Here is a 72,089-nt window from a genome sequence, read left to right as displayed (position 1 = left end):
TGCAGATGTTGGGGCAAGTCCACAAGGTGGTTAAAAACACGTGAGATTTTTGGTTTGGTTAACACAGTTATACAGTGTAGCAGAAGGGAAGTAATGCTAAATATTTAAAACCTGGTCATGCCTCAGTTGGGATATGTTATGATTCTATGATTATTTGAACATATGAGGACAAATCAATTGGACAATCATAAAAATTATTTTCAGTATTCTAGGTGTTATGATAGATACATGAGCACAAAAGCAATGTTAAGCTAACCATTATTAGGTATTGATTAGGGTGCTCTTTGATTTTGAGCACTACCCTTAGGAAAGCATCTTTTAAATTCATTCACATGGCAGTATTTATTGACCATTGCAATTGCCCTCAGACTGAGAAGCTTAATGTGCCATTTCAGAGGCCAATCAGAATCAATTACATTCCTATATGCTTTGAGTGAGATTATAGACCAGATAAGGACAATTGATTTCTTTCCCTGAAGAATATTAAGTGAGCAAGAAGAATCTTTAAAATAATCCATTAATTTCATGGTCACCATTATTGATATTAGTTTTTAAATTCTACACTTATTTATTTAACTGCATTCAAGTGTCCTAGCTGCTGTAGAACTTGAAGGTCACTTGTCTCCTGACCATTAGTTTAGGCCTCTGGTTTACTAGCCCAGAATCAAAGCAGTATTAAGGAGGTGTCAAGCTGCAGGCAGAGATTAATTTCGTGCAATTGCATAAACGATCTAATCCAATCACTGACAGTATTCTTATAGTTGATCAACGTAGAGTTCATTACCTTTGATGGTGCTCTATTCTTTGTAATTACTTCTCAGAGGTTAAATGTGCGGACTTGAATAGATGATAGAGCAGGCATGCCATAATATTGAAAACTTAAGAGTAAACCAAGATATCAGGCTCATGCTAAGTTCAAATAGTCAGTGTAAATAGTCAGTTATAATACGCTCTCATTTCTCTCAGTCACTTTGCTGCCAAATACCTATCTAGTTTCCTCCTGAACTTGGAGTGATGTTAATGGCACTTCCTTCCCTGGCAGACTTTTTCCAATAATTAAAACCTGCTGAGACTGGAAGTTTAAAGGTTGTATTAAGCAGTGAAGTTATCCCATTTGTAGGAATTCTGGGCAATCTTGTGAATGTGGAAGAGTCGGGACACGGGAATGATGTGGTTTGAAGCATAGGAATATTCAGAACATGAGTAGATCATTCAGCACCTCAAATATCTCCACTATTCAGTCAGATTAAGGGTGATCAATCTTTATCTCAACACTATTCACTGGATTTTGCTTTATATCCTTTGATATACTTAGCTAACAAAAACCCAAACCTTTCAGTAATGGAAGCACTGATTGATCTGTGTGCACAATGTACTGGAGAGAAAATCTTATATTTCCATCACTTTTTTCTATTGAACTTGTAGTTGCTTAACTCTAATTACGATATGGAGGAGAAACTTGTACAAAGTTATAATGCTAAATGGTTAATATAGTTGATGCTGTACTCTTCTTCTGAAATACATGTCCATTGAATTAAATGGAATCAGATTTCAAGGATAGACTACAAAGCACACCGACTACTACATTATACATTTATTTTTGGCATATATTTTTGTTCTGGGCTTCTCCCATCAGAGGAACAAATTTCTCTTTATACAAGCTGCTTATTTTCTCAATAATTTTGAATGCCTCAGTTAGGCCACCTGTCAGTCTTCTAAATTCCAAGGGATTATCCATTGGTCATCACTAGTTAAACCTCTAAGCCCTAGAATCAGTTTGGTGTATCTGTACTGGATATTTATTTATTTATATTTGGAGGACAGTTGAGCCATCAATCTATGCATTCCCATCAGTCCCATTTCCCCACTTATTTCCTTGTAACCTATTCACTGCCACGTGTTCATCATCTCTCCCCTCATTCTTCTGCCACCCACCTACATTTGGGGAAACTCATAGCAAAGTATTAACCAACCAGCGCATCTTTGGGATAGGGGTGAAACCAGAACACCCAAGAGAGAACTATTCTATCACAGGGAGAATATGTGAACTCCACATAGTCAGCACCCAAGAGTGGATCCAGGTTACTGGAGCTGTGTGGCAGCAGCACGAACAGCTGCATTATTGTGCTGTTCATGAGAGTTCTGTGAAGTAGGAGTGACTTTAAAATCTGGGACAAAATCTTTCTTTTTATTCAGCTTGGTCTGACTGGGTCGCAGGCAAGGCGGCAGCTTTGACTTGCAGTCCTAATGCAGGGTATCGCCCAGAAACATTGACTATCCTTCTGCCTCCACAAATGCTGCTTGACCCACTGAACTTTGATTCCAAGCAAGTGCTGAAATACCTGGAACAGTGACAGGAGGACTACAGTTGGCCATGGTGTTTCTAGATGAGGGAAAGGAAGAACAAACTGAAGTTTATTATTGACGTCCAGGACTCACTCATTCCCGGAATTCAATGCAATTTCCAGTGGAAAGGTTTTATCCTCTTAATAGATGTTGCACTTACCTTATGTCTCCCTTTAGACTGACAGTGATGCAAGTTTGAGCTCACTAAAACTCAAGTATCTTAAACCAACAAAGTCAGTGATGTTAATAATGAGATGAAGGAGAGGTGTTGTGTGGGGATGGAGTGGCAATGAGTAGAGTGTTGTGATTAGGAAATTGGAATCTGGGATTCCTGGTCCAATTGGCTTCACAACAGTAGATCCTAACATAATCGCTAGGCACCTCATTTACATATTTATGAGGTATTTTGGTTGGTTTACATTGCCACCAAAGGTTGCTCCTCTTGAGTTTAGCCAAAATGGTCCACATTACACTTTCTTTGTATATATACATCGGGTACAGTGAGGTGGTCCATAAGGTGATGGAGGTGCGGAGGATGTTGTTACTGAAGACTGATGGCTCAACTGAAGGCACTTTATGAGAAGTGAGGCAATGGTGTAAGCAGATTAGGGCTGGCGGGGAGGGTTTAATCTGTGAAAATGAAATTGGTTTACTTGCTGGAATGCTCCTTTTCAGTTCCTGAAGTTCTTGCTTCTAAACCATTCTTCATTAATCATTGAATGAGTAATGTCTTCTAAATATAGCTCCAGTCATCAGTAGACAGAATAGTTCTTTATCTAATTATGCTTGTGTGTTCTGTTTATTCCTTTTGTTTCATCCTTTCATCATGGCTAAAATAGACAATTTCTTTTGGTCAACTGGGATGACATGTTAAAAACAAACATGTGTCCTGAAAATAACATAAGAAAGTTAAAAGTTTCCATTCTCCTACACAAGGGAGCCAGAGGCACACAGTAATTAAATAAGACAGAGATAAAGAGTCAGAGCTACAGATACAGTGAGACAAAAAAATATAGAGACTAAAGGAAGAGTAAGGGACATAAATAGAAATAGACAGACACAGAGCCACAAAGTTGGAGTGCTATTTCTGTAGAAATAATGGGTTTTGTTTAATCATGCATTACAATCCAGCATCCATTTTATAGCTCTATCAAGTCTAGCCCTTGTGATTCAAATACATAGTTAAAAATGCTGAGGTGCAAAAAGTAAAGATAAAAAGAATGGAAGATTGAGATAGAAAGAGAAGAGATAGAGATTGATATAAAGATAAAGACACAGCTAAAGCGACACACAGCACTTGTAACAAAAATAGACGTACAGAAGATTGAAACGGTAAGATGGGGGGAGGGAGACCAAGAAAGAGAGACTGAGACAGAGGGGCGGGGAGCAAAGATAGCATGTTACAGATCTGGTGCAGAGAGAAACAGACGTGTGCAAAGAAAGGGGTTTTTTAGGTTGAGAAAGAACACCACAATGGAAATTGAGACAGAAAAGTAAAGTTAGAGGGAAATGTACAGAGATATAGGTGATGCAACAGAGCAGCAGAGTGAGCTACAAGAAGAATACAGCAGCTGTGACTGTGTTCATCAAAACAATAGAGTCGCAGTAATTCATATATTTGTTTCTCATCCTTTTGCTCTGGCACATTTAACCTCCCATCTGACACTCACCATTCTGCTATAGAGGGATGGGGTTTGTGGTGGCTAGGTTAAGTACTTTCCTCCTCCAGAACCTTCTCCAAAGGAGTCACTAGAAGGTGACCAGAGGATTGTTGACCCTTAATTTTGCTCTCTGCCCGGTGCCAAGCTGTGATGAACCATCGAGTACATTAAACAACTGCAGCCCCAAGTTCCACTGGACCTCTCTTTTCTTTTCATGAATATGCAAATACCTGTACATGATTTATGAGCATGAATAGGTCAGTGGGCCTTAAAGCCTGCTCTGGCATTTAATAAAATCATGGCTGCTCTGATTAAACCCTAACACTACATTCCTGTCTGTACATGGTGACCTTTCAGCCCTTTTCTTATCAAATATCTATCTACCACTGCCTTAAAATATAATCAAAGACTCTGCTTCCACTGTTCCTTGATAAAGAGACTTCCAAGCACTCTTGACCCACTGAAGGAAAACATTTTGCTTCATTTGTGTTTTAAAAAGGTGACCTTATTTTTAAGCAGTGACCTCTAGTCCTAGGTTCAACCACAACAGGAAACATCGTCTCCATCTTCACCCTATCAAGAGCTCTTAGGAGCTCATATAATGTATTCAAATCATCTGTCATTCTTATAACTTCAGCAGTTACAAGGCAATCCTGTCCAACCTTTTCCCATAAGACAACCCACACTTTCCGGGTATTTGTCTAGCAAACTACTTACAACATATTAACAAGCTTCTTTAAATAAGAATACCAATACTGTACACAGTCCTCCAGATGTGGTCTCATCAATGCCCTAAATTACTGAGTCATATATTCCATCCTTTTTGATTCAATTCCTCTAGCAATAAACAATAACATTCTATTAGTCTTCCTAATTACTTGCTGTCTCTGTGTACAAAGCTTTTGCAAATCATACACTAGAACCACCAGATCCCTCTGCATCTCAGAGTCCTGCAATCTCTCACCCTATAGATAATGTACCTGGTTTTAAATTTTCCTGCCAAAATGGACAATCTCACATTTTCCCATATTATACTCCATTTAACAGATACTTATCCACTCAATAAACCTATCCATTTCTCTTTGTAACAAAAACTGGAAATGCTGGAAAAACTCAGCAAGTCAGCAGGATCTGAAGTTGAATTCTGACAAAAGGTCACAGATTCCTTATGTCCTCTTCATAAATTACTTTCCAACCTATCTTGGTGAAATTCAACAAATGTAGCAACCATACCTTTGATGCTTCTTCCAATTCATTTATACACATTGTAAAAAGTCGAGGCCCCGACACCAATCACTGTGGCACTTCACCCTTTACATCTGAGCAACTGGAAAAAAGACTTATTTATGCCCACTCTGTTTCTGTTAGACAATCCACGTTCTATCCATACCAACGTGTGTTCTCCTTTAACATGAGCTTTTATTTTCTGCATTAACCTTTGATACGGCAACTTATCTAAATATAGCGTACCTACCCCAAGTTCCCCTTTATCCATCAGATTTTATTCCATTTCAGTGCTTTCTGCCCTCATCCCCAAAATGCCAACAAACTCACATGAAAGGAATGGTAATAATGGTAACTTGATGAGGGACTTATGGACTCAGACCTAAGCAATCCCTGTAATTATTAAGCATTTCTTTCTATGAAAAGAAGCTTGCCCTTGAGTATAGGGCAATGTGGATTGTGATCAATCTGGCTGTTATTAGACATGAATACCTTAAAACATTTGCTATGCATTTAATGTCCACTAATTCAAATGATGGCAAAAGGCCCTAATTAATATGGGACAAGAAGTAAACTTCATGAAAATACATTAAACAGTTCGTTACTAACATCTCAGATCCAGTTCCTAACTGCCCCAGACCTCAGTAAGGAAAGGTGAGGGGAATGATTACACTTTTTTTTTCTAGGTTAGACAGGTCTCAAGTGACAGTAAGACCATTAAAATTAGACTACTGGCACAGCCGAACCTCCCCATTGCCTCATTCTGTCACAGTAACAAGGCCAGGCCTGCTCCATTCAGCAGAAACAAGTATTTTTTTATAAAAGGAAAGATGTTAAAAACCTGCTGCCTTTGCAGATCCCTGGAGGGTTCTTCACAGAACATGTTCCATTTTAATGCAGCCTGTGATTATTTTTATATCAAGTACAGAGTGTAATGGCAAAATCTTGACTTTGGAATAACAAGCAGACTGCAGTCAACCTTGCTTCATTGGTAACATTCTAGTCTCTAAGTCAGGAGTTGAACCTCCCTCCAAAGACTTGAGCACCAATTGTAAATGGCACTGCTGCAATGCTGCACTGTTGAGCTGTTGAATCACTTGTTGAATTAAGTCTTTGTCTGCTCTCTTTGGTGGATGACATTAGCACCATTGAAAGAAACAATAGAGATGTCTGTAACTGATTATGTCATCTGTGTCCTTATGTGTGCACACATAACATACATACATACAAACACATGCACAGGCACACACACATGCAAGTACACATGTGCACACACATGCACACACAGTAACACACGTGCATACATACATATGCACACACACAGGCACACGTGCACAGACACACATGCATGAGCAGATATCCATGTGTAGCACACATACACACTAGTGCACACACATACACACAAACAAACACACAAAAGCACTCACATAGGCATGCACACATGCACACACACAAACACTAATCATTCCTTTGATAATGAATTGATTAGAGTGCAGGAGGCAGAAAAGAAAAATAATAGATTTGCATTTACATTGGCAAGGACATGACTAATGTTGATTTCCAGGGTTCTACACTGGGACTTCTTCAGTATCCAACCATATTCGTCAAAGATATTAGTAAGGAACAGAGAGGAGTGTATCCAAATTTGCTGATGATACAGGTAGCAAAATGAATGCTGTGGATGGAAGCAAAAGTTAGAAGGTGATCACGACAGATTATGTTTGTGAATCAAAGTACCGCATTGGAGTTAAATAATAGAATTTTCAGGTTATCCACTTTGAACAAATGGCCAGAAGTAAGGGTGCTGAGAGATTTAGGGGTCCAGATACAGAAATCACAAAAAAAATACAGTCACAGGATGATTTATAGCAGTAATGGATTATTGGATTAAATGTAAAGGGTGCAAATTATGTTGTTGCTGATCTAAATCTATTGCTTAAATCAATCTGAAGAATTGGTTTTATTTCTGGATGGCTCATCAGAGGCAGAGAGCCAATAGCCCCAGACTGCCCAGTGAGAGGGTAAGGACAGACCAGAGGACAATTGTTATTCTCATTGTTTTATTTTAAACTTCCTATTCCTTTCCTCTTCCCCTGAAAGCCAAAAGCATTGGAAGTCTGAAATAAATATGGAAAATGCTAGAAATAACCTGTATGTCCATGGATCCTTCTGAAGTCGTTGATTCTCATCTAATGAAAATCATAATGGAATGTTTTTCTCTGAGGGAACTCTTATACAAAGAGCAATTATACAATTGATGTTTCAGTTGTATGGAGTGTTAAGAATTATTCTGGAGTTATAAAATTATGGATAGTGGATATTAATTAAAATGAGAACCGGTCTTCTGGAAATAAAACCTGTTCACAATTTAACTTCAACAGATATGTTAAGGCTATTGAAACCAATCATTGGACGTGGGACATTCTGATTCCATACCACTGAAACTATCCAGGGGAAGACAATAGATGAATGTTCATATTATTTGGTGGTCATTGAAAACTTCAGGATGAGATCAGAGAAGCATTAAGTGGCCATCTCCTGTATTAACACATTGTTAAAGGCACATCCCTGCCACTTAATGCACAGTTCAGGACATCTCTGTTTTGTCACTTAATATTCTGGCTAGTTGTATATTTAGGGAGCCATCCCTCAACACTGTAACAAAAGGGGTATGTTTGAGGTGTCTGAAGTTTGGGCTCAAAAGCTCTAGAACCAGCCACCACTATTGAATATTCAAAGGAGTTTTGCTAGTTGGGATGTGCTACCATTGGTACTGGTATTGGTATTGATTTATTATTGTCACTTGTACCGAGGTACAAGTTACCTGTCAACATTCAAAATGTTAAAGTTAAGGAGGTGATTATAGCCATTGAAACTGTAGTTAGTTGTTTATTGTTACCTTTGTGTTTAAAAAGTATAAAACATTGTGTCGGGAGAGGTGAACTGGATTGTCTCCTGAAGACCTGTTGTTTTGCAGGAAGACTTTTATATCTCCCAGTTACAGCTTCCGTGTGGCTCAATTTAGTCAGTCATGGTATTTGGGGTCTCGTCCGGTATATGTTAATGACCCAGTACATGGCCAGCAACCTCAGCAATCTAAGGGGGTGAGTATTTTTAAGTGTAGCACCCATCCTTAGATCTGTTCAGGCCAACGACCACGGGATAACAAAGTATCAAAGAACACGGCGGAGAGCTCAACTTTTAGATATAAAAGTGTGCGTGCGTGCGTGCGTGCGTGAGTGTGCATGTGCCTGCGCCTGCGTGTGTGTGTGCGTGCGTGCTACCAGTTGCAAAAGGTGGTTACTGACCATTCAGGACACCAGAGGGGTACATGGATACTCATTTGGGAGACTGTATAGTGCTACACTTGTTTGTGTGTGTGTTTGTGTGTGTTAAGAATAACTTTGAATCTTTGGGGTAACAGAGTTTATGTGAAAGGGAATACACCAGGCATCATGAGTGCAGTGGTACAGAAGGGAGAGATTGCAGAGTACCTACTCTTGGGTTTTAAGTATGTTCTGTTTTATTTTTATCCTTCCCTTTTCTTTTTGCTTGATATGGGAATTAGTGTGGAAATATTTAAGGGAGAGGTTATACCCAGAAATGTCTGTGGGGATGGCACCTATTGAGGTCAGACAACAGCAGGTCCAGAATTCTGATGACCCCAGCCAACCTTTTACAATCTCTAAACCCTTCACCCCTGGGGAGAAGCAGAGCATTCTGAGTGAGCTGTCCTCACTGAGAGTTGCTTTTGGGAACGCAGAATTTTGGCACAAGCTCAAAGAAGTGGTTGAAATTCACCAGATGCACCCCAAAGATATACATGTGTTGGTTAAAGCTAATTGCCCGAGAAATATGTAGGGCAGTATGGCCCAGGGGGTGCAGGATGGTGCATGGGTGACCACTGGGAGTGCCAGTGACGAGGAGGGATATCGAAACTTTAAGGGGGAAGTGAGACAGCGACTGGGGGGAGGTGAGAGTAACTGGGGAATGATAATGTCAGTGGGTCAGAGAGCTGATGAGCCCGCCATGGATTATGCAGAGTGTAAATATCGGGCCTATGAGGAATACTCGGGCAGTCAATCCAGGGAGGCATGATCCAGTCTTCCTAAAGGTGCTGAAGGAAGGGCTGAGCTCTTAGACTTGGCGATAAAAATGGGATTGACCTACCTGACGATAATATCATGAGCTGGGGAGATAGACCAGAGGAGGGGGAAGAGAGGTTGTAAGGTGTCTGTAGTGAATGTAGCTGCTGCAAGGCCACAGAGGACTTGCTTTGTGTGCCAGTGATCGGGGCACTGAGTGAGGGACTGCAGCACTAGACTTAGAAGGGTAAAGGGGATGATGTGTTACAGCTGTGGTCTCTCAGGCCATGGTTGGAGGTGGTGTCCTAATAAGGGGGGCAAGTGTGAGTCACCCACCAAGACAGGCAGGAAGCACAGCAGCGCCCTCTTTGCCTGACCTGACTGCTGACCACATTATAGAACTAATGGCAATACCAAGCAGGTCAGTCAAACAGATGCCAGCAGCCCCCATTGCCAGTACTGGTCACCCACAGATCTACACCAGAGGTTTATTAGGGAGGCAGAAAAACGATATGTTAGTGGACACAGGGTGATCAGTATCGATAACTGATCTACCCTTGCCCACAACTGGAGAGGTTATTATTATTACCAGTGGAGGGGGCAAAACAATGAGGGCAGAGAGAAGTGAGCTTCAGGTAATTGAGACAGAGGGAGTACGACTTCCAGTAGATTTCTGGGTAGGCCCAAACAATAAGGGTGCTGTCCTGGGGAAAGCCACACTGAGTAAGGCAGGTGCTGTCATAGACTCAGGGAAGGGACAGATTACGTGGATGAATCATGTTCAGCGCACGTGTACAATCCACAGAGCAGACAACCTGGCCTGAAGAGAGACAGCAGCCCCCAGCAGGGACAGGAGACAGGACACTGTGTGTGAATCTTGTCAGGAGGTCCCAGGGTAGGGGCCAGACACAGATGAGAACTGTTAGAAGCAGTCCAGCTGCCTGTAGAGGTAGCAGCAATTGAAGACACACCAGAAAGGGGAAAGTAAAGAGCAGAACGCGAATGAGTGAGAAGATCTCAGGGCAGAAAGAGCAGCAGAACAGGAGACCAGAGAAACTGCAAGTGTGGGGAAAGGAACCACTGAAGCCAATTTAGTGAAATTATATGGAGAAGTGAAGGACCGTTGTAGTCAGCGTAAAATGTTGAGGGACTGAGCAAAACAGCAGCAACACATTGCTGATCAGAGAGAGCCAGAGGGAGAGAAGGTCATCCTCCTACAGCCGGGTGACCAACGGTGCCTGAACTTCGCTCCCGGGTCGATAGGGCCACGGGTGGTGCGACTGACAAATGACACCGGTGTCTGTGTGCAGACCCGGTGAGGCAGCCAATGGAAACACCGGACTCAGGTTAAACGGTATGACTCGCCTTCTCGCCCTCACTGGCAGACCAAAGGACCAAGTCCACCCTCTAACAAAGTCGTAACAGAGAATTTAAATGATGAACTCCAGCCTGCTGCTTCACATCTGACCGCTCCTGATGGAAGCAGAGCTACGAGTGAAAGGGAACGGGAACTCGAATACAGAGTGTCAGCAAACCGTGATTAAAGTGTAAGAGTGTAACGGTAATTGTACTTTGTAATGAAGGCTGGTTCTGGGAGGTAGAGGTTTAGTTTTATAGATCAGAACAGAAAGGCACTGGGAAAACGGACGGGAAGGGATCCAAGTTAATGGCAAGGACGACAAGTTCCGCAACCTCAAAGGCTAGGCAGACCAACGAGAGAGAAGGGAGAGAGGGGGGAAGGGGAGGGAGTGGGGGAAAGGAGGGGAGAGGGAGATAGGGAGAGAGAGAGAGAGAGCGAGCGAGAGGGAATGCTCACAGAGCATCTGAAGGCAGTCGCTTCAGCCTGGATGGGAGTGAACTAAATGAACTGGGCCCTTTCAGTGGTTGGGCAAGTGAGTGAAAGGACACTCCAGGAGGGGATGCCATTGGGGTGAGGTCCTTACAGCCATTCAAATAGAGACCACCCCAAACCCTCCTGTAGATGGATCAAAGGGACTGAGAGACCTGTGATTGTTCTGTCAACCTTCTGCCATGGGGTAGAATGTGAACTGTTGCCTGTGATCCTGAGACAAAATAAGTTACCCAGCTGGTGCCCCTTGCCCACATGGTAACTACTGACAGTGGAATCTGATAGTTTCAGTTATCAGAGGCTGAATGGGCGATGATAAGGATGCAACGTATGCCGCAGTGGACCAGCAGGGAAGGAGGCAGCAAGCAAAGTGTCATGAACAACAGAGACATCACCTTTAAATACTGGTTGAAATAACCGAAAATAAATGAATTCGACAAGAGAATATGGTCAAAGGTCTGAAACGTTTTATTGCCATCACTGCTAAAATCTTGTAGATAGCTGGTTAGGGATGATAGTTTAAATGTAGGTCCATAAAGAGACAGGATAGCCTAGTAATTGGGGAAGGGATCATTAGTGAAGGGCATTTTGCTGCCCTACTTAATCAGAACCTCCTTAAAGTTTGGCCTTCCTGGGACAGATTTCTGTCCAGAGACCATCAGGGGAGTATGCTTGGGATTACTTTGGAGTTATGAAATTATGGATAGTGGATATTAATTCAAATGAGAACCAGTCTTCGGGAAATAAAACCTGTTCACAATTTAACTGTGAACATTGTATGTGAACTCCCAGCTCATCAAGTTTTGCCCCACCCCAACCTCCATCACTGATCACCATCCTCATATATCCCATCTACATGTACCAGTCAGAGAGACAGTATACTCTAGAATAATTATTAAAGTCAAACAATCAGCTATGCCCCTCCCCACCAACCCTGGATGGTTGCTCACAGTTAATCTCTATATCCTCCACAACAACCTTGAATAATTCCAAAGCCTAGTGTGAAAGTTTCTGTACACACTTACACAGTTATCCTATATTCATATCTCTTAAATATTTACTTGTTTATGCAAAAAATTGTTTGCCATATTTCATGATTTGTTCTTGGGAAGTGACTGATGCAGGAAGGTCCTCATTCTGTCCCAGATTCCATGAAATGGTGTTGCCTGGAATTACATCTCAGCTGTATCCGCATAAGGACACCAGCTTGATTTCCTTGCTTTTGGGAAGATATTCTTCCACCAATTCATGCTCAGCTTCCAGCATGCCATGTTCAAGTGTATGAGCAAATCTGTCTGTAGAATTGTGGGCTTGTGTTTGCACAAACAAATGCACTAATTTGTCAGCACAACATTTGTCTCAAAACCACTGCACAAAGCCCTGGTAACCCATTACCTTTATCTACTTGGTACTTTCTACTGTCGACAGAGAAGAGATTCTCATAGATCTGTGCGGCAAAGACCTGTTTGAAGATTCAATTTGAGGTTTAGTCAAGAAAGTTCACGTAAAATGTGATATCCAGTGCTCCAGGATAAAGGTTCCGTATACTCTGTAAATTACTCTGTGCTGATCTTAGCCACAGCTGCCATCTGGTGGTTCAATGTCAGTTTGGCTGACAGGTGAAATGGTTTGAAAAAAATTCCTTTGCATATCCGACAGTAAATGCAGCAGCCATTTTCTGAACCATAAGAGTCCACAGGCAGCAGTAGGTTGAGATAATGGCAAGTCAAAATGTAATTTTGTTTGCAGCAAAAAACAAACTGCTGGAGGAACTCAGGGAGTCAAGCAGCATCTGTGGAGGCAGAAGGATAGTCAACATTTCAGGTCAAGACCCTTTGCCTCCACAGATGCTGCCTGAACCGCTGAGTTTCTCCAGCAGCCTGTTTATTACTCTGGATTTCTGCAGTCTCTTATGACTCTGTAATTTTGGTTTGCTGGTTGAGACTGGACAGTCACATGAGAATTCTTTCCACTTATTCAGAGACTCAGATAATCCATCATTCATCTTTGATCTTATATATTTCAGTGCCATTTTACAGAACTATCTATTTCTGCTTTGATTCACTTAATATCCAGAAATCTATTAATTTCTGTTCTGAATGAACTCAGTGACTGAGTCTCCACAGCCCTCAATTGTAGAGAATTCCAAAGGTTCATCACCCTCCATATGAAAAAGTTTCTTCTCATTGCAGTCCTAACCAGCCATCCTTTACTCTGAAACTGTGACCCTTCATTCTAGACTCCTCAGCCAGAAGAAACATTCCCCCTGCATCTACCCTGTTGAGTCTAAGAATTGAGATAGTCACTCAATCTCTTCATAAAATACAGGTCTACTCTACTCAGTCTCTTATATGGCAAACCCACAATCCCAGGAACCAGTCTGGTGAATCTTCACTGCACTCCCTCTATGTCCTTTTGAAGATAAAGAGACCAAAATACCCCAGTGTGGTCTCACCAAGGGCTTATATAATTGCAGGAAGAAAGGCCCTATATATTTGTGATAAAACATGTTATTCTTGTACTCAAATTCGGTCATAATAAAAGTAAATATTTACTGGAGCTCTGGGGTTTTGGGGTGAACTCTGGCTCTGGGGATACCTTTGTCTCTCATTTTTCTTTTGTCACAGGCAGAAAGGAACCTGACGTGATGAATAGTGGTTGGTATTTGGTAAATATGGAAAACTTGTGTTTAAATGTTTTCTTAATAGACTGCGCATTTTACTTATAGATACAATGATTTAAGGATGTGCTTAATGTCTCCTTGAAATAATGCAACAACCGGCTGCTCAAATGGAGAAGGAGCATTCAGGATGGTATTTAAGCAACAGAAACACACAGGAGCCCAGCAAAGGTGGAGAAAGGGGCGCACCCTCTCACAAACTACCCACCACCTTCCCAGCAGGCACCTGTGAAAATTCTGCCATTCCCTATGACCTCAGAACCCAGAGAACTAGACTGAAAAATCATCCTCAATCCTGAGGGACTGCCTAATAAGAAAAGGGTAAAAGAGGGCCGTCATACTTAAATTATTACTATTATCACCAAAATATATTAATTATATTAAGTCTTAAAATGAAAATGCATTGACCCAAGGAATGTAAGGAGACGAGTGTTTTGGACAGTTGATATTTTCAAGAATATCTAACACAGGTGATCAAAGACAAATTGCTTGCAATATCTCGGTTGTAAAACTGTGGCACCGAGCAGGTTTTATCATGATGGCAAGCAGGGATTAGCAACTCTTGTGAGGTGGATTGAGACCATTGTCATGTGTTGCTCACAGGGTGGTGTTTATAATTGGCATATCTGGGATCTTTCTGGTGTTCTCTAGGCAGTTTAAGGTGCTAAATAAATATATAGAAGGTATTCAGGACTTCACGAAAGGGGGCGGTGTACATGCACCTGTCTACATCAATGGTGCTGAGGTCAAGAGGGTTGAGAGCTTCAAGTTCCTGGGTGTGAACATCACCAACAGCCTGCCCTGGTCAAATCACGTAGATGCCACGGCCAAGAAAGCTCACCAGTGCCTCTACTTCCTCATGAAGCTAAAGAAATTTGGTTTGTCACCTTTGACTCTCACCAACTTTTACCGATGCACCATAGAAAGCATCCCATCTGGATGTATCATGGCTTGGTACAGCAACTGCTCTGCCCAGGACCACAAGAAGCTGCAGAGAGTTGTGGACACAGCCCAACGTATCACGGACACCAGCTTCCCCTTCTTGGACTCTGTCTTTACATCTTGTTGTCTTGGTGTAGCAGCCAGCATAATCAAAGACCCCACCCACCCGGGACATTCTCTCTTCTCTCCTCTTCCATCGGGTAGAAGATACAGGTGCCTGAGGGCACGTACCACCAGACTTAAGGACAGCTTCTATCCCACTGTGATAAGACTATTGAACAGTTCCCTTATACAATGAGATGGACTATGACCTCACGATCTACCTTGTTGAGACCTTGCACCTTATTGCACTGCACTTTCTCTGTAGCTGTGACACTTTACTTTGTACTGTTACTGTTTTTACCTGTACTACATCAATGCACTCTGTACTAACTCAATGTAACTGCACTGTGTAATGAATTGACCTGTACAAAAAGTTTGTAAGACAAACTTTTCACTGTACCTCGGTACAAGTGACAATAATAAACCAATACCAATACCAATAGTATTATAGCTGGGTCTGTGGTCTGATGACCCACAGGTCAGCTAAATGTAAAAGTGGGTAACGTTGGCTGGGGCATCTCTTCCGACATAGTGCCATAAGGTCTATAGTATTCATCTTGATATATAGAAAGGGTGATTAACATCTCTTTGGAAGAACACCATTCACTCACTTTATATCAGGTATTGTTGGGGGGAAGGTGTTGGTTGGTGTGCAGTAATTGCCATCAGGAGCTGATGATAATTACTGCAAAAATTGACTTTATATCTTCTACCCTTCCTAATCAGAGGGTGCAGAGGACAACTCAACTCCTTTCTGCTACCCTCATTGAGATTAACGGTATCTGATGCCCAGGACCCAGTGACTAAGCTGACCGGGGTAACTGGTCACTGTGCACGACTATCTAGAGAACCATCAAATCAAAGACCTAAGCAGCTTCATTTTGTAGCTGAGGACCTTGTGGATTTTCACATTGTCAGTGTGCTTATTGATTGCTCTACTTAGAACGGTGCAATTTTGCAACAATTTACCCTCTTGGCGTCAGTCCTGATCCAACTGTCTGAATGAGAGCAGGAGTATACTGATCAGAGATGTCTGTATGTCTGAACTGAGGAAAACTAATTACACAAGAACAGGAGAAGAGGGAGGAGGAGCAGGCTATCTCATGCCTGCCCGCCACTCAATATGATCATGGCTGATCTGCTCCAGGCCTCATCTCCTCTTCATGTCACAGTAATCTAATTTTTGTGGCAAATAGCCGCTGCGAGAATTAGCTAACAGTAAATATATTAAAGAGCTGGTGGCATTGTACCAATTAAAGAGATTACTATAATCACAATAGGGGATATTTTATCTGGATAATCTGAAGATCCTGCATTTATGTAGTATCTTTCACAATCTCAAAACATTTCAAATGATCCACATCTCTGAAGGACATCTGGGAGGTAATCACTGATGTTACATAATAAAATGTTACATTTTAATTTCAGAAGTAAATTTTATTCATAAAAATATACACAGGAAGTACAATACAATCAGGATATGTCTTTCTTAACATTGATTGTGCCACTATACCAATACATTCTATTTACATGAGTGTATTGTAAATAGAACGTATTGGTTTGATGGCACAATGTCCCAATGCCACTCAAACAACACATGGTGAGAGGTTGGTAGACAGGACCCAGCTCCTCAATCTCCAGTGGTGACAGGACCTTAGACTGTGGTCCATCCCCACAGAGCCATTGCATTGGGTGCACTGAGCTTCAATGTGTCTCTCAGCATGCATTCCTGCATCCTGAATTGTACCAGTCAGCAGCACTCACTTACAAACTGTCACTATTTTTATTTCAAAAATAAACCTTATTCATAAAAAAAATGCAGATAGTAGCTGGCTTTCTTTCCATCCATATTGTTGTCCAGTCTATATATTCTTAGTGTTGTCAAGTCAATACATTGATAGTGTCATCAACTCAATAATTACGGACTGTAACGGCCAATTTCTGCTCAACAGCAGCCCAAAAATTGAACGTCCAGCTCCTCTGTGAAAGGTGCTGTTGCACTTCCAATGTTCACCTGACAGAGCAGGTGATTTCACATCCGATTCAAAAGAAGACAACACCAGCAAAGTCAATGCTTAAGACTGATTTGAGTGCAACTGCATTGACTGGCAATATTTCTATTCATTCTGCAATTAAAGGGGTATGTTAATCCAGACATGTTAAAGGACATTATGGGAGATCTTCTAATTCAGGAACAATCACTTAAATGCTCCAGCATTCTTTACTATTCCGTTCTTTCTTCTTGACATATTGTTTACTTGTGACAATGATCTAGATACGTCATTCAGTGATCCATGGTATTGATCGGTCAGGCAGAATCTGTGGAAAGAGGAACAGAATTCTCTTTCTGCGAATGCTGTCTGATCTGCTGAGTTATTTCCAGCATTTTCTGTTTATAGGCGTGGTGGGTGAAGACATCTGAGCTCTGTTATTGCTGCAGCTTGGGGTGGAGGAGTTGTGGGGAGAGGGAGATCAGAGCCCTGTTATTGATGATAGTTAGTTTGGGGTTGGAGAGAGTAGATATTGGAACCACGTGATTGCTGATAATTAGGGCGATGGATTGAAGAGACATCAGAAGTCTTTGATTGGGAATGGTTAGAGGGGAAGATCAGAAGATTGGGGTTTAATCCTAGAGGGACCATGAGATCAAGTGGATGTCATAGGGAACAGGGTGTGATAGGGCAAGGTCTGAAAATAAGTAATTGATTTGCCTTATGATTAAGATTGCCCAGTGATGGGAACTTCCACAAGTTACCAAAAGGAGCATTATACAGGGCATGACATCACCCACTGTGCCCTGACAAGGAACCTGCTTCAGGGTGAAAACATGTACAAAGTGCCAAGTGGATTATCTGGAACAATACAGAATAACCTGGAAATGTTTGCAATTGCTTCACTCTGGGAAAAGTCACTTTCCATTTTCGTGGGTTAAACAGATACAAATTGTGGGATTGGCTTTCTGGTCTGGGGTCTCTTACATGCACTATAACACTAGTGACAGGACAACTACCATCGGGCAGGAGGTACCAAAGCCTGAAGTCCCACACCACCAGGTTCAATAACAGCTACTTCCTTTCAACCATTCAGTTCTTCAACCAATCTGCACAATCGTAATCACTACAGTTTAGCAACACTATGACCACTTTGATCGCTTTGCACTAAAATGGACTTTATTTTTTTGTTCTAATTGTGTTCTTTCTTGTAAAAATTGTGTATAATTTATATTTAATTTATGTTTTTCTTGTGAATGCTGCTTATCTGGTGTTATGTGCCTGTGATGCTGCTGCAAGTAAGTGTTTCATTGCACCTGTGCACAGATGTACTTGTGCATATGACAATAAACTCGACTTTGACTTTGACACTCTCAGTTCTGTTGCGGCACACAGTGTCAATGTGCACACACATGTTTGTGTTCAGGACCTTATGAAAAGAGAAAAATATTTTATCTTTAATACCAAAAACTTATTACCAAAGTCTCTGAATTAAGAACAGAAAATGTTGGGAACACTCAGCAGGTCAGGCAACTTCTGTGGAAGAAGAAAAAGATTTAATTTTTCCGGTCAGAGACCCTTCATTAAGAAGGAAACTTTTACTGTGCACAAAGCAGGTGAGATGTATTAGAGCTTAAACAAAGCACTGGTGCATTTTGATAGACTGAAATGAAAGCAGGAAATGCTGGAAATTATCAGCAGTGGCCCGATTCAACTTGGCTTCACTTTGTCTCCTCCGCTGCGGGACATCTGCGGTACAGCAGGGGGCGCCGGAGGACGGCCCGCGCCCCCCACAAACATGGCGCCCGGAACGTTCCAACCGGACACCGATTCCCCGCAGTAAGATGGCGGCATCAAATCGTCATCCACCTCCGCCGGAAGTTTAAAGGGGCAGAGGAAGTGGGAGTCGCTCGGTTCGGGTTGCGCTGCGGGGTCGGGGTCCGGCTGCAGGATGATGGGCTCGGCCCGGGGCGGGGTCCGCGGGGGGCAGGATCAGTTCACCTGGGAGGAGGTGAAGGCCGACAAACATCGGGAGAATTACCTGGGTGAGCAGGGGCGGTGGGCAACGGCTCGGCGTGGGGGAGACTGGAGGGGGAGTCGGGGGGGACTGGAGGGGGGACGGGGGACCGGAGGGGGAGTCGGGGGGGACTGGAGGGGGGACGGGGGACCGGAGGGGGAGTCGGGGGGGGGACGGGGGACTGGAGGGGGAGTCGGGGGGGGACTGGAGGGGGAGTCGGGGGGGCGGGGGACTGGAGGGGTAGTCGGGGGGGGGGACTGGAGGGGAGAGACCTGAAGGGAGGGGGGAGACAGAAGAGGGGAGACTGGAGTGGGGGGGGGGGGGAGGCGGGAGAGATGCAAGAAAAGAGATGGAGGGGGGCAGTTTTGGGTCAGGGAAGGCAGATGGGGGGAGAGGCGGTGTGGGGTTAATCCTGAGAGAGCAATGCTCCTTTGCCACTCCATTGACCTGCGTTGCTTGCTTTATCTCTGCTGCCATGTACTGTCAGGCTATATTGGGAAGTAATGCAAGACAAAAACGTTATTTTGAATTTCGTTTGCCTTATCCCTTATTTCGGGTGGTTGTTGTCTTGGGGAAAATTGGCCCTCAGCTTGGGTGTTTGCAGTAGTGTGTAGCAGACTGTTCCTGGAGCACAAAGGCTGTGGAATTGCAGTGATTTTTGTTGTCAAACAGTCCCTGAGCCTCTGTGTTTGAAATGGTCTTGTGATTGGTTGATTTTCGTAAATGTAAATTTATGCCTGATTATTGACTACATACAGGAAATTCGCTCATGGCACCAGTTGGACGATGGCAGAAAGGGAGGGACCTCACCTGGTACACAAAGGAAAAGAAAACTGAGGGGATGCAGTCTCGTGCTGAGGAGTTGATGGCTGTTCGAAAAGCTGAGCAGGAAGCCCTAATGGCAGCACTGTGAGTTGAGAAATTGTGCATTCCCTGTGCCTTTATCTCCCTCCCTCTCCTGAAGGTTTGTGCTGAATTCCTTGGGCACTGGTTGCCCTCCAAATTGTATCAACATTTCCATACAGTTTGCTGTTTTTCCCAGCCCTGTGGTGAGACACTTGTGAACTCAGGACAAATCAAGGGAGGAGTCCAAGATGCTTGTGGAGCTCACTATTAGATGGATTTGAGCCATTGAGTCCTTAGGCATGGGGTGACTGCAGAGTGAGCCCTTGCAAAAAGAGCAACTGGAATTTATATTGTGAATTATATGTAGTTGTATTTTTTTTGGTAGGAATGTATTCAAAGCACTATTGGTGATATATCAAAGATAGATGTTGGGACACTAAAGGTTACTGTGAGGGAGTAGTAAAGGAGGTACAGATACAGTATTATGTGCCAAGGGAATTCTGAACACTTTTACATTGCTTTTCATTTTGCCAACAAAATGTTAATGTTTGCATTTATACATTTTGCAAATGATTCTGTGTAATTACTTGTATTTAATAATGATGTGTGCAGACTAAATACATCTAGATTCCCAAGTGGCATCTTGTCCAATATATCAACCAAATGCCACAATGGTGGCTTAGGGATTGTGGCTGTTTTGATGTACTCTCATTTTTACCTTCTCATTAAGGTGCTTAGCCTTATTTGGAACCACAAAAAACTACTCTGCTGGCATTTCTTTGGTGTTCTTTTAATATGAATGTAGTCTCACAACTTTGTGATTGAGCCAGATATGTAACCAGATCTGCCCTTAATTCAACATAGTCATTGGTTACAGAATCTTGTTCAGATAATGGTTTGTATTAAATAAAAACAGAAAATATGGTCAGGCAGCATCTGTGGAAAGAGAACTAGAGTTTGAGGAAAGAGAAGCAGTAGACATTTTGGGTTGAAACCTGATTTTCACAACCCATGTCTTTCTATAAATTGTTTATTACAATGCAAAGAGGACATTTGGCCTTTTGGGTCCAGGTTGTGTCTAATGTTGTTCCATTGTTCAAGAAGGGTAGCAAGGACAAGCCAGGGAACTACAGGCTGGTCAGCCTGACATCAGTGGTGGGGAAGTTACTGGAGGGAACTCTGGGGGACCGGATCTACCAGCATTTGCATAGACAGAATCTGATTAGGAGGAGTCAGTATGGCTTTGTACGTGGAAAGTCGTGTCTGACAAACCTTTTAGTGTTTTTTTTTGAAGAGGTAACCAGAAAGATAGACAAGGGTGGGGCAGTGGATGTTGTCTATTTGGATTTAAGTAAAGCCTTCGACAAGGTCCCACATGATAGGCTGGTCTGAAAGGTTAGGTCTCATGGAATCCAGGGAGAACTAGTTAGGTGGATTTGAAATTGGCTTGGAAGTAGGAAGCAGAGGGTGGAGGTTGAAGGTAATTTCTTGGAATGGAGGCCGGTGACTAGCGGTGTGCCACAGGGGTCATTGTTGGGACCCTTGTTACTCGTTATCTATATAAATGATTTGGATGCGAATGCACAAGGCCTGATTAGTGAGTTTGCGGATGACACGAAATTAGGAGGTGGTGTTGATAGTGAAGAAGGTTATCGTAGATTACAGGGGGATCTTGATCTGTTAGGGAAGTGGGCTGAGGAGTGGCAAATGGACTTCAATACAGATAAGTGCAAGGTGATGCATTTTGGAAAGTCAAACCATCGTAGGACTTATACTATGAATGTCAGGGCACTACGGAGTGCAATGGAACAGGGACCTAGGAGTACAAAGGCATAGTTCATTGAAAGTGGTGTCACAAGTAGATGGTGGTGAAAAAGGCGTTTAGCACGTTGGCCTTCATAGGTCAGGGCATTGAGTAGAGGAGTTGGGACATTATGTTGCAGTTGGTTGAGGCCACACTTGGAGTACTGCGTACAGTTTTGGTTACCCTATTATAGGAAAGACATGGTTAAACTGGAAAGAGTGCAGAAAAGAATTACAAGGATGTTGCCAGGACTAGAGGGCCCAAGTTATAAGAGGGAGGTTGGCCAGGCTAGTTCTTTAATCTTTGGAACGTAGGAGAATGAGGGACGACCTTATAGAAATGTTTAAAATTATGAGAGGCATAGATAAGGTGGACAGTAAGTCTTTTCCCCCGGGGTAGGGGAGTCCAAAACTAGGGGGCACAGATTTAGGGTGAGAGGGGAAAGATCTAAAAGGGATGAGTGGCAACCTTTTCACTCAGGATGGTCAGTATAAGGAATGAGCTGCCAGAGGAAGTGGTTGAGGCAGGTACAGTAGTATCATTTAAGAAGCACTTGGATAGGTACATGCAGAGGTGGGGCTTAGAGGGATATGGGCCGAATGCAGGAAATTGGGACTAGTAAGTGGGCACTGTGGCCGGTGTGGACTGGTTGGGCTGAGGGGCCTGTATCCGTGCTGTATTGCTCCATGACTCCCCTTTTAATTTTTTTTTCACATGTCTGCACTGTGATAATTTACAGTAGAAAGTTAATCTGCTGCCACATCTTTGGAATGTGGAAGGAAGCTGGAGGATCTGGCAGAAGCTCACAGTCATAGGGAGAATGTAGACCATACATAGACAATACAGGAGGTCTGGATTTAACCTGGGTCCCCAGAGCTGTGAAGCATCAGTAGTAACTGCTATGGCACCATGATATGGAATAAAGATGTACTGGAGCAGTTTGCTTGACTGTATTCACCATCTTGGAGTATGGTGTGTATTTTTGGTTTCTGTGCCTGAGGATGGATTATATTAGCCTTGAAATTGGTGCTGTGTAGATTTTATGATGTCGATTCCAGGGAAGAGGATGTACTAATGTGAAGAGTGATTGAGGAAGTTTGACTTGCGTCTGAATCCCAAAAAATGTGAGGTTATCAAATGAGATTGTACAAGATTATGAAAGGAACTGATGGAGATGCTGAGAGGCTTTTTGGAAAACCTAGAATGAGCATATTCATGATAAGAGGTGGTCCATTTAGGACTGAGGTGAAGAGAATTTATTTATTCAGAAGATTGTAAATCATTGGAATTCTCTTCCTCAAAGGCTTTGGATGCAATTCAAATGCACAGGAATGCAAGAAGCTGCAGGGAGTAGTGGACTTTGCTCAATACATTATGGGCACATCCCTCCCGACCATTGGTAGTATCTAGAGGAGGCGCTGCCTTAAGAAGGCAACCTCAATCATCAAAGATCCCCACCATCCGGATCATGCCATCTTTTTGCAGCTACCTTTGGGCAGGAGGTACAGAAGCCTGAAGTCCCACACCACCAGGTTCATGAACAACTACTTCGCTTCAACCATTTGGTTCTTGAACCAACTGGCAAAACCCTAATCACTGCAGTTTGGCAATACTATGACCACTTTGACAACTTTGCACTACAATGGATTTTTTTGTTTTGTTCTAATTGTGTTCTTTCTTGTTTAAAAAAAAATGTGTATAATTTGTGTTTAATTTTTTTCTTGTGAATTCTGCTTCTATGATGCTATGTGCCTGTGATGTTGCTGCAAGTAAGTAAGGAGATGAGGCACAGGATCACAGATTCAGAGCTTTGGCCATTCCTGCTTCCAGTATTTATGTTCTCATTATTCAATATCTAAGGTGTGCAGTACCCAGCCTGGAAGTGGCTGATGAGCCAGCATAGAAGAGGCTTTATTCTGTGTGCAACCTCTACTGCAGCCAGTATTGAGAATTGATTGAGCAAAGGAGAGGGGAACTTAGGCACATTTTATAAACTGGAAGGGCTTCTTGTGTATCAAATTCTGACTAATCTGAGTTTTTCGAGGAGGTGATCAATAACAATAAAGGTAGAACAGAGGATGTATACATCGATTTTCATAAGGCATTTGACAATGTCCCACATGATAGGGTCATCCAGAAAATTAGGATGCGTAAGGTCCATGGTGACTTGGCTGATTGGATCCAAAATTGGCTTGCCCATAGAAGATAGGGTAGTGATGGATGGGTCTTATTTTGCTTTGAAGCTTTGAAATTTGCATCACCTGGCCTTTCCTAACAATGACTGTGGAAAAAGCCATAGCCCTAACAAGCTAATGAAGGTCTGAGACCTTGGTAAAAGTTATCTGAGAGCTCAAATCTCTTGGGGTGCCCAAACTTTTGCATGGTGCTCCTTTCCTTTTTTCACTCTAAAATTGTACAAAACAAAAATAATACTTATCTTGCTTAAAATGTTGAAAAGAATGTTTCATCTTTAACTGTATGACTTTTGGAGATCAGTTCATCTTATACTCAACTATTCACAGTAACAGAAATTTTGACTGGGGTGCCCAAACTTTTGCATGCCACTGTATATAAATCATGTGGATGAAAATGTGGTAGGGTGGGTGAGTAAGTTTGCAGACAACACAAAGATCATTGGCGTTGTGGATGCATAGAAGATTGCCAACAGATACAGCAGGATATAGATCAGTTGCAGATATGGGCTAATCTGGTGTTGCACTTTGGGAGATCCAACATAAAGGGAGAGGACGCAGTTAATGGCAGGATCCTTAACAGCATTGATGAACAGAGGGATCTTGGAGTCCAGGTACATAGCTCCCCAAAAGTGGCCACACAGGTTGATCAGGTGGTAAAGAAAGCATATGACTTGCTTGAGTTCATTAGTTGAGGCATTGAGTTCAAGAGCCAGGAAGTTATGTTACAGCTTTATAAAGCTTTGGTTAGGCCATATTTAGAATATTGTGTTCATTACAGGAAGGATGTGGAGGCTTTGGAGAGGGTGCAGAGGTGGTTTATCAAGATGCTGCCTGGTTTGGAGGACATGTGCTCTGAGGAGAAGTTAGACAAGCCAGGGATTTAGTTTCTGCCACTCAAGAGAATAAAGGGAGATTTGATAGACATTTATAAAATTATGCAAGGTTTAGAGCCAGTATCTTTTTCCCAGGATTGAAATGTTCTGTATTAGAGGGCATGTGTTTAAGGTGAGAGGGGGAAAAATTTTTTTTACACAGAGTGGAGGGGGCCTGGAATGCACTGTTAGCATAGGACCATTTAAGAGGCCCTTAGATAGGCACATGAATATGCAGAGAAGGGAGGGGTATGGTTAATATGTGGGGAAGAGGGATTAGATTAATTAAGAGTCATTAGTTTAATTAGTTGGGCACAGCATCATGAGCCAAAGGGCCTGTCCTGTGCTCTACTGTTCTGTTTATGTTTCGCCTGCCCTGCAAGTTTTTGAGCTAGAAGAATGAGAAAGTATGTTTTGTTTTTTTTTAAGTATATTAAGGGAAAAAGAGTAATTAGGGAGAGAACCAGGCCCCTCAAAGACCAAAGTGCTGTGTGTGGAGCTGCAGGAAATGGGTGAGGTCCTCGATGAGTATTTCTTCTGTTTTTACCATGGAGAAAGATATGAAGACTTTGGAACTTGAGATAGTTAATGGGGATGTCTTAAAGTATGAAGGTAGATAAATCTCCAGGGCCTGATCAGTATGTCCAGGGACACTGAGAAGTTAGAGAAGAAATTGCGGGAGCCCTGGCTGAGATGCATGCATCATCGTTAGCAATGAGTGAGTTGCTGGAAGACTGGAGGGTGGCTAATGTTGTGCCTTTATTTGAGAAGGGCTGAAAAAAAACAGAACTATAGATCGGTAAGCCTAAAATCTGTGGTAGGTAAGTCACTAGAGGGGATTCTGAGGGATAAGATGTACATGCATTTGGAAAGATGAGTTGATTAGGAATAGTCAGCATGGCTTTGTGGCGTGGGAGGTCATATCTCTCAAATTTGTAAGTTTTTTTGAAGAAGTAACAAGAAGGTCAATGAGGGCAGGACGGTAGATGTAGGCTATATGGATTTCAGTAAGCCCTTTGATAAGAGGGCGATAGTGGAAGGTTTTTTGGAGACCTGTGAATAGTGGTGTTCCCCAGGAGTTGGTGATGGGCCATTGCTAATTGTCATCAATATCAATGATTTGGATGAGAATATACAAGGCATGGTTAGTAAGTTTGCAGATGACACTAAAGTAGGTGGTGTCATAGACAGTGAATATGGTAATTGGAATTAGAGGGATTTTGAACAGCTGCATAAGTGGGCTGAGGAATGGCAAATGTAGTTTAATTCTGATAAGTATGAGGTGTTGCATTTTAGGAAGACAAATTAAGGTAGGACATTCACAGTGAACAGGAGGGCCCTGGGGAGTGTTGCAGAACAGGGGGACCTGGGAGTACAACTACATAGTTCCCTTAAAGTGGTGTCACAGGTAGAGGGTGGTGAAGAAAGCTGTTGGTACACTGGCCTTCATCAGTCAGGGCATTGAGTAGAGAAGTTGGGATGTTATGTTGCAGTTGTACAAGATGTTGGTGAGGCCTCATTTGGAATACCATGTTCAGTTTTGGTCACCCTGCTATAGGAAAGATGAAGCTGGAAAGAATGCAGAGGAGATTTACGAGGATGTTGCCGGGACTTGAGGGGCTGAGTTATTAAAAGAGGTTAAGCAGGCTAGGACTTTATTCATTGGAGCATAGGAGAAGTGGTGATATTATGGAGGTATAGATCGGGTGATTGGATAGTCTTTTTCCCAGGGTTGGGGAATTGAGATCTAAAGGACATAGGTTTGGGATAGAAGGGAGAGATTTACCAATAACCTGAGGGCAACTTTCTCACCCAGAGGTGGTCAGCATATGGAATGAGCTGCCAGAGGAAGTGGTTGAGACAGGTATATTAACAACCTTTAAAAGGTACTTGGACAGGTACGTGGATAGGAAAAATTGAGAGGGATATGGGCCAAACTTGGGCAAATGGGACTAGCTTAGATAGGAATCTTGGACCAGTTGGGCTGAAGGGCCTGTTTCTGTGCTGTATGACTCTGTTTCAGTGCTGTATGACTCTGTTTCACAATACTTACAAGTGGCATTTATTGGGTGCCAAAATATTAAATTACTTGCATAAATTAGTTCTGATTTTTTTTTTGTGTTAGAGGCTACAAGAATCCCAAAAGGAAACCAACTGGAGTAACCAAAGAGGTAGGGAATAAGTACAGTATGCTATAAGGAAAAAACAATTTTCATCATAGCTACAGTGTGAAATTCCATGTACTTCACATCTTGTTTCCTTTAATCTACACATGGATAGTGTACTGTGTGAGGTGCCCTATATTCAGCACACTGTGTTATCTTGTATTTACAACTTGCCATTATGTGCACGTCATTTATCTTCTGCATACATTATAGCCTGTATGTCCTCCTCTGCATTTTCTACCTTCTCAGTGTGAGAGATTCTCTATATACACCAACTCTATGTGCATTGGTCTACAAACACTATCATGTTCCTTTTCTACTCTATGTACAGCTTGTACTTCTGTGTGTGTCATTCTGTACATACATTACCCTAAATGTTGTGATTATTTATAGATAGATCACCAGGATATGTCATCCTCTTATTTATTGCACTATGTGTAATGCACTTTACATTCCATACTATGTACATGTACACATTTTTGTGTGTGAAATGGAGAAAATTCTTCATCTTATCCTCTATAATATTTTGTATCCTGTTTTTTGTAACTGTCTTGTTTACTGTGGGAAAACACCACAACTTTTATAAAATTGCATTATACTTGTCATTGCTTCTTCTGTACTGTTCTTGTTGATGAGTTCACCAGCCTGGACATTGTTGGTTTGTGTAGAGTTGTAAGATGCTGCCTTTTCAAAAAAAAAACCATTCTCATCTAATTTCAGGAACTGGCAGAAGTCTGTAAGCGTGAGGGTGTGGATCCAGATAGCAAAGATGTTGACAGAGTCCTTGGGCTTGGCAGTTCAAGGTAGGAAGATTTCTATCTTGCCATTTGTAGCTCTCCTGTATCTATCCACGACACTGTACTCAAGGAGACAAGAGACTGCACATGCTGCATTCTGGAGCAATAAACAAACTGCTGGAGGGACTCAGCAGGTCAGGCAGCACCTGTGGAGAGAAATGGACAGTCGACGTTTTGGGTTGAGACCCTTTACTTCTTCCAGAGGAAGAGTCTCGACCTGAAATGTTGACTGTCCATTTCCCTCCATGGATGCTGCCTGACACTGCTGACTTCCTTTAACAATTTGTTTTATTACTGTAGTCAAGAATACACTTGGATATATTATAAGTGTATATAGGAATATAACGCTCCTATATATGCTATATAATAACACATCAGATGCCATTGGGTATAATATTTTTGGAATTCGTATGAAATGGTTTATTATTGTCACATGTACTGAGATACAGTCAATAGCTTTTGTTTGCATGCCATCCAGACAGATCATCCATACGTTACTACATTGAGAACATCATATCTGAGACATTTGGTAAAGCTGGGAACTTCCAGTTTGTCAGGTTCATGCATTGCCAAGTTCCTGGCTTCAGTGACAGAACCTCATTGGTCTCCTTTGTACAGCAGAAACCCATTGTGTTGCATGTAGACCTAATCTCTGCAGTATCCTAGTTGTGTTCTAATGAGAGCCATGTAGAATCATCATCAGATATCCCATAACACGTGGTGGTAGCAGTAAGACCTGTCCTTGATTTTTGTACTGATAAGAACTTGTGATTTGGAGATTCAGCCATGTAGCGATCCCCTACAGCTAATATTTATTGATAGTGAACAGGAGCTGGGTTCTACATCCCTGGCACAGTGATTTGTGAAATTGATTTTCAAATGATGGCATGGTCAAAGTTTAATTGGATTTATTTGTCCATTCCCTGAGTGCTCTCACTGAATTGGAAGGAAAGTTAATAAGGAATGGCAGGAGTAGGCTATACAGCCCTTGAGCCTTCTCTGCCTTTCAAATAACATTAATTCTGCTCTATCAATATCTCTATTTCCTTAATGTCTCCCCTTGAATTTACCCAATAACTGAGTAATGCTCTCAGGGAGAATTCTCAAGATTTGCAACCCTCTATAGGTAAAAAGAAAAATTCTCATTTCAATTCTAAATGGCCAAACTCTATATCAAGTGATAACATCCTTTAGTTCCGGGGACACTGGACTGAGTTATTCCATCTGACTTGTCTTCCATTCTTAACTCAAGAATATACTTTTGGTTGTTGTTACTCAATTTCTTCACATTGGACAACTCCATCTTAACAATTAAACTAGTGAATCTACCTTGAACAAACTCCTCCAGAAATGGTTCAACCAAAGTCCAGTATAAACTTAGAAAGACTTACTTCTGAGGACCTATCAAAGTGCAGCCCACCTCGTCCACACCAACAGTGATGTCTATCTACCCTAATCCATCTGCCTGCATTAGGCCTGAAGAGCTGCCAGAAGTGGTGGTGGAAGCCAATACAATTACAATGTTTAAATGGCATTTGGGCAGGTACTTGGATAGCAAAGGCATAGAAGGACATGGGCCTAATGCAGGCAAATGTACTCCTAAAGGTGTGTGAGCTTAGACATCTTGCCATTCATTGCCCATAATTTGTGATAGGGCAAGAGAGATCTGGCCTCTGATTAATCCAAATCTTTTCCTTGCAGTGGTACTACTTCTAGGATGATGCTAACCAAAGAAGACCGTGAAGCAGCTAAGCTTGGACTAGCCATCTTTACGGTAGGGAATGTTAATGGTACGCTTCTGTAAATAAAGTTGAAATCAGAGGGCTGGAGGAAAAAAGACTGAGCAACTTGTACAGATTCATAAAAGTACTCAGTAAGAGGTTATGTTACTCAATTCAAATCCCAGATTGCTGGACTGATGATCCAAAAATGTGGCTTGAAATTTTACCAAGGCAGCCAGGAATGTAAATTTAGTTAAGTAAACTCTGGAATAAACTTAGAATGACAGCATTTTCTTGGACTAATTGTCATAAAGTCCTTTCCTGCCCTGTGAACCATGTGACTTTAGCAATGTGGTTAATTCTTCACTGTGCCCTGGTAAACAACTCTTATACCAAAATGCTACAATAAAGTCCATTCATCGTGCTGGCTGCAGCATTTCAAGGAGGCAGCCTGTCATCACCAGTGGCAACTGGGAATGAGCAATAAATACCACCCTTGCTAGTGACATCCATATCCTGTTTCTATGTTCTCAGAGTATAATATCAAGGAGTTTAAAATAATGAAGTGATGAATGAAGAGAGGAAATATTTTTAAAAGAATGCTAGATGAGGTAAAGAGTTTCTCACTAGGATCTCCCCTAGTCTTTTGGCTACTGTAGTTCTTGTACTAGTCTTGCACTTCTCTGCTAGATGTGACCAAGGTTTAATGCTAACACTAGATGGTTCTTCCATTAGACAGTATTTTCTGTTGATACTCCAGCTCAGTCTCTCTGGAAGTGTATGCTGCTAGAACAATCTTGTCCATAAATTCACATCCTCTGCTGTCAAAATACCTATACCTAAATCTATATTTATATTTTTACTTTTTTTACTGAATGCACAAACTGGCACTAAAGCATTGCAAGTTCTTGAACTCCCAGAACTTTATTCCCTAAAAATTCTACGAATTTTAAATAGTTACTGCCTCAGGCTTACACTAACTGCAATCACGAAGTAGCACCTTTACTGCCCTCTAACCAAATTTACTGCTTCATATTGAGTCTGGTTTGCCGTTTCTACTTTGTGATAATGGCTTAGGAAAGGAAGTTGGACTCTCTGGATGCACCAACACTAGCAGGGATTTTTGAGAGGGAGCTGGTGGTTTCAGCAGTTCTTGCAAGTGAGCCCATGTTTCCTGGGCTTCCTATGGAATCTGTGGGTACTTGCCAGTACAAGGAATCCTAGGGAGTGTGCTCAATTGGTGAGAATTTTCTGGGGATTCATTGCTACTTCCAGGTGCTCTTAAAGCCTCCAGATACTTGTTCCCAGGACTGGACTAGTATTTTCATGGACTTTCTGGGACTATAACAATATTTTCAGGAGATTCTGCATGGTATTCTGGTATTGACACCATTTTGGTAAGAGTTCTGTATGAGCCCTATCAGTCATTCAGAAATTCACTTTCCTAGCCACTAATTCCTGCAAAATTGGGTCCCTGGAATTGTGGTAGTAGTAGTAGGCAGAATTGCAGACCCTGTGCGCAGGGGGAAACTACAACGGGGGGGGGGGGGGGGGGGGGGGAAAGAGTTGCTCCAGAAACACTGAGGAGGAAAGTCTCATCATCAGAGCATGCAAAAGTGAGAGAAACTGGGAGAATGGAAGGGGCTCCTTCTGGAAAGTAGGATGGAAGAATGCGTAGGCAACATAGCTGTGGGAGTTCAAGAACTTGTAATGGTTATTGGTTACTTACTCATCACCTGAGATGGAGTTAAAATTAAGAATGAGAAGACTCAGCAATGGACTCTGTGAAAGTGAGTGAAGGGTAAAAGCTGGCAGCAATAGTCACATGTTACCTTTCCATTATCAGCTTTGATATTCAGCAGATCATTCTCTTCATCCATCACCTTCATGCCGCTGCCAGACATGGTTCCTCTGGAATGAGTGGAAAACATTTTCTTGTTGCACCTTCCCATGCAACCACAGAAGATACCACAGTTATTATACATCATTGACCTAAAATGCAACTCCATTAATGTTGCCTGATTTGCTGAGCAGTTGAATTTCTGGATATTGGGTGAAATCAAGGGATACGATGTCCAACATGCTATTTTTGTTTTGTTGATTATCTCTGCCAATGTTGAACAACTTGTGTTCACAGGCTTCCATTTCTCCCCAGTATTTAGTCCTTTCTACTTTTGTTTTAGCACCACAAATGCAGTGAAGCTGTGGAGTCGGTGAGTCAGAAGCGGAAACCAGAGAAGGACAGTAGAGAAGTAGAGACCCAGAGGTAAGAGAGCAAGAATGTCCAATGTAGCTTCTGCTCAGTATCATTGCATTTTTTTGTCCCTCATACCTCAGTTCCTGATGTTGATGATTCCTGTGCATTGAAAAATAGGCTGTTTATGTCTTGTTTTCAGCTTTGTTCCTAGACTTGCAAAAAAAAACTGCAATTGAAATTCAGAGTAATGACAATTGGGGAGCTTTATTTTGTTGGGAGCAAAGAAAACCTGACAGATTCACCAACTTGTTAGTAGTTTGCTGGAGTAGGGGTGGAAATTGTTTTTGCATCTCTGATTGGATTCTGGTTGAACAGTTGTCTTAGTAAAGATTGCCCATCCCACACTCTAGGTCAATAGGTCGAAAGCGACACAAGAAAGATAAAAAACACAAAAAGGAAAAGAAACAAAAGAAGAAGCACAAGAACAGAGAAAAATCATCACCCAAGACAAACCATCGAGACAGGTAAATACTGATCGGTGATGGGTGGGACAGGGGTGACTTTGTGCATCTTGCAGCATCTGTGAAGGCAACGCGATGGTCCACGTTTCAGGTCGAGACCCTACATCAGGACTGAGAGTGGAGAGGGAAGGTAGCCAGTACAAAAAGGTGAGAAGGGGTGAAACCAGCCCCTATCTCATCCCTTTACACTATCTTGCTGCCTCATTCTGACCTGAAGTAGGGTCTCAGGCTGAAATGTCAACCATCTCTTTGCCTCCACTATTGCTGTTTGACTCAGTTCCTCCAATAGTTTGTTTTTGCTCCAAATTCCAGCACCTGCAGTCTCACATTGAGTACATGAAGGGAATTGGTTCAAGGAAAAGAGAAAAATTCATTGGAAAGGAGCATCAAATTCAACAATAAAAAAAAGACAATGCAAACAACCACACTATCACAGGAAAAGGATGCTGAGAAGGCAACGAAAGAAATTGAAAATTTAGCTTTTGAGTTGCATTTTTTAAAAGCAGCATTATGGAAAGAATACCATGGTACATGAAGCCAAGCATAAACTGAATGTTTGGTGGTGGGGGGGGGGGGGGGAGAAGAGAGAGAGAGAATGTCAGACATCAAAAACAGGTACCCCTGTACAATAAAATTCTACACAGAATTGGTAAAGTCTGGGATGATAGCTGAATAGGATTCATGCATTAGTTTAATAAGTAATCCTTGGGAGTATCGAAGGTCATCCAGCTGAATGATACTTGGTGTAATAGGTCTAGAGAGAGTGAAGCATGATTAACTGCATGATGTGAGCAGTCTTGGGGTGGAAGATTGAACAGAAATTTGACCCATATATTAACCCCCCACCTATATTACTGACTAGCCAAATAGCCAAAGCAATAAAAACCTTCCATTACTTTTGTTACTGAGAGACTCAGCTGGCACAATGGGGGTTCCCAGTAGGTGAGATGGGGTAGTGTTTTTTCAAGAGCAGCTTTAGTGGAAGGAGAAACAGTTAATATTATGTAGCAATCCCTTTAACATTGTTTCATTGTCCATAGATCTGACTTGCTGAATGTTTGGAGTAACTTCTGCTTAAGGTTTCCAGTTTGACTTTAATATTAAAGTGCCATCCATGTAGTCAGTTACTCGTGTTGCATTTAAAAAAAAGTGTTTGATTCATGGTCAAGGAGCTGTGCAAAAGTATTATTCTAATGTATTTGTGCAGCAATATAGAACTTGCTTTAGGAAGGATCACTTAAGTGGTCACCTGGTGCTCATTCACCAACTAGTTTAAAATGTAAACCTACTTTCAACTTTTATTGAACATGAAGATAAACTATACAAAACTATTTAACTGGTACCACTGGTTATATTTAAACTATACCTTCTAAAAGCAAAGGCTAATTTTAAATGACAATGCCAGGACCAGCAGTTGGCCATAATCGATGGAAACTACCTGATTCAGGCAAGAGTCTTTAAAAGTAGCACAATAGTTATTCAAATAACTTGTTTGAAATTCCTTTGTTGTGTAAATTTGCCTAACACACCATAAGTGCTACACTATTTGTGGTGGTTAGAACCAGCTGACAGTTTTCCAATGATATAATTCATGTTCAGCAATATATACTAAGTTTAGGCAAATGATACTAGAAGTTGCCACTGTAAGCCTTTTGGGCATGGGTCTACACCACAAATGAACCCTTAATTTGACATTAAATTGGCAGTTTCATTCATGGAAGCTTCTTGGGGGGGGGGGGGGGGGGGGTGGAGAGAGGGGGGTGGAGAGAGGGAGGTGGATTGCTCATAAGGTGTATTGTTTGGATTGTTTACTTTGAGACCATGGCTTTAATTTTTTTTTCTCATTTTCCAGAAGGCATCATCATTGAGCATGGTGTTAATGGGCAATGCAGATAACAACAACAACATTCACTTAAGGGAAGCTGAACCTCCCCTTGCCAATGTGCATCCAAGGGCTAGAGTCACAGCAGTGAGGGCAGCTTCAACAAGCAGAATTATCTCCATGAATCACAGTGAAGAGAATTAGTGACAGCAACCGAGGGAGAAATATCCTACTTCTCAGCTAGGCCTATTAGAATTTAGCTATGTGAATTTTGTTAACACCTTAAATCTACCCAGCACTCAACTTTAGATCAAGAGGCTATAGATTGCAGTTTCCTGCAGGTTAGTGGCAGCCAGCATTGTGGCTGTTGGCAAAAAAAAAAAGGAGCCTATCCTTGAAACAAAGCTGCCCTATATATCTACTGTTGCAGTGTAGACCATTCATTGGTCTGGTGAATGTATAGATTTAGTACCCAAAATGTAAATGTTCATTATTTTACTATGTATATTAAATGCTGTTGAAACAGTTCAGATTTATTAACAAAATTTCTCTTAACAGGGTGGAGGCTTTCTCCAAGCTTACTTATTTAGCATTTTTGTGGCTTGATCAGCATTTAACAGGACTGACCAATTTTCCAAGCACACTTGTCAACATCCTATACCCCAAACCCAGAATCTAATGAAAGGTGCTGATTAGTGTGTGGATATTATTAGTACAACTTAAATACTGTACCTAGTACAAGACTGTACCACAAAACATATGTATCAAATATGCATTAAAAATTGCAACAGGGCAGGAATCAAGTTCAGGAATCTTAGATTTTATTCTAACAGTAGCTTTAATTACAGTGCTTCTTTGTCAAAATGAAAATTGAAACGTATACAAAACAATTGATTAGTAGTGTGTGTCAATGAAAAGGATCAACTTCACATCAATAACTCATCCTGATCAGACTCAAGTATTCACTATCCAGTTTCTCAGCCTCTGTTTTAAAAGCTGGCAAATCAAGTCCTTGCAGTACTTATAATCAGATGAGTTCTACAGGTTTGGAGAATGGTGTGGGAGAAAAAGGAAATGGAACTGATGGCAATACAATGTCCTGCGCAACACCTAAAATGGAATGACTCGCACATGTAGTTTCATACACTGGGAAAAGCAAAGAGGGGTAAGGGCTTAGGTGCATTCATTGACATTGCTACCTGCTATACATCAGCCAAGGGACAAGCTAACAAAGTCAAAAGAAAAGAAACTCCTTTCCCATCTGACCCAACAGTGCCTGCATGCTGTGATCAGTTTACCATGTTGGTATGGGGTGAGCCACAAGGATGAAAGTCAGTTAGCACAAGAGTCTAGATTCAAACAGGCAATAAAAATTAAGGATTCCTGGCACTTCAGGTAACCACTCAAGACTTGCTGCTGTGGTCACTAATTTTCTCTTCCCTTGCTCTTCCCCAATGCAATTCATGATATTATAAAACTAAGTTTAATGGTGGTCCCTAGATGATGAAACCTTCAGCTCTTCACTAAAATAATTTAATCACTCAGATCAATTTTAAATTAAGCCATTTAAGACTTTAAATTATTCAAAAAGGCAAAAAAAGTAGGTTACAAGTTTTTTTTATTCTGAACTTCAATTCCAGCCTGCATAGGTCTAGGAAAGGGATACTCAAGTAAGCTTTAAATTGAGACCAACTCACAGAAGTGCAAGAGAATCTGAACCCAGAAATCATTGGAGAGTGTGTTGGTAGTTTTAAAACCAAAAACACAAGCAATCCTTCACTGCTGAAATCCCAGCTTTGGGCAATGAGGGAAACAAGCAGAAAAATCAAATAAAGTCAGATGCAAGTTCCCTCCCTCCATCAAAAGCCATGCCCCAAACTGCAGGAAAGCCTCATTTCAGAGCTAGTAAACCAAATCTGTTATGAGACTTTGTGCATTGTACTGTTGGGAGTGCATACAACTCCCAATTCCAAGCTCTGTCCCTTTCCTACACTAAATTCTTACATGTCAGTTTAAACCTCAAGGGAAAACAAAGAACAATCATGAGGGTAAATATTGCATAGGAGTAGCAGGAAACTGCCTCGTTACAAAAAGGGACTATATATACACATTTTAAATAAGAAACCACATTTGCTTTCAAGTCTGTACTTCTCACCCATACAGTATGGTGTTATTTATAGTTCTAGTGATTGGATGTAATGAAGCAGGTTCCTGGCACCCAATACCACAAAGTAGCAGTTGCCATACAACATAATGAAGCAGAAATAAGGGGGAGGGGAGGGGAGGGAGGGTGGTGGGCAGGAAGGAAGAAAGGAATTATTTGTTACTTTTGAGCTGATTGGACAACCATTCCAGTCCTTCATATAGGCCATCACCACTGGTTGCACAGGTTGCCTGGATAAACCAGGTCCTCTGGCGGAGCGCGTGCAGACCCAGTTTATCAGTGATCTCGGCAGCATTCATCGCATTAGGCAGATCCTGAGAAGAGAGGAAACAGAATTGGAAACAGCACCACATTCAATTCTAGGCTCACCACTATCACTGTGACTTCTTTGGTATTGCTATTATCACATGTACCAAGATACAGTGAAAAGTTTGTTCTGTGTGCCATCCAGACAGATGATGCCATATGCAATTACATCGAGGTAGTTAAAAAAAGCAATGCAGAATATATCATGTTACAGCTACAGAGAAAGTGCAGTGCAGGTAGACACAATGCAAGAGCCACAACAAGGTAGATTGGGAGGTCAGGAGTTCATCTTTTAGTACACCAAGAGGTCCATTCAGGAGTCTAATAACAGTGGGATAGAAGCTGTCCTCAAGTCTGGGGGTTCTTGCTCGCAAGCTTTTGTATCTTCTGTCTTATAGGAGGGGAGAAGAGAGAATGGCCGGGGTGGGAGGGGGTCCTTGATTATGTTAGTTGCTTTCGAGGCAGTGGGAAGTGTTGACAGAGTCAACAGAGGGAAGATTGGTTTGCGTGATGGACTGCGCTGCATTCATAACTCTGCACTTTCTTGCGGTCTTGGGCAGAGCAGTTGCCATACCAAGCTGCGATGCATCCCTGATAAGATGCCTTCGATGGTGCATCTATAAAATTTGGTGAAGGTCAATGGGGGAATGCCACTTGGAAGGGAATCATGGGAGTGCACCAGAGCTAACATGCTATACTGAAGTGGTTAAAATGGAGACAATGTCCAGCTCAATGCTGACAAAACTGAAAAATGTAACCATGACAGGCATAATGAACCAATAGAGAATACATGGGACAAACATCACAAAAGCCCACCCAGTGCTAAAGCATACATTCAGCTAGCATGCTCATGCCAATACACAAACACACCAAATTAATGGGAACAATAAATTTAAATTCAGATTCCAGATAAGGGGGATCTCTGTACTATTTAACTTGGTGGACTTTTGTCCACAGATCCTGCCCAGTAGGTTATGGGCTATAATTTTAAGATCATAAGATAGGCCATTCAGCCCATCCAGCCTGCTCTGCCATTCAATCATGGCTGTTTTTTTCTCTCCCTTTCCCCCAGCCCCTGACCCTATTCTCCATTATTTATCATCTGCAGCTATTTACTCACCTGTTTATTTGCAAAAAGTAGCAACACAGCTTCTCGGAGCTCATCTTCAGCAAGCATTCTCATCAATTCTTCCTTAGCTTCATTCACTCTCTCCCTGTCATTACTGTCAACCACAAAAATCAAACCTGGAACCCAGCAACAAGAAGATGTGACAAGAAAACAGTTTCTCACCCCCAAACTTTTTCATCTGTAATAATATTGATCCCCTGTACAGGGCCCACCATGGGATCTGTGCCCAAGCTGCTGTTTAATACTGGCGCCATTGGATATTTAACTGAGTAATGACAAAAACTCAGCTGAAAGCAATGGAACTATATCTATACATTTTGAAATCTCTGGCCTCTTTATGGGACATTTATACATTCCCAGTGATGGGTAGGTTATGCTGTGGAGAAACTAGTATCCATTGCAAATCATGAGGGGACTTTTTGGGGGGCAGATAGAAATCAGATCCCTGTTATTGGTGGCAAGAGGGAAGGGAAGTCAAGAAAGCACTTTTTGATGACGGTTGAGGTAGGGCTTGGCCTGAGGATAGAGACAACCAAGCCCTTAGATGGTTAATGGTCAGTGGGTGCAGGGAGACATTGGTGCTCATTTTAAAACTGATCTGGGTTTGCTGAGTTTAATCTTCAATATGCTGGATCAATGACTTCTGATCATCAATATCCACTATTAAATAATAAGCTTCACCAAAAAATATACTTGAAAAGCAGAAGAGAGCAAGTCGTGAACATCTCCTGGCCTGCACCTTCACTTGTCTTTTAGGTAGCAGTCAATTGTTCAGTAAAAGATTATGGCCAAAAATGAATTTAAAACAAAATGATGGATTTTAATCTGGTGCTAGAGCTCAATGGATTTTTTTTTAAAAACCAGCTGGTAGAAGCTGGATGTTCTAGTCACTTGACAGGTGCCTTTGACTCATTGATCTTGGACCCTGACAAAGGAATGGCCAGCTACCACTTACCTGGAATGGTGTGCACTAGAAGCTGCACCATTAGTACTAATTTGACTGCAGCAATTAGAGGGGTCTCCTTGCTATCTGTCAGTGTTCTCAAATGCCTCCTCTCAGTAGCTGAAGAGCTGGTCCATGAATCGCAGTGTGGATTCCATACTCAGAGATGCAGTGGATGTTATCTTCACTGTCTGACAACCAGGAGAACTGCAGAAAGCAGCACCAATGTACAAGCCTTTTTGACCTGAAGCTTTTGATTCTATCAACCAGTAGGGACTATGGAGCACCCTTTGTCTGCCCACAGAATTGTCTCCACCTTTGATTTTGCTTCACAATAACATGCAAGCAGTGATCCTAACCAGAGAAATCTAATCTCAATACAAATTAGTGTCAAACACAGGTGACTTGTGGCCTGATGCATTTACAACTACCCCCCAAATCTACCTAGCTGTAATGTTTCAAGTCACTTGTAACAAGTGAAGCTAATCTACAGCACTAATGAAAAATACTCATTTCATCATCAAACTCAGTTGTCAAACTGCAGTATGCATACAATCATTTTGTTTGTGCACATCCAGAAGCCAAGCTTCAAGTAAAGGTCAACTCATTCACTGCAGTATACGAGGGGATGGGTCTTACAAAAACCTGCCCCCATAATACACATTATCCATTGACAACGTTTCACAACATCTGGAAAACACAGACCATTTCCCATGTCTCAGGAGCCACCTCTCAGTGAAGACGGACATTGATGATGAAATCCACCATTACCTTGACTTCACCAACCTAGCCTTTGACTGACTGAGGAAAAGGCTGACGAAAAACTAAAAACCCAAATATGTTACAAGATTCATGGGTTACCAGGTAGCATTGAAACTTGGATTATCTACACTGGGCATCTTGAAGCACTGGGGGCATACCAGTGCTATCTCCACAAAATCCTCCAAATCCACTATAAGAAAAAACAAATCAATGTTTAAGTCCTCTCCCAGGCCAACACCTCTGGCTTTGAAGCCCTAATTAAACTCTGACAGCCTCATTAGGCACGTGATGTTGTTCAGTTGCATAAGATCAGACTCTCAAAGCAAACACATCGTTCAGAGCTTTGTCATGGGAAGAGGCTACCAGGTGGACAGAAGATCCAAAGATGTTCTCACAGCCTCCTTAAAAATTAAAATATCCATAATGACTCCTGGGAAACCCTGGTCCTTTACTGTACAAAGTGGAACATTCAGTATTGTGCTGAAAATATCAAGTCCACACTTTGGGAGCACGTGGAAACCCAGTGTAAATGGCAGAAGGAACACACTACCTCACATTCTACCAGAATGTCCCATGTGCCTCTTGCATCATGGTAAAAAGGCTGCAGGTCCCACACTGGCCTCAGTCACCTCTGAACCAGAATGGAGGCAAGTCATCCTGGATCCCAAGGAGCTGCCATACACATGTACAAAGCCCAAATTCTCCTTAGATAAATTTTCTTTCAAAGTAAGAGCCCGCGAACAAAGGTATTTTGTGGAATTGTCAAAAGAAAACTGCAGCCTGCACTCACCTTGTGTGTTCTGAAAGTAGTGGCGCCAAAGTGGACGGATCTTGTCTTGTCCACCCACATCCCATACAGTAAAACTAATGCTCTTGTACTCCACAGTTTCTACATTGAAACCTAAGAAATAAAAAATCTATTGAACATACCCGTCAACTCTCATACCATTCAATTTGTACCATTAAGATGCAACCTTGTCCAGCTGATAGCTCCGATTCCTTCAACAATGAAAAGTTTTTCATAACCTTCTTACTCCTGTACTCCAAGCCTCTAATGATAAACAATATTTGGTATCGCAGGCTTCAATAATTTTCTCAACATGCCCAGCCATTGCAACAAATTATGCTCATATGCCCCCAGATCTCTGTTCTTGTACCTGTTTCAGAACTGTGTTTGCTCATTTATCCTATCAAAATCTAAAAGTTCACTTAACCACCATTCCACCAGCATATCTATCCTTTCAGTTCTTATCATCCTCTTCAGTTCCCTATGCCTCCAAGTTTGGTATCATCTGTAAATTTGGAGGTTGCCCCCCGTAAATCGCAGTTCAAGTCATTAGCACATTAAGAAAAGCAGTGGACAAGCCAAATAAATGCCACGATCAAATGCATTTTTGAAGTCCATGTGCACCACACAAACAGTTTCTCCTAGTGATCCTCAAACTATCAGGTTAACTAACAAATCCATGCTGGTTCTCTCTAATCAATCTAAATTTGCCCAAACTAATAATTCTATCCCTTCTTATTGGTTTTGGAACTTTTCCCAGCATCAAGTTTAAATTGTCTGATCTGTAGTTACCATGCTCATCTCCTGTTTTAAAAAGTAGTGTAACACTGCAAATTTCGAGCATCAGGTATTTGAAGGATTCTATCCTCAGTCTCCACAATTTTCTCCATTTCCCTCAAATGCTTGGATGAAGCACACTAAGTGTAGTGAGACATTTTTGTAATCCTTTATATTAAATTTGTAGCCCATCAAATCTCCACCTTCCTCTGCTGAGACTTTAACAGGATCTTCTCCTGATGCAAAATACACATGCAGTACCTCAGCCATGCCCTCTGTCTCCATGATTAGTTATTTACCTTTTTGGTTCTGGTCAGCCCTTCTTCTCTTGTAAAACCCTTCTCCTGTACACATCCCAAAATAATCTTTTGGGATTCCCTTTCATCTTTGAAGTCTGTCTGTTCTAATAGATTATTTAAAATAAATTTTCCCTCCTAACTTCATAATTATCCAGGTTCTCACTGGTGGTGATAACCTACCATGCTCTCGGTTCTGTTCCATTTTACACTTTGGTTATTACGGAGCTTGGGCTTCATTTCCTCATCCTTCTCTCATATAATGTACAGAATATAGCAGATGCACCTCCACCTTGAAGGCCTCTCATTGTTCAATAGCAGTTTTGCCCGTCAAACTACAATTCAAATTTACTTGGGCTAGATCAGTCTATCATTGAAAACCACCCTTCTCCAACTATTTTAACTACCTGGAGTGGTCCATATCCTTTTCCATGGCTATTCTACACTTTATGATATTCAAGTGTCAATTCCTAGAAATTCCCTCACTTGTATCTGTTCCACTTGCCCTGGCTCATTTTTCAGAGCCAAGGTCAACAAAGACTCCTGCATCATGCAGAACACACCAATAAAGAAAGTACTCCTGGATACCTTTCAGCAACTCTTTTCCCTCTTTGCCCTGTATGGACAGTTGAAGTCCCCCACTATGACCAGTATGACTTTTGCACACCTTTAATTTCCCTGCAAATCTACTCCTCAGTAAACTTCCCATGAGTTGGTGACACATAGGATACTCTTTCAAATCACACTTCAAGTAAAATCATAACATGCTGGAAATGCTTACTCAGATTAGACAGTACCCGTGGTGAGATTTTTCCAAAAAATATTCAATTTTGGGATCTGGGCACTGCCAGCATGTGTCATCCCATGCAGGACATCAATTCAAAACACTAACTCTTCTCTCCATAAGTCCAGCATTATTTGCGAATTCCCAGCATTGTGCTTCTAATTTCAAAGTCCACCATATGCAATTGTTGCATTACAACTTATGTCATGATATCTGTTATATACTATGTCACTAGGTATTAAATTCAAACAGCTCACTTACCTATAGTGGGAATAGTGGTTACAATTTCACCCAGTTTGAGTTTGTATAAAATGGTGGTCTTGCCAGCTGCATCCAGGCCCACCATGAGAATGCGCATTTCCTTTTTTCCAAACATGGCTCTGAAGAAATTGGTAACTGTCCCCCCCATATTTGCAGTGTTTGATTGGACTCACCCAGGACACAAATATTTATCTGAAAGAAAATAATAAAACACATCAGGCATCAAAAGCAGTAAAAAAAAAAATTTGCAACAGCACTGTGTTCAGAAAGTGCAAACTAGAAAATCCCCTCCAGTAATCACATGCCATGGGATGTAGCTTCAATTTCACACCGAACCTTCTTTATCACACTTGACCTTCTTTGTCATACTGTATGGAAACAGGCCCTTCACCCACTGAGTGCACACCAGCCATCAAGCTCTGCCCTAACCCAATCTTATTTCCCCCACATTCCCATCAACTCCTTCACCTAGACTCGATCACTCGACACACTTGGGGCAATTTACAGTGGCCAATTAACCTTCCAAACTGCACATCTTTCAGATGTGGGTTGATAGCTCTCTGCAGGGTGATACCAAGGTTTTAGTTCTCATCTTACACAGTTAGGGCACATGTCAAGAAAGAACAGAGATGACTGCTCTTCTGTTGTATTTCCTCCCAAAAGTCGATGTGGGTCAACTAAAATAACTTAAAAGAAGATCCTGCCGGTCATGGGTCTCTCAGGATCTGCAATCCTGAATTAGGTCCAGCACAATTATACTTCTGTAAATGAACAAAACACCTTATTTGAGCTTGAACATTATTCATCATGATGACAATAAATCCAATAAGCACTACTAGAGCCCAACTAATATACTGTACTATTCAGGAACTACCCATAATGTATGCTGGGGATGGGGTTAACCTGATACCAACTTCAGCCTGTCAGCAGAAATAAGAGCTACATCAAGGAATACATTTCAAATGTGTGCACGAACATGATGTCAGCAGTGCTCTAATCATGGCTGCAAGCCCGATTACATTTCCTATTTGCTGTTTATTTCTCCTACTTGAATTTCACAGTTCTGATGGTTTGGAAAAGCTTCAAAACTGCTCCCTCGGTGAATACTGAGGTTGTTAGGGAGAAGCAGCCATAGTCAGAAAGTCCATTAATACAACAGAACCAGATCTTTTAAAAAAAAGCCTGTTCACATGTAAATTACAAGCAATCATCAAACAGGCACCATGTTCTGCAAAGATAGCAGGTTACCTGCTCACAACAGGAGATCACCCAAGAAATATGCTTGGAAGCTGATAAAACAAATCTCCATTGACACTTGCACTGCATTTGTGTTATTGTGTTACTTTTTTGAGCATTGAAGTTGCATTCACCCAGGACAGTGGAGAGTATTCTATCACTTAACTTGTACCTTATAAGATGGTGGAATGGCTTTGAGGTGTCAGTCTCTTGCAGCCAAATACTTAAGTGACTACTCCAGATGAGTTTCCGGTCAATGGAGTTGTTCTCGAACTGGGATGACTGACACACAACCTGAAATCATCTTTCTTTGTGTGAGGTACGATTACGTTGCAGGCACCAGACCTCGTATGGTCCAGCTCCTTTAAGAAAATTACAGCAATTCCTCCATTATGAATGACACCAAATCCTGCTCACTTTTCATATTTGTCCATACTTATCTACACTGGCTCCCAGTCAAAAAACCTTAAATCTCCTACCCCCATCCATAAAGCCTTTTGTAGACTCAACATTCTCATCCCAAACTTCCACCAGGCTTGCAAATCCCACTCAGGGACACACAACTCTTGAAACTGTACTTCATTTTGTAAATCTTGCTTTTTATCTTATTCTGACAGATGTGCCTTCAATGGCTTTACTCCACACTCAAACCACCAATTCCTCATCCCTTCAAAACTCAGCAAGCTTTTATGCAACCATCCAAATACATCCTTTAGTTTAATGTACTTTACACTTCTGAAGCACTTTGGAACATTGCCCTTATGCTGAAGTGCTTTGGGTTACCTTTTTATGGTAAATGTATACAAGTGCAAGTTATTATCTTAGTTCATCAACTTATTTGCCCCAACAGGTATCGCCATTAATAGCAGATCTATGGCCATGAGGAATTCACCCCAGTTCTCAAGATGTAATTCTGAAAGACAAATTTTGAAGTTATATTACTGGGTGTTCTTTATGGTTCACAAACTAAATATTATATGCTTCAATGACATTCTAGTGGCTACACAATACATCAATGTAAGAGCCCATGGGATAGTATTTCCACATCATCAGTGGAACAAATCCTTTGGGTCCTCATAAAGTATTAATTGATATCAAAATGTTTGCCTAATATTATGGTAAAGAGTGGGCTTAATACTGCACTATATTCCCCATGGATATGTTTCTGCATACCTAAAGGCAGAGTAAATGTTCATTTGGCCAATATTGTTTGGTCTGAATTTGCAATAATGCACAATCATAAATAAAATATCTTTAACATGAAGAATGAGGTAATTTAAAAGGCTTCAAAATTTGAGAAGTTAACAAAGTGAAGCTTTTAAATGGTTCATATACTCATGGTTCATATAGTCAAAACTAAATGATACGTTTTAAAATGTATCCATGAACTCTGTAGATCTTCAAGCAGGGACTGAACAGCCCCTTTCACTTGCCCAAACAATTCATGTAAAAAAAAACTTGACATACTCAGACATTTGAATATTTTACTTTAGCAGGCCCCACCATTAACATTTTATCCAGAGATAAGAAACTGCTTCAACTCAGAATGGAATAGAATTACTGGGTTGGATTCTTTGTCTCTAATCCACAAGATATTTAGTTTGGATAAGAACCCAAAGATAACTCAATGCTTTAAGACTGGTGCTCGAACACCATTATGTCAGTTCCCGTTCGGTTCTATATTCTTCAAAAGAAAATGTAAATGCCTGCACACACATTTTCTTCTGTAAGCAAGCTGGTTAACTATAGAAGTAACCACAGATACTTGCACCACAATTATACAGAACCTTTAGCAACCGAAGCAGCTGTAGAGGAAACTATCCAGTTTTCTCTCCCTCTTTCCAAATTTAGGCACCATAATGAGCTAGTCTAACATAACAAATAGTGGTCATGGCAAGTGCAAAGTTTTTTGGGCAATTGCAACTAGCCCCACTTAAGCACCACAGAATTTATTCATGAATGCCAGAATTGGTGTTGGTTTATTATTGTCACTTGTACCAAGGTACAGTGAAAAACTTGTTTTGCATACCATTCGTACAGATCAATTAATTACAAAGTGCATTGAGGTAGTACAGGGTAAAAACAATAACAGAATACAGAGTAAAGTGTCACAGCAACAGAGGAAGTGCAGTGCAGGTAGACAATAAGGTGCAAGGTCACAAGGTAAATTGTGAGGTCAAGAGTTCATCTCATTGTACAAGGGAACTGTTCAATAGTCTTATAACAGTGGGATAGAAGATGTCCTTGAGCCTGGTGGTATGTGCCCTTGGGCTCCTGTATCTTCTGCCTGATGGGGGTAGAGAGAAGAGAGAATGACCCGGGTGGGTGGGGTCTTTGATTATGCTGGCTGCTTCACCAAGGCAACGAGGGGTACAGACAGAGTCCATGGAGGGGAGGCTGGTTTCTGTGATGTGCTGGGCTGTGTCCACGACTCTGCAGTTTCTTGTAGTCCCAGGCAGAACAGCTGCAATATCAAGCTGTGATGCATCCATATACGATGTTATGGTATACAGATAAAAGTTGGTGAGTGTCAAAGGGAACATGCCAAATTTCTTTAGCCTCAGAAGTAGAGGTGCTGGTGAGCTTTCCTGGCTGTGGTATCTACACCACATTATTATCTATATTGGAATCAACAGTATAACCAAAAGGACCTGTGCAGAAGTAACCAAATGACAAAATATCAAGGGTGGTATAAGGTTTTCTTGTGCTGCGAGGTCAAGGAGAATATGATTAGGAATATCAGCATGATTGCAGAGTTAAAGCAGGAAGGAAGAATTCACATTCTCAGAGTGAGAACAAGGCAGCTGTATCATAGGGAATATTTAAATCAATACCATCAATGCCCTTATGGAAAAAGGGAGTAGTGTCTTGGCTTCAGAATAGAAAGGGAATAGACTTTTACATTATAGCTGACACCCCCAAAAAAGCAGCAAAAGAAAAAGGTGGGGGGGGGGGTAAAGCAAAATACTATGGGTAAATAAACAATTAAGAAAACCAAATGTTCCAAAAATAGGGAAAGGAATGAATGGTGTCGATACAAAACAAATCTGGGAGTCACAAGTACCAATAACAATAGCAAAATAGTAGATAAAACAAGAGTTAATTTCTACAGATAACTGACTTTTCCTGATCAAAATATTTTCAGGAGGGGCATGCATGCTGAAGGAAAAGGTTGAATTAAGACAAAATCCATATTGATTGTAGCTAAGAAATAGAAAGTCAGTTTCTCATTCTGCCAGAAAATGGGGTAAATAATGCAAATAGAATAACGACTTGGAAGTGACCAATACCCACTAATTAGGCTCAATGCAAGGGGTGCCGGACTAACAAAGGCAAAGTTTAGTTAGGTAATTAGGGAAGATAACCAAACCAATGGCACAGAAAAGTCAGGAAACATTCTTTGCATTTAGAAATAGTCAAACACAAGTTGCATACAATATAAAGTTAAAACCAAAAGGCAGACAAAAATACCATTTCTGGATAAAGAACAAATTAAACAAAAGGGAAGCAAAGATAATTGAGGAATAGTGACAATGCAAGGGAAATTGAAATAGGAAGTTCAGAAGTTAATTCTGAATGAAGAACATATGAAGTGATACTTGCTCCTTTTGAGCCTTTAAACTAGAACATGAATGCTTAGTGGAGTAGGGAGCTTAACTGAAAAAGAAAAATAGCAAACCATCTTCACAGAATATATTTCATCGTGATTAGACTGTTACTTAAAACAGTCTTTATGTAAATAGTGGCAGAACAGCTAAACTTCATTTGTTAACCAGCTACCCAATAGCTGTGGATAGTCTTAGAATCTACAAGCAGAGATATTAGAAATTGTGAATTAATGAAGATAATTTACATGAAGTTTCATTTAATAGCCCAGTACCTTCATTATTTCCAACCAGATAACAGCTTAATATGGGTGTTATCTAGCACTGCAAAAAGATTGCATAAATCTAAGCACAAGTTACTTGCATCTAACCATTTGATCTTGTACGCTAGTTCATATTTCCTTCACACAAACTAATTCTCATCCACAAATCTTGCCATGGTCTCAGATCTGAAAACTAATTGTCTGCTGAACAAACTCATTCAGGGGTGTATTCACTATACTTCTGCTAATATTCTCAGGCACACAGAAACATGCAGTCCCCCTAAGTGTTAATCAAAGTAATAGCCAATTCAAGTCACAGGTTCTGCCTTGGCACAGATATCAGGAAGAAGTGTCTTGCACTCATCTTGTTATCAGCAGTCTTGCTCTGCAAGGCAAAATGCTCCATTTTGACTTTTAAAAAAAATACCACATCTAGCATCTCCAGTCCAATCACAAGTTATACTGATGACGCGAGATATGAACGGGAGTAGATCTTTCAAGCTTTCTCTGCCATTTAATAAGATCATGGCTGATCTGATTGTAACCTGAATGCAAAACCAGCATGTCAAAGTGCATTTTGCTGGATGCCTTGGAGTTTGCAAAGCAGCAACAGACTTCCTTGCTGAAGGAGTAACTGATTATAACATAATAGTGGAATGTACAGACACGCACAAAATGCTGGCTAATGAATAGGAAACAGTTTGGGTAAATGAGTGCTGCTCAGATTCAAGATGAGTAAATGGTATACACAAGTGCTTGGTTCAATTTGCTTTGCCCACAGTTAAACCATTAAAGCCAGAGTCTGCATGAAATAGATTAATCAAACTGATGCCAGGGATGGAAGTGTCTATCAGGAATGAGAGACTATAGGAGATGATGAAAGACTCCAATCACTGTGATAGTTTCAAGATAAAATTTAATGTAAGCATTTAAAACTGGCTGAAGTATTTCAAATGAAACTAGATAAAAAAGGTAAATAAAACTACTCTGGAAACAAGGAAAGAATAAATTCAGCCAATTTCAAGTTTAGATTAAAAAAAAGGCCTTATTGAAATTAGACTTCAAATGTTTTAGTATTTAGACAGACACGGGAAGCAACATGGCCTGCTTCAATTTTGAAACTCTTTATTGTTCTAGGATGGTCAGGTAAGAAAATAACACCTTCTTACATTTGGAGAGATATCAGCAGTAGACCATTCACATAATAGCCAATTTTCTATCTTCCCATGCAAATCTCCCCCGAGCCAGATTCTGCACAAGAGCAAATAAACAGATTCCTGGAAATAATCAGCAAGTCAGTCAGCATCTTTGAAGAAGCTCATTGACTTGAAACAATAACCATACTACCTGACTCAAGTATTTCCAGCAACCTCATTATTTATTTTGCTTTACTAAATGCAATTCTTACTCTTAAATCAATTTTCAAAGGACTGCAATACACATTGAATTAAGAGATACACACATTTTGCAGAAGTCCACGGTAAGCTTATCATTCATTTATTCCACTTAGATATACTAACTCCACTTGCTCATTCCCATGGCAAAAATATCTTCTCCATCATGCATGCCTCCAACTAAAGTCAACCTGGATATCTACATTATTTCTAAGGAAACACTATTCCTACATTATCATTGACCCTCAATGTGAAAGAAGAACATAAAATGCTGTATCTGCGGAAAAAGAAAAGCTAACATTTCAGATCAAAAGCCCTTCATTAGAATCTGTTCTGCCACAGGATCTTAAACCTGAAACTCTCAAATCCCACCCCCACCTGCTGTGTTTCTAGCATTTCCTGGTTTAATTTCATATTTTCAGTACCTGCAGTTTGATCCTCGAATTGAGATATATTGGAAAAACATGTATTGATGTTATCATGGTTTAATGCAGGAACAATGGAGAGAGGGGATGAGAAAGGTCCTCTATGTCCCATCAGAAACAACGAGGCATAGTTCTCAAAGACCCACAATATGTAATGAACAGCCTGCATTACAAGCCTAGATCAGTATAACTGTTACCAAAAGGACAATTTGATAAGTCTGACTTGCATTAACAGCTTTTTACTGTTTATCGTGCAAGTTATTTTTGCACATATTTGAAAGGAGACTGCCAAAGCAGATTTACTTGCAAACCATTACATTGTTCCCATCTACAAAAAAAATCTGGAGTAGAATGGGAAAGGAACAAAAGGGATTGGAGGGTGAAAGATATCAATTATAACTATCTCGTGGAACTATACAGGCAGAAACCTTTGGCTCACTGCAAAGTAAAAGCATGTCAATTATATTAAATCTTGTTTTAAAAAGATAAGGAGACTACAAATACAAAAAGGTGTAGTTAGCTAATAAGTTAAATCTAATTCCAAGTTTTATGGAGATGTAAAGAGAAACAGTTTAATTACAAATATTTTACATTTGATCTAATTACTGGGAACCAGTTCTAGATCTCAAATCATTATTTTAAGATGAAACTCAATGGAAGACTGAAGTTGTAATTTGTTTGGAATCTCTCACCAGCAGCAGAATACATGTTCAAAAAAATGTTTTACTATTTATCTTTTGATCCTGAAAGCCTACATTCAAGTATCCATTGCATTATCTGTTATTATGAAAGAGATGCACCTGGACATCCAATCTGAGCTAGTAGTCAAACAATGCATCCTTTCCAATTATACACAACATATTAAATTGATATTTTCAAGATATGGCAAATATTTCCCCTTCGCAACAGATAAGCCCAAGTTTAGCACTGATAATTTGAAACCTCAGCTGATTCGTCACTACTATTACAATGGATCCTAACAATGGGTTTTCAGTAGCATTTTAATAATTTATTATCAGCAAATCTATACACAGAAGCTCTACATTTTACAGCAGGAATAAGATGAGCTCAGGAATATGCAACAAAGTGATCAAAATTCTGAATAATTTGAAATGGAAGTTAATGCTGTAAAAGATACAGACCTGCTAGAGATCCCATAACACTACTTACAGGTTTTCCCAATATCCTAGCCAATATTCATTTGTCAACCAATATAAAAAGATTATAGCAGTAACATTGTCACTTGGCCTATAGGATCTTCAAAAGCACAAATTAGCTACTGCAATTTCTCCATATAGAGTAACTACACTTAAAAATACTTTTGAGCTATGTAGCACTGGCTTCAATACTTACTTGTGGACTTCTATAAAACAGAAGAATGTCAATCAACCCATTGAACAAGTCAGCATGGATGCAAACAGCTATCCAATTAGTTGCACTGTCCAATGCTTTCTTAGTAGTTCTGCTTTCAGTATATACTCAATTCTATACTGGAAGTAGTTTTGACTGACTATATTTCCACCATCTCTGAAGGCCAAGCAGTACATATCAATTATTTTTCACTGCATGCATTTTGTTTGACTACATCTTTCATTGGTTCTTGCAAATTTTCATTCCTTTACTTTTCACCTTTAACCAAGTTGCATTATGGCTGATTTGCAGCCTGGTGGTTAGAATGCAGTAGTCATTACTGTAGCCAAAGTTTAATTCCTCAGTAAGGAAGTAGAGGTCAAACGCACTGGAACCCTTTCCCTTGCAAGAATGATACAAGTCTACAAAATTAGGAAAGAACTTTATAAATAGATATTTCCATGAGTGGGGAAACCCAAATTTGTGAATCTAATATTTAAAAAAAAACACTTTCAAAGAGAATGGTTACAACTTACTGCCATATATGGGAGTAACTGATTCAAAGGAAGTGATTTAAGGGTTTAAACATTCAAAGTGAACCTAGATGAACATGAAGGAATAGGAAGTTCTGTGGATGAAGAGAGATGAATTAGGTCAGGAGAAGAGGCTTATGGGGAGCATATAACAAGACTATATTTCACATAAACCCCTACATTTATAATGAAAACTGTCCAGGTAAACATATACTGTAATGCATCCTCCTTGCAGGGAGGATGGTGTAATTACAGCAACGACAAGCTTACAATTTAGTAAAGTAATGGAAATGATTGATTTATCTGTAATTAAAATGTGGTAAAACTGCACACCGGAGGAAAGATTGGAAAAAAGAGCTAATTGTGGAATATCTGTGGATTAGGGAATTATGAGGGTTTATAGTGCTGAATGATTTCAAAACTTATGTAAACCATGTAATTTAACCGTTTTCAATGTCAAAGTGCTCTTTAATAGGAAAACACAAGCTAACTGTTATAAAAATTTCACACTAACTGCTGTCTCTTTGGTTAATAAATAGAAACTGAAAAGGAGGAATAAACAGGTGCTTCTTGGGTTTGGCAGGCTGTGACAAATGAAGTACCACACTGATCAGTGCTTGGGTCTCAACCATGCAATATATCAACAATTTGGTTGAAGAAACCAAACATAACATTTCCAAGTTTGCCAAGGACACTAAACAAGGTAGAAATACACGTAGTGATGAGGAGCCTCAGGAAGTATAGATAAATGCGGAGAAATTTCTTTAGCCAGAGAGTGGTGAATCTGTGGAATTTGTTGCCATGGGTGGCTGTGGAGGCAAAGTCATTGGGTGTATTTAAGGCAGAGATTGATAGGTATCTGAGTAGCCAGGGCATCAAAGGTTATGGTGAGAAGGCAGGGGAATGGGCTAATAGGAGAATGGATCAGCTCATGATAGAATGGTGGAGTAGACTCGATGGGCCAAATGGCCGACTTCTGCTCCTTTGTCTTATGGTCTATAAACTGAGTGGGTGGGCAGCAACATGGCAGATGGAGTACAACTGGAAAAATGCAGATAGCCATAGAAAGCACAAAATTGCTGAATACCTTTTTAAAAATGGCAACAGATTGGGAAATGTCACTGTTCAAAAGGGATCTGAATGCCCTTGTACAGAAGTCACTGAAAGCTAACATGCAGGTGCAGCAGGTACTTAGGAAGGCCTTTACTGTGAGAGAATTGGAGTACAAGAATAAAAATGCTTCACTACAACTTGGTGAGACCATACCTGGAGCACGGTGTACAATTTTGGTCTCTACCTAAAAAAGGATATACTTGACACAAAGGAAAGTGAAGATTCTCCACACTGATTCCTGGAATGGCTAGCATGTCCTATAAACAGGGATGGACCCAAGCCGCTATTTAGAGTTTAGAAAAATTAGAGTTCATTTCATTGAAACAAAAAATTCTTAGAGTACTTAATACTGGATATCTCCACTGGCGGAGGATCGGGAACTAGGGAGGGAATGATAAGTGTCAAAATAAGGTGAAGGCCAATTTTGAGAAACGTCTTCACTACGTGATAAATTTTTGGAATTTTCTACCCAAATGCCGTAGGAGCTTTAGTCACGAATTAAATTAAAAACTAAAATCCACAGATTTCTGAAATACTAGAGGAATCAAGTGAAATGCCGAAAATGGCGTTAAGGTGCAAGATTGGGCATGATCTTATTGAATGGTGGAGCAGTTCGAAGGGCCGAATAGCCTTCTCTCTTCCCCTTTTTATCTATAGATATTTATGATTAGAGTTATTACACATCGCAGAGCGAGAAAACCCCTTTCACACTGTAAGAAGCGGTGCGCCAGGGGCACATTTTCCGAGCGCCAGCCTCCCTCCCCCCGCCAAGATAACTGTTCAATAACCCAAGATGGCGGCCCTCGAATCACGTCTCGGACAAGACAGCGAAATAAAAACGGAACGGGCCGCCCGAGGGGAGGGGGGGGGCACACAACGACCAGTCGAGGCAGCTACCGAGACACGGTCCTCCGGCAGCCTCCCGCATCGGGGCTCCATGCCCCAGACACCCAAAGAAGAACGACAGCCGCTCGCAACCCGCCGGCCGCAGCCCCGCCCGAACATGTACGGCGGTCCTTTCTCTTGCCGATGGAATACTCACCCAGCCACTTCTACCCCCCTCCCCCCCCACCACCAAACTCCGGCTGCTTTCCCTTCCCGCTTCTCACCTCAGGCACGAAGCGCACCGCCCGTTCGATGTTCCTCACCTTCGTTTTACAAAAAAAATAACGGGAAAGGCTCCCTGCCTCGATCGAGCTTGCCTCCTCTCTCTGCGCCACGTCAAGGAGAAAGTGGGGAGGGGGGGTCGACGGGATGATGTCACGCCGATAGGAGAGCAGGTTGCCACAGCAACACAAGGACGGCCAATGTCATCCAAACGATGACCGGACGGAGGAAGCAACCGCTCCACCTCAAGGGCTTACTTCGTGATTTTGGTTCTCTTGTCAGGTGCACGCATGGAAGAGAGCCTGGAGATGGTCAGGGAGGGGGGTGCAGCTCAGAGGCTGGGGCTGAGGGCCGTGAGAAGGGCGTGGGTGGAGGTGCTGAGTGCAAGTTTAAGGCGAGGCAGGGTTCGAAGGTTGAGAGAGGCAGGATCTCACAGAGGTGAAAACTCATAGAGTCATGCAACCCGAAAATAAACTGCTGGCGCAAGAAATTTGAAATGAAAATAGAAAATTCCGGAAAATCAGACCCACCGAGTCCCATTTCCCCACATTCCCATTAATTATCTCCGAGATATTCGCACACGCGGGGCAATTTACAAGTAGCCATTTGTCCTGCCGAGCTGCACGTCCTTCGGATGTGAGGAAAGAACTGAAATACCCAGAGGGAAACCGCACGGCCACAGAGAGAAGTGCAAACTTTGCAGAGACGGCACGGAGGGTCGGGGTTAAACCTGGGTCATTGCAGCTGTGAGGCCAGCAAATCCGGAACCTTGTCCTTCTGTTAGACCCTGTCATCTGGACCAAATTCTACATTCTTACCATCTTGGCTCCTTTATAGCACAAAACAAAATATATACGAGACACGTACACGAGAAATAAAGCAGAAACAGGCCAAATGGCTCCTTCAGGCTTCTCACCGATGCAATATCATGGCTGATCCCATTCTGCATCAACTTTCCTGCCCACTCTTCGTATTCTCTCATTCCCTTTATGTTCAAAAATCTATTGTTTTCACCCTTGACTGTAAGTGAGCATCCACAACTGTGTGAGTAACAGAGTAACAAAGGTAACCCTTGGAGTATAAATTTACATGGTTGATGCTTTATCTTGAAATTATGCCTCTTAGTTCTACACTCTGTAAATTCATCTGAGTCCTGTCTCTAAACTCCAATGAGTATAGACCAAGCAACAAACAATCTGCTGGAGGAACTCAGCAAGCTGAGCAGAATCTGTGGGAGGAAAGGAATTGTCAATGTCTCTGGTCAAAACCCTGCAGCTGGACTGAGAGGGGAAATGGCCAGTATAAACCAATTTTCCTCAATCTCTCACTATTCAATCCAGGATTGGATCTACCAAATTTCTACTGTGTTGACTTATAGGCAAGTAAATTCTTGTTCAGAAACAGGAAATAAAACTGTGCACAAGATCTAAATGAGTTGTACCAAAGCCAAATGCAATCTCAGGAAGGTACATTTTTTTAATTTGAAAATCGAAAAAAGAACTACAAATGCCGGAAATTTGAAATAAAATAAAAAATGCTGGAAACACTCAGCAGGTCAGGTAGCATCTGTGGGAAGGGAAACAGAGTTAACAGCAGGCTCTGATCTGAAACATAGAGTTCCACTCTCAGTCCTGCTGCAGGGTTTTGACCTGAAACATCAACAATTCCTTTCCTACCACTGGCTTGAACCACTGTGTTCCTCCAACAGATTCTTTGTTTCTCCTTCCATAGATGCTACCTGATTTGCTGAATGTTTCCTGCATTTTTTTGTATTCAACCTTTTTTGTAGTTATTTGCTCGTGGGAATCCACAAGTTCTACAGCAATATTAAGAGTAAAAGGGTGGCCAGGGAGAGAGTAGGTCCTCTTAGAGATCAGCAGGGCTGCCTATGTCTGGAGCCAGAGGAGATGGCTGGGAGTTTTAACGAATATTTCTCCTTGGTGTTTACTGAGGAGAAAATCATGGTTGCTCAAGAGATAAGGGAAACAAGCAAAGATGCTTTGGAGAACATTCATATTACCAGGGAAGAAGTATTTGCAGTCTTACAGTGCACTAAGGTGGATATATCCCCAGGGCATGACCGAGTGCGCCGTAAGACTTTGTGGGAGGCTAGAGGAGAAATTACGGAGGCACTTGCGGAGATTTTTCCTTCATCGTTAGCCACTGGTGAAGTTCCCGAAGATTGGAAGGTGGCTAATGTTGTTCCATTGTTTAAGAAAAGTAGCAAGGACAAGCCAGGGAACTACAGGCTGGTCAGCCTGACATCTGTAGTGTGGAAGTTACTGGAGAGAATTCTGAGCGACAGGATCTACCAGCATTTGGATAGAGTCTGATTAGGAGGAGTCAGCATGGCTTTGTGCGTGGAAAGTTGTGCTTGATGAACCTTTTAGAATTTTTTGAAGAGGTAACCAAAAAGATAGATGAGGATAGGACAGAGGATATTGTCCATTTGGAGTTTAGTAAGGCCTTCGACAAGGTAGGCTGGCCTGGAAGGTTAGGTCCCATAGAATCCAGGGAGAACTAGTTAGGTGGATTCAAAATTGGCCCAGAGGTAGGAAGCAGAGGGTGGTGGTTGAGGTTCTTTCTCGGAATGGAGGCTGGTGACTAGTGGTGTGACACAGGGGTCGGTGTTGGGACCCTTGTTATTCATTATCTATATAATTGATTTGGATGCAAATGCACAAGGCTCGATCAGTAAATTTGCAGATGACATGAATTAGGAGGTATGTTGATAGTGAAGAAGGTTTTCATAGATTATAGGGGGATCTTAATCAGTTAGGGAAGTGGGCTGAGGAGTGGCAAATGGACTTCAATACAGATAAGTGTGAGATGACGCATTTTGGAAAGTCAAACCAGCATAGGACTTATACTTAGAATGGTATGGCATTAGTGAGTATAATGGAACAGAGGGACCAAGGAGTACAAGTGCATAGAAAACGGCATCACAGGTAGACAGGGTGGCGAAAAGGAGTTTAGCATGCTGTTTCTTCATCAGTCAGTGTATTGAGTGTAGGAGTTGGGACGTTATGTTGCAGTTGTATAAGTTGTTGGTGAGGCCACACTTGGAGAACTGTGTACAGTTTTGGTCACCCTGTAATGGGAAGGACCTGGTTAAACTGGAAAGAGTGCTGAAAAGATTTATAAGGATGTTGCCAGGACTAGAAGGCCTGAGTTATAGAGAGAGGTTGGCCAGGCTAGGTCTTTATTCCTTGGAGCGTAGGAGAATGAGGGGTGATCTTGTAGAGGTTTATAAAATCATGAGGAGCATGGATAAGGTGGACAGTAGCATTCTTTTCCCCAGAATAGTGGAGTCCAAAACTTGGGGGCATGAGTTAGGGCGAGAGAGGAAAGATTTAAAAGGGATTTGAGAGTCAACTTTTTCACTCAGAGGGTGGTGAGTATATGGAATGAGCTGCCAGAAGAAGTGGTTGAGTCAGGTACAATAGTATAATTTAAGAAGCACTTGGATAGGTACATGGAGGGACGGGGCTTAGAGGAATATGGGCCGAATGCAGGAAATTGACACTAGATGGGTGGGCACCATGGCTGGCATGGACTCGTTGGGCCAAGGGGCCTGTGTGTATTGCTCTATGACTCTTTGAATTGGATGTTCCAGGCAATTCCACCTCCTCATTCTCCATCCTATATTGCCCCAGAACTGAAAAGCCAGTTAAGAGACAACCACATTGGTGTATCTGGAGTCACATATACACCAGATCAGGGAAGTATGTCAGATTTCCTTTCCTCAAGGACATGAGAAAACCAGATGATTTTAAAGGCAATGTTCTATGGAGGGGGATGCAAGTGGGTGATGAGGGACAGGGGATATGGGGGGTATTGATGCAGCATTTCAAACCAAAATGTCGACAATTCCTCTTCTCCCATACAGTTCCTCCAGCAGATATTTTGTTGCTATACACCCCCTTCAGCCCCCCATCATCCATTTTCATCTCCTTCCCCTTCTGGTTCCATCCACCTACTACCCGCACGTTTTACCCACCAGATTCCCCCTCCCCCATCTGGTTCCATCTGCCTACCTCTCCCCTAAAGGTTCCCAGTATCACCTTCCCTACTTATCTTACAACATGACCTTTGTATTCTTGTTTATCACCCTTCTAGCTGTCTCCACCTTCATCCTCCCCGCCCCCCACCTAGCTCCATCTGCCTTTTTTTTGTCTGCCTCTACCTATAATTCACTCACCTCTCTCTCTCTCCCAACTCCACCTCTCCTTCTCCCCTATCTGGCTCCATCTGACCATCATCCTTCGCACCTTCTCAATCCACCAGAAACATTGACAAGTTCTCCACCCCACAGATCCTGCTTGACCCGCTGAGTTCCTTCAGCAGATTATTTGTTGCTCCAGATTCCAGTACTTGCAGTCCCTTGTGCCTCTTATTTCTCAATAGAATGTACATTTCAGAATTTTGAAATACTTCTTGAAATGTTTACTATTGTTTATCTATGGCAAATTAATCTAATTTTCACATTTAACAACTGACGTACTCATTTTAACTTAATAATTAGCTTTTTTTGAAATGCTGGTCTCTAGTTTCTGACTCAGCTGTGTCTTTTTTTAAACTGTATGTTGGAATCACCTTTCCTCAGAGGATCCATTACTATGAGATTACTAATTAACTGTGACTCATTTATTATACAAGGTTAGTTCTAAGATAACCTGTTCCCTAGCAGATTCTAAGATAATGGCGGAAACTGTCCTGAATGAAATCTATGAACCGTTCTTTAAATTAATTTTACCAATTTGATCTGCTCAGTCTGTATGACAATTAATGTACACATGATTGTTGTATCTTCTCCTGCAAGCTTTTCTAATTAATTCCTTCTCCAGTTGTGTCACTCCTGCTTGAGAGCCTACAACCTGCTTGTTTTTGTCCCATGTTATCTCTTATCTCCAATATACTGATTTTGCTTCCTGTTCCAAAGGACCAAGTTCATTCCTCATTACTGCCTTATGTCAATATTTATTATCTGAGATATCTCTCCACACTGCCCTCCACAATCATCTTTCTTTTCTGTTTTATATGACTTTTCCAAATGTTAAGAACCTTGAAATATTTAACTTCCTTGTTGTCATGCAACTATGTAATACCAATTAGGTTAAGCCTACTTGTGTCATCAGTCATCAGTTTTGTATTGAGTGCCTTGTGGATTCAGATGCAATTCCTTTAATTTTACTTTCTATAACTTTCCTTGACTTTACTTTTTGTTAACTGCTACACGGTTACAATTAATACCTCAACCCCTTTCTGCCTCATTTTGCCAATCATTGCCCAAACTGCTAATTTGTTTTATTGCCCTGATTTCCTGGACAGATATTGAAAATAATTACAATCATTTAAAGGAGTTAATAGCCTTTAAGTGTGGAGAACTGAAGTACAAGGCAGAGAGATAATGATACAAAGCTCTGGGTCTGGGGTACTGTGAGTAGTTCAGAATACTACACATGTATGGCTGAGGACATCTTTGGACCAGACCATGACACCATTAACTATTTTCTTTTCACAAAACCCCACCAACCATTGCAGCTTTCACCTTATGGAATGATTAACAAATATGAGGGTACTTTTAGCTTTAGGTCGACCATTTATGGCACTGTGAACCGGTCATTTAATGTCAAGTTTAGTGCACCTATAAAGCACTAAAGAGACTAAAGCACTAAAGAGAAACATCTTGAGCACCATGCACCTTTGCATCATTGTCTGTTTTTGTTGTGACATTTTTGTAGCAGCATTCAAGCCAATTTGAACTAGGGCAAATAAGTCAGCATTGTGATGGCACTATTGGTTTGCTAATATTACTTTGCTTATATAAAAACATAAGAAATGGAAGCAGGACTGGGCACTCTAGCACTCTAGATTGCTGCACCCTTCAATGAGATCATCGCTGATGTGACCTTTGGCATCATGTACGCTTTCAGCCCAGATCTCTACAATCTTTGATTCCCTCTGTTGTCTAAAATTTGTTACAAGTTTAAGTAGACTTAATGATTGACACTGTATTGGAAGGCTTGAGTTATAAGGAGAGATGGGATAGGCTGGGTCTGTTTTCCCTGGAGCAAAAGAGGCTGAGACGTGACATGATAGAGGTATGCACGATTATAAGAGGGACAGATAGGATAGATAGCCAGAGTCTGTTTCCTTGGGTAGGGTTGTCTAAAACTATAGGGCATAAGTTTAAGGTGAGAGGGAGGAGGTTTAAAGGGGATCCAAGCAATACATTTTTCACCCAAAGGGTAGTTGGTATCCGGAATGACCTGCCTGAGGAGGTGGTAGAGGAAGGCACAGTAAAACATTTAAGAGTCATCTGGACAGGTACTTGAATGAGCAAGGCATAGAGGGAGCTAACAACAAACTCAGGATGAACTCAACGGATTAGGCAGCATCTGTGGAGGAAAATGGATAGTCAACATTTTGGGTGCTGAGGTAAAAGTTCGGTCATAATCTTATTGAATGGAAGAGCAGACATAAGGGTCCAAGTGGCTTACTACTGCTTTTTTTACATATGCTCTTAACCTGTCTATATTCCTTTGAAGAGTCTTTGTGTCCTCCCTACAACTTTCCTGCCAATCCCTGCATCATCATCATCAGCAAACTTGAATGCATTTTATTGATTCCCTTCATTTAGGTCATTAATATGTATTGTAAAAAAGCTGAAAATGATTTTACCAAAGAGTGATGAGAATGTGGGAAATTGTTGTGGTGAATGGCATGGAAGGGGAGCTGGATAAGCATATGGGGAAGAAGGGAATAGGGAGTTGTGCTGATAGATTTAGAGGAAAGAAGAGAGGATTTGAATGGAGCATAAATGCTGGCATGGATTGGTTGGGCCAAATGGCCTGTGCTGTAGTGTGTATCCTATATATTAAATTTGTTAAACACAATTTCCCTTTCATAAAATCATGTTGTCACTACCTAATCATGGTAAGTTGTTCTATGTGCTCTTTCATCACTACCTTAACAATCACTTTTTTGACAACTAATGTTAGACTTTCTGACACTGTTTTCTTACTCCCTACTTTCTCAGACATTTGCTGTTTTTCAGTGCAGATGGTGTGAATCTGATATCAGGAGTGTTTACATAGAGATAAGAGACCATTGCCCTAAAATTTTGGCTCTGCCACTTCTGACTCAGATACTACCCAGATGGCCAAGCATTTCCAGGATTTTACATTGTGTCTGTGAATTGTCGATTGGGAAGGGGTTGGTGGGGTAAACTGTTAAACAGCCTTGTTAAGAATTAGAGTGGCCTTTTCAGCTCCTGTTGCCACTTTGGTTCACTGGAGTAATAAGTGTGGGTTTCTGGACCTTACCTCGAATGTTTGCTGTGTCCAATCCATTGTATCACTTCCCTTCTGGAAGCAGACATGAAAGAGGCTTTTAGATAGACACATGGATATGCAGGGAATGAAGGGATATGGAACATGTGCAGGCAGAAGAGATTTTGTTTAATTTGGCATTGTGGTCAGCACAGATATCATGGGCTGAAAGGCCTGTTCCTGTGCTGTACTGTATTATGTTCTATGTTCTGCATGTGGAGTAAAATAATGAAAATAAATTTTCACCATTTTAAGAAAGGGCAGATGATACAATCATTAGATAGTTATGTTGGTGGAAACTATTAGAGTCAATATTCTGAGACAAAATTAATTGGTATATGTAAACGTATGGGCAATATTTGAAAGACACATATGTGTGAGATATAAATTGTGAATGACTAACTTGATCAAGCTCTTTGAAGAGAGAGTTAATATTTCATATTTCTACCAAATAACAACCAGATAATAACACTTTCCTTACTTAAAATGCAAAGTATTCGAACTATTGTTTATGGGTTTTGACAAGATAATCATTTTTACAGACCTTATAGACCTAGAGGCCCAGTAACAGTTTGTATTCCAGATAAAACTAATATCACACATTTGATTTTAAAATATTCATTACTTTACAAATTAAAATAAAGCAATATAAACTTACCAGCAGTACATAAATATCATTCCAGTGGAATGGAATCTGGGCTTGTCAGGTTTTGTTGATTAACCAACAATCCTGTTGCCATTTAAAATTTGAAATGCATCTCATACAGGAAAATTGTACAGCTACCATCTGCCCATTTAAAAAAACCCTCCTTCTAAACTGTTTTTACATTTCTCTCTTAAACTGTCTATTTGTAGCTTCTTTATTTTATCCCCCCCTTACTATCTAATTAACTAAAAAGCTCATCTTTTAATCTCGGTGCACTTAGTCCGCAATGATGTTACACAGTCAGGCTAGAGAAAAACAATAAGTGGCCCATGGTCCATATGTTGTGCATCCCTGTCTTAAAGCAAAGATGTCCAAACCTGATTTGATGATAAGTTTGGAAGGGCATACTAGGAACTAGACCTGAAAATGAAGCCAGCCAGGTGAAGCCTCAACACAGGATCATAGAATCAGAATTTCTCAGCATAACTGGAGGCCATTCATGTAGTAGCGTCTGTTTCAACTCTTCAAAAGTCCTATTTATAAGTGCTATTCAACTAATTCCTCGTAACTCTGAAAACTATGCCCATTACTGGGTCAAAAACCTGAAAGTACTGTGAAGGTAGGTTTATGTTAGTTCTGCAGCAGTTCAGGAAGATAGTCCTCGTCACAGCCTTCTGAATAGTCAGAGATGGGTATCAAATAGTCCCTTTGTCAATGACACCCATTTGCCTTGTATGTTAACAAGATGCTCTTGACTCCTCAAATTCTTTCAGACCATAGGACTTCAAGAAGGTGATGGTTGCAGCTCCAACTGTATTCAACAGTCTTGACACCATCAAGGAAATTACAGTCCATTTGAGTAGCACACTTTTCACCAATTTAACATTCTTTTTGTCACCATTTAATGAATGAAGCTGCTGTGTGTACTAATTACTTGATACATTGCAGTAACTTGGCAAGGCTTTTTCAATAGCACTTTCCAAACCTGTGACCTTCTTCACCTAGAGTACCCCTGCCTCCAAGTTTCTCTCTAATTCAAACAATTTTGACACACATATAATTATAATTTCTTTATTGTTGAGTAAAAACTCTGGTCTTGTTTAACACGCACTATGAATAGGAACTTCACTGCTTATTTTACAGCAGTTAGAGAAGACAACTCGCCATGACTTCTTATGGATAATTGCAGTTGGGCATCTACTGCTGACTTGCCAATGAAGCCCATTGCTTCCTGACCCTCCAAAGCTTGTCTTTCATGTATAAAGTACAAGCCAAGAAGTGTGATGCAGTATCCTTCATTTGCCTGAATATTTCTGGCATAAATTAACAATCTGATTAGCGTACAACACAAAGCAACCTACTTGATTGGCACCTAATCCACCACCTAAAGCATTCATTCTCTCCACTGCTGGCAAACCATGGAAACAGTGCACTCTATCTTCAAAATTTACTGTAGCAAATTGGAAAAGCTTCTTCGGGAGTCATATGTTATTCAGATTTGGAAATATATTGTTCCTTGATCAAAATTCTGACATTTCCAAAATAGCAGTTAGAATGTACAATGCTCCCAAACACAAAGTATATAGCAATCCATTGCACTTAAGTGTTATCTGCTGTTCTTCTGATCCATCTCCAGTCTTCCACCCAGAATTAATGTGAGCTGATCCAAAACTCTGCTTTACCTATTCTTTCTGCATCAGTGTCTTTTACAGGTACCCCCATGCTTGTTTACCCACATTGGCTCACAGTCCTCTAATATATTGATTGATATATTTAATACATTGGCTCACAGTTCTCTAATATATTAATTTTCATGTTGAAATATGAAACCTGTTACATCCCTCTTTATATTAACTCTAGACCATGCAAGAATACTGGAAATACTCAGCAGGTCAAGTTAGGGGAAAAACTGTGAAAATATTGCTGGTTGATGAACTTTCAACAGAACTGGCCAGAAGTAGAAAGGCTGGAATTCACTGTTAAAGTTAAAGTAACGTTAACTTTGTTTTATCCTCTCCGCAGATGCTACCTGACCTGCTGAATATCTACAATGTTGTCTATTTTAGTTTAGATTTCCAGCATTGGCAGATACTTACTTTCATGTTCAAAGTTAGTGCCATTTCTGAAATGGGCAGTGTGATCACAACTCTGAACAGCTTTAGAGGAAAGATTGCTACCACCCAAACTAAGCTGATTCCTTTAGGTACATTTTATACATTCATGCTTCTGACAGTAGTTTCTCCATCAAAAATCTGTGTTGTTAATTTCACGCTAAGGTCAAGGGCAATATAGTATTTTCATGTGGAGAGTTGGTGTGGGGAAGAGGGAGACAGAAGGCTATTTCTACTTTGTGCCCCAAGCAGATAAAGGTCCTTACTGGGAGTGTAGTACTTTACCCTTTTTTCTAGATTACATTGGAGAAATCATGATTAATTTGAGGATTTTATAGCAATGTTCACAGTACCACCAAAACCTCATTCGCCCAACACCACTGATACCATAATTGAGTTAAACGACCACCAGGTGGTGCTGGAAGGCCTTGCCATCTCCAATTGCCATCAAGTAACGCCGAGCACCAGGGGGAGCCTCAGGATCTCTCACTTTCGGAGCAGCTAAATGTATATTGTATTAGGGATGGGAGAGCCTATGGTTTCAATCAAGTAATTTATTTCTATAACATGAAGTTATATTCTGATGGCTATGCCCAGTTTCCACTCACATCTGTTTCTGAGGTGCTCTTCGCTTAATTCCTCTGTTTTCTGTACTTTAGACCAGAACATGTGACCAAGAAGCATTTGGGAATAACTTGAGGATGTGTACAAATGAAAATATGTTCAACATAGTAAAAGCTTAGTTATCTGACACTTTCAGAGGGAGTGCCCAGGCCAACATCAGGACAGTACTGTGGGAGTGGCCAGGCTGATGTAGGTACAGCACAGTCGGTGAAGCTGGACTGACATTGCTGCAGTGAACAGGGAGCCCAGAGACTGACATTGGGGCTCTGAGCATTTCCTTGGACCAACACTAGGACAGTGCTGAAGGAGTTCAGGGTCAACATCAGGACAGGGTTGAAGGTGTGTCCCAGCCAACATTGGTTTAAAACTGAAGGTGCTCTGGGGCTAAGACAGAGACAGCACTGAGGGAGTGCCCAGGCCAATAACAGGATTGTTCTGAGGGAATGCCAGAACCACACTGGCATAATTAATAGATGCAATCATAAGGAGAGCGCACCAGCATCTTTACTTTCTTAGGAGGTTAAGGAGGTTTAGTTTGTTACCAAACACTCTAATAAATTTCTACAGATGTACTGTTGGAAGTATTCTGACTGGTTGCATCATGGTCTGGTACGGCAATTTGAATGCACAGGAACATAAGAAGCTGCAGAGAGTAGTGGACTCTGCCCAATACATCACGGGCACATCCCACTCCACTACTGGTAGTATCTACAGGAGGAGCTGCCTCAAGAAAGCATCATCAAAGATCCCCAGCATCTGGGCCAGGCCATCTTTTCGCGGTTACCATCAGGCAGGAGGTACAGAAGCCTGAAGTCCCACATCACTAGGTTCAAGAACAGCTACTTCCCTTCAACCATTCAATTCTTGAAGCAACCGGCACAACCCTAATCACTGCAGTTTAGCAACACTATGACCACTTTGACCACTTTGCACTAAAATGGACTTCGTCTTTTTTCGGTCTAATTGTGTTTTCTTGTAAAAACTGTGCATAATTTATGTTTAATTTATGGTTTTTTTTCTTGTGAATGCTGGTTATGCTGCTTGTATGATGCTATGTGCCTGTGATGCTGCTGCCAGTAAGTTTTTCATTGCATCTGTGCATACTTATGCATATGACAATAAACTCCACTTTGACTTTGACTTTAACCAGCACCAAAAGCATCTTTAAAAAAAATGTAAGGGTATTTTGTACTTAGAATTGTACTATAATACTGGACCTGCACTGTTTTGCAAGGTACACAACCCAATATAAAGCACCTCTACATACTTCACTCTGCACGAATTCCAAAGTGCATCAGTTCTTAAAGGCACTCTTTCCAGGAGACACAGATGGCTGCAACATATGTAATGACAACAAGGGTCAACACGAAGATTGGAGGTCCATGATTCATCCAATGTTACTTAAAAGAAGTAACACCTTAGATGCAAGAAAAGAGCTCTTTGCTATATAGGGTTGCCAGGAGAGCTGGCAGGGTTGCCATTATGAGAGCTTAGGAGGAAGTTGATGGGGTGACATGCAACCATGGCAACAATCCCTGTATCACGGAGCTCTTTCATGCGGAAACTTGATATGCAGACACACACACACACACACACACACACACACACACACACACACACACACACACACGGACCATATTGACATCCTTCACAAATCACTCTTTCTACAGCACTCCCCAGCTTCACACCATGGTCCAGTAGCCCAATTCCACAATGTGGCCTAGTATTCAAACAAAAACACAAGTCTAGTAATGCCCTTTATCTCCAGGCTGTACGGAGCCAGGGTACCATGATTACCTCTCTAGAGACCCATGAGAATTTCATGAGAAAGAACTCATAGACAATCCAGTTACATGGAACTTACTGGAGCTGCGTTCAACTGCAATGAATTACAGACAGAAGCCATACCAAGGCTGAATGCATCCATGTGGTCTCACCCTGATCCAACTAGGCATCTGATCCCAAACACATGTGTACTGTTTCATGCTTAAGTGGAACAACCACATGCCACCGGGCACTAGTTTGATATCTCTGCAGATCAAAGAGGTGCCACATGTTCTCATGTACATAAAAATAGGCGGTAATATATCCAATTTCCAGGCAAATGTTTCTTTCTCTAAAGAAAACTTTTCAGCTAGATTCTATTCAAATGAATTTTTAACAGAATTTATCAAACTTCCTTGATTAGATACAGACTCATGTTCTGTGGGTTACAAGTTTACTCGACAGTTCAAGCCTGGAAAAATAATTGTAAAAAATACAATCAGCACCTCTGTGTATGCTCAGCATGCAATGGAAATTGTGTTGTGCTCCTCCTTGCACTTGATGTATTTATGCATGCTGTCTGTTTGGGACGTAGCAGTTATAGGTTGCAGTGCACAACTGATGTTGCTGCTGCCACTTCAGATCATACATTTGCAATGAAGAAATATTTAGATCTCAAATGCCAGAGTGGAGCTCAATGGGAGTGTGAAAACCTGCTCCAGGATTTGTTAAAGTGCACTGTCCTTACCTAAATCAGTATTGAGAAGTCTGCTAATGAAACAAGCTATGAATCCTCATGGATTCATGGATAGTTCCAATTCCTTTGATATCACAGGTAAAGCTTTCTACTTTTGTTGGCATATACTGTATGATAGGTGATTAACCTCACCAATCTTTGTACTCAGTCTCTATCTCCAACTGAACAATGCCCCATTTTGCCTCAGAGATATGTTGTGCCCAACTCCAACTTGCACTATCATGCAAAGGCAGACCTGTGCCACAAAGGCCCTGCTCCTAGAAATGGCCTTTCTGACTGGGAACTATTGCTTCAAGCTCCAGCTATAAAAAGAGATCACATAACAAAGTTTGGATCCGCTCAACTCAGCAAGTATTGTGCAGTTACTGTGTGCAATCACATAGAAGGCCCAGGATTTACAAGGCTCATCTGCATTATCGTTCTTTAGAAAATCAACCCCTTCAATCTCTGACAAAGCTGAAGCAGGTCCACCAAGCATTGCCTTTTAGCAGATATTTTCAAGAATTTCTAGCTTGTTTTCTTTTGATTCATACATTGGACTTTACTTGGCTACCTGCACTGCACTTTCTCTGTAACTGTAACGCTATATTCTGCATTCTGGTATTTATGGAATGATCTGTTTAGATGGCACACAAACAAAAACTTTTCACTGTATCTTGGTACATTTGACAATAATAAACCAATAACCAATTACCTGTTCATAGAGTTATACAGCATGGAAACAGGCCCTTCCGCTCAACTCATCAATGAAGATGACTGTCTAAGCTAATACCATTTGCCTGCATTTGCCCCATATCACTCTAAACCTTCCCTATCCATGAGCCTGTCCAAATGCCTTTTAAACATTGTAACTACCACTTGTTCCATATACCCATCACCCTCCGCGTGAAAAACTTGCCCCTCAGATCCCTTTAAATTTTCCCCTCTCACCTTAAATGTAAACTGTCTAGGTTTTAGACTCCTCTACCCTGGAAAAAAAGACGCTATCTCTACCTATCTATGCCCGTCATAATTTTGTAAATCTCTATAAGGACACCTCTCAGCTTCCTTTTCTGCAGGGAAACAGTCCCAGCCTATCCAATCTCTCCTTATAACTCAAGCTCTCCAGCCCAGGAAACATTTTTATGAATCTTTTCTGCACTCTCTCTAGCCTAATCACATCCTTCCTTCAGGGTGGTGACCATAACTGCACACAATCTCCAAGTGTGGTCTAACCAATATTTTGTATATCTGAATGATAGAGCCTTAAACTGAAATTCTGTTTGTCTTTTCAGGTAAAGGTACAACATTCTGTCACAATTTTCCAAAGAAAATTAGGTGAATTCTCCCAATATGCTGGCCCATGTACATCCCTCAATCAATACCTGCAAACTTAGATTCATTTGTTTGCTGTATGTGTTATCTAATCTTCAAGGCAAACTGCATACATAAAAGTTAGTTAATTTATTGGCTGTTAATCATTTTGGAATCTCCTGAACATATGAAAGGTAATATAAATACAAGGTGTTAAAAGTCAAACACTCAAAATATGAAACAGTGAATCTCAATTATCCTTGCATAAATGGAAAATGCAGTCAATTGACTTCTTCCACAATCTTAAAGAGCTTAATGGTAGATTTCCATATATTCACATATACTGTAAATTTATGCCATTCCTGGTTACATAACAATTCTTAAAATATAACAGCATAGAGAAGAGAAACAAGGAACAATACTGTCAAGTACTTCAAAGTAGCAGGATAGGCCACAGAAAATAATTTTTTTACACAAGACTTCACTGGCTGAAATGGACGTTAAGGCCCATAATCTAGCTTCATTTATAAAATAGCTAGACATTGCAATGAGAAGTCAGAGCAATTAAAATTTCTAGAAGGAGGAGGAGCTCAATGAGAATGGATGCCCTTCATCACCTGGTCATGTATTTGTTATCTAATGGTTTGTGTTGGGTTCTCATGTGTGACATCATCATAACATCATGAATGAGATTGCTACCCAGAATTCACAGTGTGTCCAATCAACCTATCTGCAGTTGGTGTGCCTCAAGATTATTTGGTAGTTGGATAGACCACAGGTTTCATGTCTGAATATGTCACCCTTCCCATCCACATTTAACCTCAGAAATATCAAAACTGGGACATTATTTCTCAATAATGAACAGAGTACTCTTTTTACTGGAAATATTTATTGAGAAATATTCAAGCGGATCAGTAACAATATCTCCTTACTGACAACGCAAGCGCACCTCAAGGATGCGTGCTTAGCCATTGCTCTACTCTCTCTACACTCATGACTGTGTGACCAAGCACAGCTCAAACGCCATCTATAAATTCGCTGATGACACTACCGTTGGTAGAATCTCAGATGCGATAAGGAGGTGTACAGGAGTGAGATAGATCGGCTGGTTGAGTGGTGTAGCAACAACAACCTCGCACTCAACATCAGCAAGACCATGGAATTGATTGTGGACTTCAGGAAGGGGAGGTCGGGAGAACACACACTGGTCCTCATTGCGTGGTCAGTGGTGGAAATGGTGAGGAGCTTCAAGTTCCTGGGTGTCAACATCTCAGAGGATCTATCTTGGGCCCAACACATTGATGCAATCACAAAGAAGGCATGCCAGTGGTTCTACTTCATTAGGAGTTTGAGGAGATTTGGTATATCACCAAAGACTCTTGCAAATTTCTACAGATGTACGGTGGAGAGCATTCTGACTGGTTGCATCACCGCCTGGTATGGAGGCTCCAATGCACAGGATTGCAAGAGGCTGCAGAGGGTTGTAGACTCAACCAGCTCCATCATGGGCACACTCTCCCCACCATCGAGGACATCTTCAAGAGGTGGTGCCTCAAGAAGGCGGCATCAATCACTAAAGACCCTCACCATCCAGGACATGCCTTCTTCTCGTTACTACCATACAGGTACAGGAGCCTGAAGATCCACACTCAGTGGTTTAGGAACAGCTTCTTGCCCTCCACCATCAGATTTCTGAATGGTTCATGAACCCATGAACACCACCTTGTTATTCCTTTTGTTTTGCACTATATATTTGTTTTGTAATTTATAGTAATTTTATGTCTTTGTGTAGTACTGCTGCTGCAAAACAACAAATTTCACAACATATAAGTCAGTGATAATAAACCTGATACTGATTCTGATCTGGACAGCAGCAAGGTTGAAGGGAGAGAAAATGAAGTTAAATCAACAAGCAGTGGCTGGAATAAGCCTAGTTTCGGTTTTCATTGGCTGTTCATTATGTAAAAATGATAAAATAGAGGGATGGTAGGGTTAAGATCTTGAGACTGAGAAGCTAATGCAATTTGACACATCGGCACTGTGATGGTGATGAGAAGAAGTACTTTTCAACAGAAATGAAGAAAAGGATATTCAGAGAAGAAAAGCCATAGTAACAAAGATAAAACAGAAACAAGAAAGGTTGTGATGGACAGGAAATTTTGAACCCAAAAGTGTAAGACTGATCACCTTAGTAGATGTCAATTTTCATTCTCAGATGTGGGGAATACTGACAACACGATCTTTAGTTGAAAGAAAAAACACCTCTAATTTATTTAACATCTCTCTTTTTAGACTTTCCAACAGTAAAAATAAAGTAACAATAAATGAAAAGAAAACACTTCTCTTTTAACTGTTGGCTGCAGGCATTTTGTCAAATCTTTCTATTGCTTCAAATCACCTTGGAAATGTTCCCCAAACTATGTTTCCTGTTGGATTGATGATTTTCTGGCCCCTTAATTCATTCTGTGCTCCTCAACTGCACCACCACAGGTAAATCTTTCAACCACTAACCTCTAGAATTCATCATATATATAAAAAAGATCTTTGTTTCCCTCTCCCAACTTCCAGGAGCCCCCATAAAGCAATCTCTTTGACTCTGCCTTTGGCCACTCTCTATCCTCCGTGAAATTCCTTAATTGACTTCATGTGTGACATCAACCAGTCACTTTTCAGATGTTCTGACATCCTTTCAATGGCTCTATCAGTCAAATTAGAGACAATTAATAACTGTCCAAATTGATATAAATAATTTTAAAAATCAAAACATATTAAAAGAAATAAAAATACTAAAACACACAAATATGTACTAAATGTAATTAAAAACTATAAGCAAATTTACAAGAAAAGAAATTACTTACCCGCATTTTCTTTTTTAGTCCAGGTCAGTAATACCATTCAAATGGATAGGATTGGACTACATATGCCAAAAACTCAGTTAATGAGTTCATTCAAAAACAAGGATCTATAGTTTTCTGAATATTAAGGGATATTGGGATATTTGCCGGAAAATTTGCATTGAGATAGTAGATCGGCTATGATCTTGATGAATGATGGAGCAGGCTCAAAGGGACAAATGGCTTACTCTTGGTTCTTTTTTTTAAATTTTCTTATCTTCTGAAGTAAATTTGAGGAGCCATAAGCAAAGTATCCCTCAGCCTAGGACATTTGATGCAGTGCTGAGTCCAGTAGTGGAGCAGGAGGTCAGATGTGCCATCTGAACCAAGGCATTTAGCTGGAAATTCTCTAATGAACCATCAGTCTGAAGCTCAGCACTGTGCAGGCCGAATGTCTGTTGTCATTTCAGTGAAATACTGAGAGAACTATGTACCACTGTATTTTAGATGAGACACTAAACTGAGGACGTCTGAGTTTTGATGCACCTGAAAAATTGGCTTGGCATTGTTGCAAGTGCTGATAACAGGGAAATAAACAATATAGAGTCATAGAGCAATACAGCATGGATACAGGCCCTTCTGCCCAATGAATCCATGCCGACCACGTTGTCCACCCAGCTAGTCCAATTACCTGTGTTCTGCCTATATCCCTCTAAGCCCTGCCCCTCCATGTACCTATCCAAGTGCTTCTTAGATGATACTATTGTACCTGCCTCAACCACTTCCTCTGGCAGTTTTGTTCCATATACTCACCACCCTCTGTATGAAAAAGTTGCCCCTCAGGTCTCTTTTAAATCTTTCCCCTCTCACCTAATTTATGCCCCCCTAGTTTTGGGACTTCCCTACCCTGGGGAAAAGACCGTTACCGTCCACTTATCTATCCCTATCATAATTTTAAACAGTTCCATAGGATTGCCTGATATTGTAGATAAAAGAGGCCAAGACTTAGGTTTTATTGGATAATTAATATTTTCCATATTATAATATTTTTTGGAGGGAGGTGCCCAGGCATTGTTATGAAGAATTCCATTGCAGGAAAAGGATGGATTAAGGTAAATTCCATCCAGGTAGAAGTTAAGACATAGGACCCCTCTTTCCCCTTTGGTCCAATCAACAACTCCATCAGACCCAGTGGTCTACCTTCCCATTCCCCAGTCCTCAGTCAGATTTTAAAGTCCTCTCTCATCCCCAATTCCCTAGACCACATCCCACTCCAACACTTGCAAGATTTTCTTTGCTAGTCCCACAATGGAAAGGTGGAGACACAAAGAGACTGTAGATGCCGGAATCTGGAGCACACATAAAATGCTTGAGGAATTCAGCGGGTTAGGCAGAATTCTACAGAGAGAAATGGACAGTCAACATTTTGAGTGAGACCCTTCATCTAGACCTGAATGAAGGGAAGGGCATTAAGGCCTTCTAGTAGTAGCTGACTCATGAATAAAATTTTTAGTAGTGTGCTGCACAATGCCCCTCTCATGTGCTTCTGGTGTGGTTGAATTTCCAGGTCAGTATTGGTAGCATCTGCAAGTTCTGGTGGGTTCTGCTCTTAAGACAATGTATACAACGCCCAAACGATATTGCAATTGTTGCT

At 41.1% G+C, this 72,089-nt stretch overlaps 2 protein-coding genes across 6 annotated transcripts; one reads left to right on the top strand and one right to left on the bottom strand.

The window, feature by feature from the left end:
• The first annotated feature begins 18,791 nt into the window (after positions 1-18,791).
• c9h1orf35 (chromosome 9 C1orf35 homolog) lies at positions 18,792-34,362 on the top strand. Of its 3 annotated transcripts, none has more exons than XM_052022641.1 (8): positions 18,792-18,925; positions 19,656-19,806; positions 26,740-26,785; positions 27,500-27,582; positions 29,278-29,350; positions 31,481-31,563; positions 31,905-32,018; positions 33,871-34,362. In XM_052022641.1, exons 1-8 carry the CDS (start codon positions 18,832-18,834, stop codon positions 33,881-33,883), a joined length of 657 nt encoding a protein of 218 aa, XP_051878601.1. In that variant the 5' UTR covers positions 18,792-18,831; the 3' UTR covers positions 33,884-34,362. The 3 variants fall into 3 exon arrangements, with proteins under 3 accessions (XP_051878601.1, XP_051878600.1, XP_051878599.1); XM_052022640.1 differs by having other exon boundaries at positions 33,868-34,362; XM_052022639.1 differs by lacking the exon at positions 33,871-34,362 and adding an exon at positions 32,328-33,726.
• A 274-nt stretch (positions 34,363-34,636) lies between these two features.
• Positions 34,637-53,731, bottom strand: arf1 (ADP-ribosylation factor 1). Of its 3 annotated transcripts, none has more exons than XM_052022645.1 (5): positions 53,114-53,731; positions 42,047-42,238; positions 39,932-40,042; positions 37,428-37,552; positions 34,637-36,315 (listed from the first exon to the last, which is right to left on the bottom strand). In XM_052022645.1, the coding sequence occupies exons 2-5, from the start codon at positions 42,192-42,194 to the stop codon at positions 36,154-36,156; spliced, it is 546 nt and encodes a 181-aa protein (XP_051878605.1). In that variant the 5' UTR covers positions 42,195-42,238; positions 53,114-53,731; the 3' UTR covers positions 34,637-36,153. The 3 variants fall into 3 exon arrangements, with proteins under 3 accessions (XP_051878605.1, XP_051878604.1, XP_051878603.1); XM_052022644.1 differs by having other exon boundaries at positions 53,075-53,429; XM_052022643.1 differs by lacking the exon at positions 53,114-53,731 and adding an exon at positions 44,066-44,177.
• Between the last annotated feature and the right edge of the window lie 18,358 nt (positions 53,732-72,089).

The sequence above is a fragment of the Pristis pectinata genome, chromosome 9, assembly GCF_009764475.1.
Source record: "Pristis pectinata isolate sPriPec2 chromosome 9, sPriPec2.1.pri, whole genome shotgun sequence".
Classification (NCBI taxonomy): domain Eukaryota; kingdom Metazoa; phylum Chordata; class Chondrichthyes; order Rhinopristiformes; family Pristidae; genus Pristis; species Pristis pectinata.
Note: the sequence above shows the minus strand (reverse complement) of the source record. Positions and strands in the feature narration are given on the sequence as shown.

What these genes read in the sequence shown, in the direction of transcription:
- arf1 (XM_052022645.1), bottom strand. Translation starts at nt 42,194, where the DNA reads ATGGGGGGGACAGTTACCAATTTCTTCAGAGCCATGTTTGGAAAAAAG. An exon ending in AACCACTATTCCCACTATAG is followed by an intron (nt 40,043 to 42,046) that starts GTAAGTGAGCTG and finishes TTTATTTCTTAG; the next exon opens with GTTTCAATGTAGAAACTGTG. An exon ending in CTACTTTCAGAACACACAAG is followed by an intron (nt 37,553 to 39,931) that starts GTGAGTGCAGGC and finishes GCTGGGTTCCAG; the next exon opens with GTTTGATTTTTGTGGTTGAC.
- c9h1orf35 (XM_052022639.1), top strand. Translation starts at nt 18,832, where the DNA reads ATGATGGGCTCGGCCCGGGGCGGGGTCCGCGGGGGGCAGGATCAGTTC. An exon ending in TTGGACTAGCCATCTTTACG is followed by an intron (nt 29,351 to 31,480) that starts GTAGGGAATGTT and finishes CTTTTGTTTTAG; the next exon opens with CACCACAAATGCAGTGAAGC. An exon ending in AAGACAAACCATCGAGACAG is followed by an intron (nt 32,019 to 32,327) that starts GTAAATACTGAT and finishes TCCAAATTCCAG; the next exon opens with CACCTGCAGTCTCACATTGA.